The sequence below is a fragment of the Procambarus clarkii genome, chromosome 62 (genome assembly GCF_040958095.1).
Source record: "Procambarus clarkii isolate CNS0578487 chromosome 62, FALCON_Pclarkii_2.0, whole genome shotgun sequence".
Classification (NCBI taxonomy): domain Eukaryota; kingdom Metazoa; phylum Arthropoda; class Malacostraca; order Decapoda; family Cambaridae; genus Procambarus; species Procambarus clarkii.
Genome location: NC_091211.1, coordinates 23,781,600 through 23,852,327, shown reverse-complemented (window position 1 = coordinate 23,852,327; position 70,728 = coordinate 23,781,600). Strand labels below are relative to the sequence as shown.

Below are 70,728 nucleotides of genomic sequence, written 5' to 3'. Positions count from 1 at the left end.
CTCGTGCTTGACTTGAAGATGAGCACTTGCGATCAGCACCTCACATCTCCTCGATCTATACCTCCATTCCTCTCCTCCTCCTCACGACAGAGATTAACTTAATCCCAAGACGATGTTCAGGGAAGGAAAATCTATCGTGCTATATGGCTTATAATATCTAAATGGCAGCAGGCGCCCGTGCTTGTTGGTAGAAGTGATTGTATGCACAATGTAACGTCCAGACGGCCCTATATACCGTACAGATATATTTTCTTAGAAAAATGTGAACGTAAACTATTCGATTTTCATTCGATTTGCGTAAATTATATAGCCATTATTTATCGAAAGTTTATCCTATCCCTTTTACAGCTATATTATCGTGTAATAATAAAAAAGAAAAAAGACTGAAAGTAAAAGAAAAAGAAAAAAATTGAAGAATAAAATAGAGACAAAATTGATTAACTGTAATACAACATAATTCTGAGAGTGAAGATCTCAACGTATACGTTATATAAGATCAAAAATTGTCGTACTAGAAAATGGTAGCGGCCTGCAAAATTGTCATTACTATTCCGTTTTGTATCGAGTCAGGATAAGGGCACCTTAGTACGACAGTTTCTTGACGTTGGGAAACCTTGGGGTCTTACAATATGAATTACCGGGTATATTATTTCCGTATAAGACTGCCGCCGGTGGGATGATTACGTATATGTTCAGATGTTGATTGTTTCAGTTCGGTTCAGTTCTTTTATTAATATCCGTTCCTTGTCACGGGATATAGCTCCATATCCGTTCTGTGAGCGGTGGTGGGGAATATTACAGAGACAAATTTGTAATGGGTTCATGTACTGCCTACCAACAATCATTTATCTATGTTAATTACAGCACTGATGAGCTAGATAAATAGTTTGTTTATATGTAAATAAATCAAGTCTCTTCACAGGTTTGTCAAACTAATATCACAGTAAGCTCAATTTTGTAGACAAAATGGTGATGCAGTGTTAGGTGGGAAATTATTTTGTCTCCATTTTATGAGAGAGGAGAGAAGAGAGGGAGAGAGAGAGAGAGATGTTGAAGATTTTCACTGGATGATTTCCACTATCGAACAACCCGTATTCTCATATATAATACATCACATACTGATGTCAAAATCCCTACCGGACAAATATAAACGTAGTACAATACTATAAATGACAGCGGCTTAGGACAACCCGTCCTCGACTCAAGTCCATTCCATCTAGCGGTCGATCCCACAGACGCATTCATAAATTTTAACATACTGTTCATTCAAAACAGGAATTCTCTCAATTATAAATTAATATTATAATATATTAGTATATTGTGCATATATAGGCATAGATTAGATTAGGTGTTTAGGTTCTGTTGGTGATTATTTGTATTTGTAGTACAACCCGTCCTCGACTCAAGTCTATTACATCCAGCGGTCAACCCCACAGACGCATTCATAAATTTTAACATGCTGTTCATTCAAAACGGGAATTTTCTCAAGTATAAATTAATATTATAATATATTAGCATATTGTGTATATATAGGCATAGGATAGGTTAGGTGTTTAGGTTCTGTTGGCGATTATTTATATTTGTAGTACGTGGGTGAAGCATTTATAGCGTTGTGATTCGAACAAAATTCGTCAGGGAAGCACTTGTTCCGGATATGTTCGAACGTCAGCAGTTGTGAGTCGTGTGTAAACCGCTTTTCATTCATAAACAGGGGGTTTGGCGGGTGCATGGAATCACTTTTGGATCTTTGTTTGGAGGACGGGCTGCAGCCCGTCCTCCAAACAAAGATCCAAAAGTGATTCCATGCACCCGCCAAACCCCCTGTTTATGAATGAAAAGACCGACCAGGAGACCGGGTCGACCTGGCCAAAAAAGAGAGGCAACATACAGACAGAGGCAGACACAGAGAAAGATAGAGATAGGGATCTCTCTCTCTCTCTCTCTCTAGTGGCTTCGACAGGGATAGGAAGCCGACGGCTTGTCAAAGTAGGTGGATGGTTCAGGGAAACAAGATTAGACGAGTTATATTTAAATTTTCTTCGAGTAATAATAAGCGGTGTGTCCACTCACAGGATGAGTGGCTCTGCCCAGTAACCTCGCCCCTCGAGGCAAAACTTAATATATGTTTTAATTTACGTGGTTACGACGCATAAGCTTGTATACAGAGAAGGCAAGACGATAGAAGCTTGTGCTGATCTTTAATTGGTTTCTTGAGAGGACGTGGAGAAAATATTATTATATGGAAGAAAGATAATCTAGTATGTAAACTGTTTGAGCCAGTTTTAGTAACCTTTTTTTTTTAGTAACCATGGGCCTACAGTTTACAGTTACATTGTAATTGTAGATCTATCATTTGTATTTTATATAATTGAAATATATTGATATAAAGCACACAGTCGGAATGAAATAAACACGAGCAGTATTCTTAAAAAGGTGATTTATTTTTTTATTTAACGGAGGCGACTGAAAAACGCGCATAAACACGCACTGTATAACATGTTTATTCAGGCTTGACGCGATATTTCCGGTGTGTAGGAGTGGTCGTGCAGGGAAAGGAGGAGGGTGAGGGAGGGACGGTGGAGGGTGAGGGACGGAGGGGGGGTGAGGGAGGGAGGGAAGGAGGAGGAGGGTGAAAGATGGAAGGGGAAGGATATGGGAGGGGGTCGAATAATGGAGAGGAGATGGAGGGAGAGGAGAGAAAGGTGGGGGATGGAGGAACGTAAGAAGGGAGGGGAGTAGAAGGACTGGCAAGGGGACGGGAAGAGAGAAGAAAAATAATGAGAGGGGGTGGCAGTGAAGTAGACGGAAAGGGAATGGAGGTAAAGGGAGGGGGAGGGGGAAGAAACGAAGCGATGAGACGGTACCGTTAGTGAGGTGACAGCAGCGACGGAGCTGTTATGGTATGGACGGGGGGCGGAGTGATGGCGCTATCAAAATTTGTCACGCATCTTTTTTCTTTGCCGTTTTAAGAGCAGATAACTGGCACCGGCCTCCAGCGTCGTCATACATTAGTCATTAGTCACTGTAACTAAAACAATGAAGGTGTTAGGTAGTGGTAACGATGTGCTTAAACACGAAATCCGGTGAAAAATAAAAATGCTTGGAAATTCTCAGTGAAAAGAGGCCGGTTTTCAACGGCTGGTGTTCGAATGAATTCAATATGACTTCTCCATTTGACTTTTAATTTGTTTCATGTGATTTCTGTAATATTCTTATTTTACATAATTTATAAATATACTTAATGTAGTTAAAAGATTTATATTAATGGTATGAGAAACAAATTAAACGAGATGAGCGACAGTTTTTCCCTACTGGAGCAGGGGAATCGAATGAGGGTATACAATAGCCTTATGGGCTGTCGAGCCACGCACCGGGAAATTTTTGGAATGGTGAATTTTCTCTTGTGAACACTTTTGCCAGCGAGGCTTGAGAACATTTAGGCCTAGTTCACAGGCCTATAGTTGCTCAACATATGGCGGAAATTCTTTTGGATATATTTTTCAGGTATATATATGTAGTTTAATATATAGAGACATTACATTTGTAACTGATTTATAGAAATTGACGGTACACAATCCTGCAAAAGTGTAACAACATAGTTTTATAGAAAATAAATCAGGCTTAACAAACCATGCTCTATTATTTGGAAAAGTTAACTAGCTAGTTAACCCTGTAATCTTCAGGGTAGTTAACAAATGGAATGTATTAGGCAGTGAAGTAGTGGAGGCTGACTCCATACACAGTTTCAAGCGTAGATATGATAGAGCCCAGTAGGCTCAGGAATCTGAACACCAGTTGAAAGGCAGGACTAAAGAGCCGAAGCTCAACTCCTGCAAGCACAACTAGGTGAGTACAACTAGGTGAGTACGTGGGTAAACAAAAATAACTTTTTGTTTTCATTATTATACATTTTTCCCGCCAAAAACACTTTTAATTGTTGATATACAGCCTAAAGTCCTCAACCCACAGCCTTCAATCTTCAACCCTCAACCTTCAACTTTTAACCCACAACTCTCAGTGATGAACCTTCAATCCCAAATTCTTATCCCTCATCCCTCAACTCTCTGCCCTCATCTCTAACCCTTCAACCATCAGCACTCAGCCCTCAAGCCTCAACCCTCTCCAAGTGGGTCCCGAGCAGCGGCCTGACATGGGAGATGGAGATGGGTCCTTAAGAGCAGGAACTGAGTACAATGGCAGTGACAGAGGAAGAGGTAAGAGATCAGCTGGAGGTACTTGACGAGACAAAGGCTGTGGAACCTGACGGGATCTCAACAAGGATTCTTAAAGAAGTTGCTGAAATACTGTGCAAACCGGTTGCAACGATGTCCCGTGCATCACTGCAGACGTGGTGGTGGTGGTACTAAATAGCTGGTCGATATATATATATATATATATATATATATATATATATATATATATATATATATATATATATATATATATATATATATATATATATATATATATTAAAAACAATGTGTCTAGTCGTACAAGGTTGGGGTCGCATAATTGGAGACGATAGTTATTGTGATGTAGCCATAAGCCATCAGTTGCAGATTGAGAGAGAGAGAGAGAGAGAGAGAGAGAGAGAGAGAGAGAGAGAGAGAGAGAGAGAGAGAGAGAGAGAGAGAGAGAGAGAGAGAGAGAGAGTGATGTGTGATCCAGCACTGATAGAACTCTATTAAGACCTTTTATCTACTTGCCAGCGTAGCGGTGTTACAGAAGGGTAAGGGAGGGGGGAAAGAGCATATCTCTATTACCCTCACACCACACGGCACCCGCCCTGGGGACTATCAAACATACAGGACTAGGGGCTACCCGAACTCTTAAGGCTAGCAATGGCTGGCTACCCAGCAACATTAAACTAGGTGCAAGATACCCTGCCACATTATCGTAAACAAAAAAGGCTGCACTGCAACGTAAAATAAACACAGATGACCACACGCTAAACGGTGTAAACAAGAAGCTGTCCTGCCACATAAACTAACCACGCGGGATTAATTAACTACAACATAAATAACCTCACGAGGCTCACCTACCGAAAGAACTTGACAAACAAAGCGTATCACCAAACTTTGCAGGGTGACTGATGAGCGTAAACGAAGGGTCAGTGGAGGGGATCAGGGTCGGCCTCCATGCCCCCCCTTGAAGGACGGTGACACTGGATAATCATGGAGATGATGAAACTAAAGGCGTCCTTACTGAGCAAGATATTCAGACCGTCCTCTTGCGTTGCCTCAACGGAATTTAAACGGCGTATTAAAACTCGCGAATCTAACCTCCCGACCTATGCCTGGCAAAGGTGATTGTTCCTAAGCTGGCATAGTGCCACGTTATTTGTACGTTGGGGGATTACGTTAATATATCATGTATTATTTGAGTGAACGGATTGCTCAATAGCGGGAATCATTCAATTATAATCCCCACGATCGTAGGCAGTGGTAAATATTAATGTAACCCGCGCAGGTCCACACCATCATACTCTGATATAAAATCCTGGGTGTAACACACAATATATAAAGTGTATTTATTGCATATATATAATTAAGTACATATATACACATACGAAGTGCCTCCACATACGGAGTGCCTCCACATACGAAGTGCCTCCACATACGAAGTGCCTCCACATACGGAGTGCCTCCACATACAGTATGCAGCGCCCAGGAACACGTCCTCCGAGCCTCGTTTCCCACATTCCTCCTGTAATAACTTGTTTAGTACATTCCCACGAAGTCCGTGTAGCACGGGCCCCTTAGAGACACGACTCGGTATCCCTTCAGGGCTACATGACTAGCGCTTCTCAGCTCCCAGTACTCCTTCAGAGCTACTGGGTACTCCTTCAGGGCAACTGGGTACTCCTTCAGGGCTACTGGGTACTCCTTCAGGGCAACTGGGTACTCCTTCAGGGCTACTGGGTACTCCTTCAGGGCTACTGGGTACTCCTTCAGGGCTACTGGGTACTCCTTCAGGGCTACTGGGTACTCCTTCAGAGCAACTGGGTACTCCTTCAGGGCTACTGGGTACTGGGAGCTGCTATAGACCCTCGGGGTTATAAATATACCAGAGGTTGACCAAACCACACACTAGAAAGTGAAGGGACGCCGACGTTTCGGTCCGTCCTGGACCATTCTCAAGTCGATTTTTTGACTTGAGAATGGTCCAGGACGGACCGAAACGTCGTCGTCCCTTCACTTTCTAGTGTGTGGTTTGGTCAACTTTTTCAGCTACGTTATTGTGACTCCTCGTCTGCATACCAGTGGTTAATATACTCGGCATACAACCCATATGACTCTCAGGCCGAGCGAGATGTTTGGCGGTGTTTCCTACTCCTGATGCCTTTGTTCACCTAGCAGTAACAATTGATACTCGAAGTTAGGCAACTGTTGTGGGTTGCAGCCTGATGGAGGTCAGTTGTCGGAACTCTTCGATAAGCCTAATAAGCTTCCTGTCTTCCTGTCTTCCTGTCCTGTGCAGCCCGTCCTTCCTGTCTTCCTGTCCTGTGCAGCCCGTCCTCCTAAGGTTTCCCAACGTCATTAAAACGATAAAATCAAAGTATCTTTATCCTAATCTTCCAGCTGATCCAAAACAGAAAATGGGACAGTACGACACTTTCGCGAGCCGCTTCCATTTTCTAGTACGACAATTTTTGGCCTTATGTGACGCAAACGAGCGAAAAGCGACGTTGTTTGTAAGAGGACAGATTGGGATTGGGTTCTCCCGGAAGGAGGACAAAGGTGTTAGTCATGGTTGCTCCTTGCCACCCACCTCGACGCTGTTACGATAAGTGCGTCGTTTTTTTATCTGTGCGCTCCAAGCACAGCGTCAAGGTCTGCTGCCCAACGAGGTTGAAAATGACTATCTTCACCTAAGGCTTCCCGGACCTGTGGAAATTACTTTATAGTATCGGGCGTGGTACAGCCGGTAATTTTCTCGTTAAGCATGACACCCTAACACCACCCGTTCAGTAATTACGCTGATAGCCTGTATGGTGATATTTGATCAGAGTGGGGCTAGGCTGTTGACGCCCCTGTTTATCTCTACTGTTTATTTGTCTGTTTGTCTGTCTCCGGGTAGATTTATATATGATTCTGTGTACTTGAAATATTTGCCTCTCTATTTATATCTATATTTCTGTTCGTCAGGACAAGTGTGAAAAATAGCTGTGCCCACTCTAACAAAAACTGTTTTAGGAACCCCCTAATAAGAGAATAATTGAACAAGCCCTCACAAGAAACATTTCTACCACATCTCAAGACAACTGGCACACAAGTTCTTCAGTGGCTCTCGTCTAAATATGTTCCACGCCACTCATGTTCCTCAACTTGCCACGGCATCCCGGCAGGCATCGATGTGCCTGCCGTTGACCCCTGATGGAGAGGTGTTTCAACAATATGATGAGGTCTGCCCTTCAAGCCAGGGCTAGCTGATTACCTACCTTGCGATGACTTTGCGATGGTTTCAGAACTCAACGTCCCCGCGGCCCGGTCCTCGAACAGGCCTCCTAAAGAGGGACCTATGCCAATCTGACAAAATATCTTACGAGATGGGGATTTTAAGGTAGCCATATGCATACGAATGCAACCTCAGTATATTTGCTAATACAAAACTGATACAAAGGAGTTTCCCAACATGGAAATAACTTTCTTGTGGCCAGCACGACTGAGGATAAATGTGTGGAGGACGAGCTATCGTACCAGCGACCAGGGTGGAGGATCACCGTCATCCTCAAGGTCAGCTGCTGACAGTCTAGAGGACCAGCTATTGTACCAGCGACCTGGCTGTGGCCTACTGTCAGCCTCGAGTCAGCTGCTGGCCATTTTATCTCTCGAAGGAGCAAATGCACACCTGCGTCATCTTCGTGACTGATATGATTGCACTGTGCAAGATTTTGCAAGTTTTCAATAATTATTTGCTATCTCTCACTCTCTCTCTCTCTCACTCTCTCTCTCTCTCTCTCTCTCTCTCTCTCTCTCTCTCTCTCTCTCTCTCTCTCTCTCTCTCTCTCTCTCTCTCTCTCTCTCTCTCTCTCTCAAGCCTTAAGACAGCCTTAAACAAACATACTCTGGAACAATGCGACTCCCAAATCCATGAATGTTTCATGACGTGTGACTGCAGCCTCTACTGCTAACAGCCAGGGATGCCAAATAACTCAAACTTTCTGTAGGCGACAAGATGAAAAATAAGAAATTGAACCATTAGCTTACGATAGCTAATCGTGAATACACTACTCATCGACGGTAGCTGTTGTATTTCAAGCAGTTGTATACAAACGCCCTCACAAAAAATGGAATGATCCATTACCAAGTGACGGCAGAGTTATGCAGATGCAGAGCGGCAAAATCAAAGATCTTAATAGAGGGCTGGCAGGTAGGGTCGGCGGCGTAAATCAGAGGGCGAGCAGGCGGCGGCGGTGGCCCGGCAGGACCTGATGTTTGACGAGACGTAATTGAAGACCACACACGCTAGATGCACCTCTCTTCTCTCTCTCCCTCTCCTAGCTCCTAGCGCCGCCAGCCACACGTCGGTGGTGGCGCCCCAGCCACGTGATTATGTGGTGCCCCTAACAGGTATCTCTGTGATGTCACTCCCACGTATTTCTTTGACTCCAATCCCACGTATATCTGTGACATCCAACCACGTATCTCTGTTATGCTCCCCACGTATCTCTGTCTCGCCCTTCCAAGGTATCTCAGTGGCGCCCTTCTCACGTGTCTCTGTGACACCCTTCCCACATATCCCTGTAACGCCCCTTCCACGTACGTGGTATCCCAACGAACACACAACGGAATGCTAACACAATTTTCACGTTGTTCTAACAGTGGTAGCAACGCCCAGGTCCATGCGCCGATGTTCTGTCATTAACTCCGCCTAGTATCTCTCACTACCACATACAGCCCCGCTCTTGTGCCAGGTAAGTCTACTACGGGTTCACTATAGCCCGTGCTACTTGGAACTTTTTGTTCCGCGTAGCTGAATCTAAATCAACAGCATAACTTTAAAACTATCTGGCTAGTCTCACGGAACTATCGTGAGACTAGCCAGATATCGTGATGTTGATGTATTAGTTAGTCTGTGTCAATGTGCAGGCGTGCAGAGTCACGCAGGCGTGCAGTCACGAGGGCGTACAGTCACGAGGGCGTTCCCTTCTCACGCCCAGGAAAAGCCAGGTCCTCTCTCTGTGATACCGTTTCTCTCTTTCTCTGGCCTAGGAACTCTCGTAGGCGTGACGTCAACCGTTGGGGGATAGGAAACCAGGAACACAGGTGGTGGTGGTGGTTGGTTCATGTCGGAGGTGGTGATAGTGGTGATGCTGGTAGTGTCGGTGGTGGTGGTGGTAGTGTTGTTGGTGCTTACCTAACAGTGCCTATGTGGAAGTGCGATCTAGCTCTTTATGCTCCGCCTATTAGCCTTGTTATACCTGTTGAATTACAATTTAACTTTTTTGACGCTCAAATTCTTTGGCAAATCTGGCCTTACAGTTATGGACGGAGGTGGCTTCCACTTGTTGACTACTCGGACAAGTTACGAGTATTTCCTCACATTCCTTTTGCTCATTTACGTCTGCAGCTTCCACCTGTGTCCTCTTGTCCTACTTTCAATTAGAAAAGGCTATTCTTGCCTCGTTATTTTGTATGTTATGATCATATCCCCCTCTGTTCCTTCTATCCTCCAGGGTTGTGAAAAAAAGTTACAGCCCCGCTCCTGTGCCAGGTAAGTTCACAAGGGGCTCACCATAGCCCGTGCTACTTGGAACTTTTTGTTCCAAGTAGCGAATCTTAAACAACAACAACCAGGGTTGTGAGATTTAGTTCCACTAGCCTATTATTACATCTTAACCCTCTTAATTACCTCTGGTATTAATCTTGTTGCAAACTTGTCTTTAATTTAGTCTTTATGTTTCACAAACTGCGGATTCCATGCCGGTGATGAACATTCCAGTATAGGTCTCATAACTGTTTGTTATTATCAATTGTTAAATTATCAGTTGCTCTGAAGGAGTTCTAACTGAGATTTCTAAACGATGCTCTTATATTTACCAGCGTCTCATATGCTGCCGATGTTGTCCTGTTTATGTGTGCCTCTAGTGCAAGCGTCGGAATAATAGCAGACTATTTAATTCAAATATTTTTGTCACAAACATAAAATGGTAATATCTTACATTACAAGAGATTTAGGTGAAATGAAACAAATAATTTAAGAACACAAACGTTTATACATGTGTATATATTTTTAGAACGGTGACAAATACTTTGGTTATGTTCGAACAAAATGGCGCCACTTTCAATTGACCGAACGCCAAAGGTGCTCACCAGGTCCCCTTGAAGGGCTTAGCTCTAATGGACACATTTAATCACGAGCTTAACCTGTAACGAGCGCCGCTGTTGGCGCGCACCTCAGCCGTGAGGCCAGCGGGCTCATGCTGTCCATCTGTACTGGCTAACTCACTGTTAAATGGGATTGAGCAGCGCAACGCGGTGACGCAGATGCTCAGACGCAATCACAGCCTCACTCCTGTGCCACTAAGTCCTCTACGGGATCACCATAGCCCGTGCTAATTGGAACCTTTGTTCAGAGTAGCTGAATCTAAAACAACAGTTTTGCCCGAAACGCTGCGCGTGCTAGTGGCTTTACAAGACTGTAATTACCATATTTGTATCCTCACATTCCTTATGTACATTCTTGTATATGCATAAATAATAAATAAATAAATAAATAAATAAATAAAAACAGCAACGCATCGCGCGCCTCACCTGTGGACAGTGATACCAGAACAAGTTGCCGACCATCTGATTTTCCTAGTCAATATACAACTTTGCCTGTTGTATATTTCTTTAACTATGATCGTCATAAATTTATATTATAAATTATTTTACCTGATTTACCAGAGGGCCACTAACCCCTAGTGGCCTCGACGAGGACAGAAAGCCGGCAGCTTGTCGAAGGTCCCCCATTTGCCTTGATGATCTTGATGGAACATGCATATATATATATATATATATATATATATATATATATATATATATATATATATATATATATATATATATATATATATATGTATGTATGTATGTACCACCCAACACTATTATAACCTGTCTGTCTTCTGTATACAAGCGTGTTATTGTATATAATTCACTCCTGTGGTTGTATTGGCATGTATATCACTCATGAATCTACAAAAGTATCACTTTTTTGACAGTTGGGTACAGAAGTACCCACCTGACTACAGCTGTACCCAGCCTCCTGACTCCTGTAGCAGGCTGACAGCTTTAATTCCCGTCTGGTAGCTCATGGTATGCCCCCTTATCCTACTAGTTTGCCCTGGAACATGTCCCGGTACTCGGTTTTCTCCCAGGTCCCCAATTACTGCTTGGCGAACATAGACGAATATTAAATGAAATAGTTCCCACTCAATCATCCCTAGGTTTAATACGGGGCTTGTGTGTGTGTGTGTGTGTGTGTGTGTGTGTGTGTGTGTGTGTGTGTGTGTGTGTGTGTGTGTGTGTGTGTGTGTGTCTTACTGCTAGGGGCCAACTACTGACTATCCCCAGGATGCAACCCACCCAATTATTTCTAGGTGAACAGAGGCATGTGATGAAGAGAAACGCTGTTAAATTATTTCAGTCCCGGTCGGAAATCTCTCTCTCTCTCTCTCTCTCTCTCTCTCTCTCTCTCTCTCTCTCTCTCTCTCTCTCTCTCTCTCTCTCTCTCTCTCTCTCTCTCTCTCTCTCGTTAATTATCAATTAATGCATTTGCAGCATATGGACATTGATCATAATAATCTCATTATTACTAACATCTCATTATTAGTAAGAATAAAATTAAGGTCCATGTCATTGAACAGGTATGCAGCAGTGTGAATGTTTAATGGTTGTGTAATGTATCATTGCTCCTCTATGTATACATGGTTTCACTATGTATGCATGGGTGGGGTCAAGCCATGCAGAATAGGCGCTTTAGACGCGAATGTTAGCTGCCTGCTGACAGAATCAGGGCTCCTGACGCAGAAGTTAGCTGCCTGCTGACAGAATCAGGGCTCCTGACGCAGAAGTTAGCTGCCTGCTGACAGAATCAGGGCTCCTGACGCAGAAGTTAGCTGCCTGCTGACAGAATCAGGGCTCCTGACGCAGAAGTTAGCTGCCTGCTGACAGAATCAGGGCTCCTGACGCGAGTCTTAGCTGCCTGCTGACAGAATCAGAGCTCCTGACGCGAGTCTTAGCTGCCTGCTGACAGAATCAGAGCTCCTGACGCGAATGTTAGCTGCCTGCTGACAGAATCAGAGCTCCTGACGCGAATGTTAGCTGCCTGCTGACAGAATCAGAGCTCCTGACGCGAGTCTTAGCTGCCTGCTGACAGAATCAGAGCTCCTGACGCGAATGTTAGCTGCCTGCTGACAGAGTCAGAGCTCCTGACGCGAATGTTAGCTGCCTGCTGACAGAATCAGAGCTCCTGACGCGAATGTTAGCTGCCTGCTGACAGAATCAGAGCTCCTGACGCGAATGTTAGCTGCCTGCTGACAGAATCAGAGCTCCTGATGCGAATGTTAGCTGCCTGCTGACAGAATCAGAGCTCCTGACGCAGAAGTTAGCTGCCTGCTGACAGAATCAGGGCTCCTGACGCAGAAGTTAGCTGCCTGCTGACAGAATCAGGGCTCCTGACGCGGAAAGCCAGATTACTCACAGGTCAGTGCTATAATCGACTTTCCACTAAGTTAACCTCAAACCCTATTACTCCAAAAGAGATTACCAATTGGTTGTAAATGCCGATTTAATAGATACATCCTTCGTTTCTGTGTTTGAGTGTTGAAGATGGTGTGTGATATTTTGATAATGTATTCTGTTGCATCGTGTTTCGTTTTGTTGACGTGTTGAGAGTTGCAGAGCTGTGAGGATGCCGTACCCGCACACATGTCTTCGAATAGCTCAAGTGGTTTGTTTACAAGTTGCTGGACATGTAGTCTGCTGGCTGAGGGCCGTCGGGCGCCGGCCGGACTGCTGTGGTTACTCGAGATTAACTTTCATTAACCTGTCTCATCTCTCTGGTGCCGATAATGGCTACTAAAGTGACACTAATCAGAGACAGTAGCCCAGGTTGAGGGGCTACTGCAGTCAAGGGCTACTTGCAGGGTTTGAAAGATAGCCAGACGTGATGTCAATCGTATTCCAATATTTTATGCATATGACTGAGAGTCCACATTTAATGGTGGTTTGAGTACGGATATAGCTGTACTGAGTACACATGTTATAGTACTGAGACTCACGTTATAGTTTATACACAAAATATTAAATCACCGATTTAATATTTGATATGATCACCACACCATCTTGTATGTGGTGATCATGTCTCGACTAACTTCTGTCTTCCAGCGACGTGAGGTTTAGTTCCCGTAGTCTCTCCTCGTAGCTCGAGTATTAGCCTGGTGGCAAACCTCTGAACCTTCTTCAATTTAGTCTTGTGCTTGACTAGATTTGCACTAAATACCCGAGCTGCATACTCCAAGATTGGTCTGACATATGTGGTATACAAGGTTCTGAATGATTCCTTACGCAAGTTTCTAAAGGCCGTTTTTATGTTGGCCATCTTGGCATATGCCGCTGATGATTTCCTCTTGATTTCGGGGGACAGGTCTGGCGTGATATCAACCCCCAGGTCTTTCTCTCTTTGATCTTTGAAGAATTTCATCTCCCAAATGGTACCTAGTATCTGGCCTCCTGCTCCCTACACCTGTGTATCTGTGAGTGTGAGCATGTGTGTATATTCACCTAGTTGTGCTTGCGGGGGTTGAGCTCTGCTCTTTCGGCCCGCCTCTCAACTGTCAATCAACTGTTACTAACTACTAACTTATTCCCCCCCCACATATATATATATGTGTGTGTGTGTGTGTGTGTGTGTGTGTGTGTGTGTGTGTGTGTGTATGTGTGTGTGTGTGTGTGTGTGTGTGTGCTTGTATTCACTTACCTATTTGTATTTACCTAGATGTGCTTTCAGGGATGAACTTGGCTTCTGTAGCTCCGCCTTTTATACGTTTTTAGAATAAGGCAACGACTCACTTCCCATGTTTTTATCATATTTACATTTAAAATAGTGTATTGGGCTAGTTTCGACGATTTCTTTGTTTAACCTATTGCGCTTAGCAACGGTTCTAACATTGGGGGAACTTGTCAGTGAAAAGCGCCAAGCAACTAGAATATATAGCACTGGGAAGGGGTCAGGATAAGGATTTGGGATGGGACAGGGGAAGGCATGGTGCTCAACCACTTGGATGGTCGGGGATTGAACGCTGATCTGCATGAAGGGAGACCCCTCGCTCTACCGTCCAGCCCAAGTGGAAATATTCTTTCTCACAACTCCGTTACTCCAGCACCCATCCGAGCCCCCTCATTTTGCTGTTCCGAACTCTGAACAATCCTGCTTTGTCTACCTTGTTAATTTACCTTAGCATCTTATATATCACTATCATGTCTCACCTATGTCTCCTCTCTTCCAGTGAAATCAAGTTCTCTCAGTCTTGCCTCGTAGCTCAAGGCCTAATTAAGCTGAGGAACAAGCCCTATGGGACGTTTTCTATCTCTGACTTGACCTGTATGAGGTAAACTTTCCACGCCTTCGCCGCGTATTCAAGAATGGGTCTCACGTTATCGGTAAGGCACGCATATTTGTTGATGCTAATCAAAGGCCATTGTTATGTTTGCTATGTATGCTCTGTCGCAAGTACTACCTGTGCCGTGGTGACCTTGTTGCTGTTAGTCCTGCACCTGACCAGGTTCCTGATTGTTGTCAAAAAGACTTTTTTACATAATCCCCATATTGGCTTTACTGCAGGTGCCTGTGACGATCGGAATCTTTACTCTTGGTAAAAAAACAGGACTGCCATTCTGGTTCTGTTTTGATAATGTTGCTGAAGATAATATGGACAAATCTCTGGGATATGTACGGTAATTCAGTTTTGCTGAGAAATCGCTGATGTTTTGACACGTTGTTCAAGGGGAAACCGCTTGCTGTGAATTGTAAATATTCTTGGAACTCTCCTTCTTTTTGCCTCCAGTCTTGCGAAGTTGTCTTTTATTAATGTCATGTCAAGAGAAGGGTGAAGGGTCAGAGTCATTAACGTCCTCTGAGAGTCTACTACGATAACACACGATTTGTTGACACAATAGTTCATACAGTCAAGCCAATAGTAGCAATCAATACAATCATACATGTGTCAAGTACATACAATCGGTCCTCAAACCGGCGGTGCAGATGTGGCTACACTCCTGGTATAACCGGTGGTACAGGTGTGGCTACACCCCTGGTATAACCGGTGGTACAGGTGTGGCTACACCCCTGGTATAACCGGTGGTACAGGTGTGGCTACACCCCTGGTATAACCGGTGGTACAGGTGTGGCTACACCCCTGGTATAACCGGTGGTACAGGTGTGGCTACACCCCTGGTATAACCGGCGGTGCAGATGTGGCTACACTCCTGGTATAACCGGTGGTACAGGTGTGGCTACACCCCTGGTATAACCGGTGGTACAGGTGTGGCTACACTCCTGGTATAACCGGTGGTACAGGTGTGGCTACACCCCTGGTATAACCGGTGGTACAGGTGTGGCTACACCCCTGGTATAACCGGCGGTGCAGATGTGGCTACACTCCTGGTATAACCGGTGGTACAGGTGTGGCTACACCCCTGGTATAACCGGTGGTACAGGTGTGGCTACACCCCTGGTATAACCGGTGGTACAGGTGTGGCTACACCCCTGGTATAACCGGTGGTACAGGTGTTGGTGACTCTTGGTATTGATCTGAAATGTGCTGGGTTCGGCTCTCTGCCTCACTTCCATATCTACAACACTCTCCACTGACCACAACAACTTCATTGACCTCAGCCGATACTTTTGTGGGATAACAACGCGACCTCCTGCCACAGACAAATCCCCCCCCCCCATTTACACCACTGATGGAAGCCCTCCACTGGGAAGCACTGCCCACTGACCCGTCTTATAGGGCCTCCAACTGCAGCACAGACTGCGTATGTACAGCCTCCATGGCTGTATACAGGCGGGGTAAAGCATCCACTGAACCCGCTACAATGAGCACTCCGTCGGGATCCTCGGCCTCAAAACAACTACCGCATGGGGACATTACAACATGTAGGTGGGTGTTGTACCCCATAGTACCCCCAGCAGTGGTGTGGATGGGACTTGTGCTCCATGCTACCCTAAACACCCACCTAAACCCACTGTTGAGGGTAGCATGGAGCACAAGTCCCATCCACACCACTGCTAGGGGTACTATGGGGTACAACACCCACCTACATAATTGCTGAGGGTAGTATTCTTGCGTCATAACCTCTTCCCTCTCACCCTGTCCTCACCACGACCCTTCTCACCCACGAGAAATGACGATGAGAAAAGTAGTCGTTTCTCCATTTTCTGGTCTGTGGTTTGGTCACCAGCCTCTTACCCATCCACCATCACCCTCTTCCCTCACCCTGCCATCACCACGTGGCGATGATGTGGCAAAATGTGACGGTGATATGGTGTGTGTTGCAGAATATGTTGCACTGTTGACATTTTGAAATTTTGCCATCGTCGCACATTTCTGTGCCGTTACTCTTGAACCTCATTGATTGAGTGAAATAAAATTATTTTTCTTTCGGGGTCGTGTTCCTCTCAAAGCCGCAGTGAAACGTGTTGGAGGGCCGGAGGGGGAGCTCTCTCTCGCTCTCTCGCTCTCGCTCTCGCTCTCTCTCTCTCTCTCTCTCTCTCTCTCTCTCTCTCTCTCTCTCTCTCTCTCTCTCTCTCTCTCTCTCTCTCTCTCTCCCCCTCTCTCTCCCCCTCTCTCTCCCCCTCTCTCTCCCTCTCTCTCTCACTCTCTCTCCCTCTCTCTCCCCCTCTCTCTCCCCCTCTCTCTCTCCCTCTCTCTCTCCCTCTCTCTCCCTCTCTCTCTCTCTCTCTCTCTCATATGGTCATTGTTTAGGAGTTTCAGCCACCTCACAATGGCCATTATTCTCCATGCACGTCAAAGGGGATTTGCAGAAGATTATCATCTTCAAGGTGAGTCAATAGACGTTCCCATATCTTACTGAAGGAGAATGCTCCTGAGGTGGTCAACATTGACCTCTCTAAATTGTTTTATTTCATTCTCTTCATATATATACAAGAGTTCTTATATTCTTGAACAGCCACTAACACGCATAGCGTTTCGGGAAGTGCTTAATCCTAATACTCCCCGGAATACGACCCGCCAAATCGTTTAGCAGCCAGGTACCCATTTTACTGTTGGGTAAACAAAGGCAACATTTCAGGATTAGCGCCCAGTAAATCATCCTCGGCCAGGATACGAACCCAGGCCTAAGCGCTCGCGAAACGCCAGACGAGTGTCTTACCACTATGCCACGGGGACGGCCATATTATACTGACCTTACAAACCATGTGGTATGAAGTCGATAGTGTGGATCAGCATTTGAGTACAGGATAACGTGGTCTTACACCGAAACTTGCCTAAGAGGCTCGGTAACATAGTGAACTCTGACCAAATCCCCAAGGGCAGTGACGAGGATTCGAACCTACGTCCGAGAGCATCCCAGACGCTGCCTTAATCGACTGAGCTACGACCATGTCGTAGAGGCGTCGTGCACCCACCAGAGGCGTCGTGCACCCACCACAGGCGTCGAGCACCCACCAGAGGCGTCGAGCACCCACCAGAGGCGTCGAGCACCCACCAGAGGCGTCGAGCGCCCACTAGAGGCGTCGAGCACCCATCAGAGGCGTCGAGCACCTATCAGAGGCGTCGAGCACCCACCAGAGACGTCGAGCACCCACCAGAGGCGTCGTGCACCCACCAGAGGCGTCGTGCGCCCACCAGAGGCGTCGAGCACCCACCAGAGGCGTCGAGCACCCACCAGAGGCGTCGAGCACCCACCAGAGGCGTCGAACACCCACAACAGTCAACAGTGCTCTCCCAACGTGTCCCGGGAAGAAAGAGAGACACATAGAACTGTTGCTCATTACGCGCTGCCTAATTACTGGTCTGCCAGCGGGCGGTGGAGAAGGGATACATGATACTTGGGAACCCTCACAGGCAACCCTGAGGCAGGATACACCATGAGGCCTGAGGCAGGATACACCACGAGGCCTGAGGCAGCATACAACACTAAGCCTGAGGCAGCATACAACACGAGGCCTGAGGCAGCATACAACACTAAGCCTGAGGCAGGATACACCACGAGGCCTGAGGCAGCATACAACACTAAGCCTGAGGCAGCATACAACACGAGGCCTGAGGCAGCATACAACACTAAGCCTGAGGCAGGATACACCACGAGGCCTGAGGCAGGATACACCACGAGGCCTGAGGCAGGATACAACACGAGATCTGAGGCAGGACACAATACAAGGTTTGTTTATTTATTTACTAAGCTTAAGGACAGCTTGTGATACCCTTGGGTAAGTTATAATGTTTCCCTGCGTTAGCAAGCTCAGGGAGTAGGTGTTAAGCTGAGCCTCTACCTTTTCCCAGGGGACAAAGAGGGGGCAGAAGGACAGGGGACAGGTAGGGGGCTGTTCCCAGGGGACAGGTGGGGCAGCAGGTAGTCCCAGGAAACAGGTGGGGCAGAACTTAAGCTTGTAAGTTCTTCTCTATCCTTTAGACATTCATGCAAGTTATGTCTCACTTGAAGGTAATTCTGATGATGCTATAATATTGGTGGGGGTGATGACTAATCCATTATTAAATCATGGATTAGTCCAGGTGCATAAATAAAAAAAGGGGGAAGGATCTACCTCTGATGTCCCTTAGTATGCTCCCTGAGTATGACAGCATACTCAAGGGATTTCAATAAGTTACTCAAAGATTTGGTGCTTCAGTTTTATCATTGATTTAACTAACGGTTTTAAGTACATTATGCTTGAAATATTTATATCAGAGGAAAAGGAAATGACAATAATACGAAAATGGTATGTGGACAATTGGACGTTACAATTCATTAGTAAGTCCAAGGCCCGAGGCGTCCGATCCGGATTGATAAAGCACTTACGCAAGTACTTACGAACGTGTACATCTTTCCTCAATCTTTGACGGCTTTGGTTACATTTATTAAACAGTTTACAAGCATGAAAACTTCCCAATCAACTGTTATTATTGTTATAATCAGCCTCCTGGTGCTTCGGAGCTCAGTAACTGTTTAACGATTGTAAACAAAGCCGCCAAAGATTTAGAAAAGATGCACAGGTTCGTAAGTACTTGCGTAACTGCTTTGTGAATCCGGGTCAACTCCCAAGCTGGTTCCCTGTGCACTCGACCACCGCCCAGAACACACTCACTTCTGATTCCCAGATCCTCCTTTCTGACGCAACCAACCTAATTCCCACGTGGATGTCTTTATGCAGGTAATGAGTCACAATAACGTGGCTGAAGTATGTTGACCAGACCACACACTAGAAGGTGAAGGGACGACGACGTGTCGGTCCGTCCTGGACCATTCTCGAGTCGATTGTGACAAGATTCTCAAGTCTTGGAGGTCTTTGATCATGACACTTGAGGTTCCTACAGCCTATCACTTGCCTGGAGGTCGCTTGTTCTACCTGTTCAGAGCAGATATCCATTACAGATACTGACCAAATCTTCCCCGGGGGATTCCCACTGCTACAGTTGAGAGACCAGAGCCTCGCTCAATATGTTCTCTTAATTTCCCACTCCGAAAACATGCAACTGTTTAGCCTAAATAGAAATATTCGAACACAAGCACGCTAACCTAAAGAGGCCGATGCATAGAAAAAACGTTAAAATTACGGTGTTCTAACTTGTACTAGTGCGTCACATAATTGACGGATTGGTAAATTGCGTAAGAAATCTGATGCATTAGGTGAAAGTGTGGTTTGGCCAGAGAGGGGCAACAGTTCGGAGGTATGTGTCGTGATGGCTTCGTCTGTCACCTTTCTTGAGGCTTCATGAATGTTCACAAGCTGCGCATCGCAGCGGTAGGGCGCGAGGTGCACATCGCAGCGGTAGGGCGCGAGGTGCACATCGCAGCGGTAGGACGCGAGGTGCGCATCGCACCCTGGCGGTGCACAAAGTACGTACCCTGGCGGTGCAGGAGGCGCACTCTGGGGCACGCGTGTCCCCGGTGGGCCGGACATCTGGAGGTGGTGGCGGGCCACATGTGACGCACGCTGATGCTACGAGCGCTGGTGCTCTCTCCTCTTATATAATTTATATATTTAGATATGATCTGAAGGAACTCCTTTGTCGTGAAGATTTATTATGGAAAAGATGAGGATACAATGCATTAAAAAAACAAATAAAAACTGACACTTTGTATTGAGTTGATCACGAACCAGTAACACGGAAATCCTCAGTAATACCAGTAATACTAGAATATATTAGTGTTGCTAGAATATATTTATAATACTAGAATATTTACCTGAATTTACCTGAAGTTTACCATCTCCCTAGTGGTCTCGATGGGTACAGGAAGCCGGTTGGTTGTCAATGGTCCCCCTCCATTTATCCTGATTTATCTTATGCAGCCGAATCTTGGATTGCAGCAGTGTTTTAGCATATACGACTTCGGCGGGTAGGAGATTCCATGGGTTTACGGCCCATGGAACCGCCTACCCGAGCTTAGAAGCTTACCACTTACAAATTGTTTGCGTTATTCAGAGAGACAAATCGTCTATGTACAGTACACATATGTACTGATCATTAAGACAAAAGGGGGACCTTTGACAAGCCGCTAGTTTCCTGTCCTCGTCGATGATACTAGTATTAGTGGCCTCAGGTAAATTAAGGCAACATAGATCACCATCACGTCACGTCTGGTCTACCTTGAGGTTACCTTGAGGTGCTTCCGGGGCTTAGCGTCCCTGCGGCCCGGTCGTCGACCAGGCCTCCTGGTTGCTGGACTGATCAACCAGGCTGTTGGACGCGGCTGCTCGCAGCCTGACGTATGAGTCACAGCCTGGTTGATCAGGTATCCTTTGGAGGTGCTTATCCAGTTCTCTCTTGAACACTGTGAGGGGTCGGCCAGTTATGCCCCTTATATGTAGTGGAAGCGTGTTGAACAGTCTCGGGCCTCTGATGTTGATAGTTCTCTCTCAGAGTACCTGTTGCACCTCCGCTTTTCAACGGGGGTATTCTGCACATCCTGCCATGCCTCCTGGTCTCATGTGATGTTATTTCTGTCCGTCCTGGGCCATTCTCAAGTCTAAAGTATATTTGTTTTATGTGATTGAGGAACCTAGTATATCATTTTGGACATGATTATATACACCGGAAGAAAAATAGAAAGACCCCAATATGATCCACGAGACTTCTTCAGTATAGTTAAAAAGAAAATACAAGACATAATCGTTTGGGAAAGAGCCATGATTTGTATACTAACAACTTGTATACAAGTTCCTTCCTGAAAGTATATTTGCTGGACAAAAACACTTCGTCTTGAAGCACAGCGTCACTAAGGGTAAAACAAATGTAAGATTTTAGAGAAAAACAAAAGGTGGTGAATGCCAGTTGACAAAGCCTCGCGGTCTCTTGGCGCTGAATGTGTTGACAACTGTCTACACGTGAGAACATGTTTACACTCCGAGAAAACAAAACACGGAGCTCGAACTCTTTCTTTTCCAATAACGTAATTGATTATATTGACCAGACCACACACTAGAAAGTGAAGGGACGGCGACGTTTCGGTCCGTCCTGGACCATTCTCAAGTCGTAGATTTACATCATATGCATGATGTAAAATTAATATATGTGGCTACATGAGACAATTGAGTCCTAGCTGCTTCTGGGTACACGAGAGATGAACAAACCCCCCTGCATCCGGGTATAAACGACAGGATTAACAACCCAGCTGTGTGTTGGTACAGACGACGGGATTTTCTAGCGGATTTTCTTCCCATTACAGGATCCTGTCTCTGCTGCTATGTCAGGATATATTCCTTGGGTTATCTTGAGGTTATCTTGAGATGATTTCGGGGCTTTTTAGTGTCCCCGCGGCCCGGTCCTCGACCAGGCCTCCACCCCCAGGAAGCAGCCTGTGACAGCTGACTAACACCTAGGTACCTATTTTACTGCTAGGTAACAGGGGCATAGGGTGAAAGAAACTCTGCCCATTGTTTCTCGCCGGCGCCTGGGATCGAACCCAGGACCACAGGATCACAAGTCCAGCGTGCTGTCCGCTCGGCCGACCGGCTCCCTGGGTGAATGATGCTGATTCAGGAGCTGCCTCGTATGGGCCAATAGGCCTTCTGCAGTTACCTTTGTTCTTATGTTCATACAAATCCCCCCATACGAAAGTATCCTATACAAAATACCCACAATCCATACACATGCCAATACTTCTCGAGTTTTACATGGCTCTGATTTGGGCCTGATGTTGATTATATAATAGGTGTGATGGTGCATGATAGAAAAATATATTAATATATAACTTATCGAACACTACTTGGAAAGTTCCCAAACTTAATTCGAAGCTTTGTAAACCTTCCGTAACAACTAGAAGGATAGACCATAAAACTATTGCTACAAAAAAAAAAAAGGAAAATCACAGTGATTCAGTAAAATTGGCCTAAGCACACACTAGAAAGTGAAGGGACGACGACGTTTCGGTCCGTCCTGGACCATTCTGAAGTCAATTGAGAATCGTAAGTCGATTCTCACAATCAACTTGATTCTATTGTGAACACGATGGAGTGTGTGTGTGAGAGAGAGATGAATAGTGCAACAGAGTGTAGAGGAGTGAGGGCGAATGAAGGAGAATATGGAAGAGTGTGGGGGAGTTAATTTAGAGGAATGAGAAAGAGTGTGGAAAAGAGGGAAAGTGAGGCCGAGTGTTGGAGAGCGAGGCAGAATAGTGGGAGAGCCAGGCAGAGAGAGAGAGAGAGAGAGAGAGAGAGAGAGAGAGAGAGAGAGAGAGAGAGAGAGAGAGAGAGAGAGAGAGAGAGAGAGAGAGAGAGAGAGAGAGAGTGAGTGAGTGCATAAGAGGTAGAGTGCATGAGAGAGGGAGAGGGGATCGTGTGAGCACTGGAGATTTGCGTGTAGCAGTGAGCAAACCAAAGTAATCCAAGAGAACATTCTCAAGATATTCTGCTTCACACCTATTATGTCCCCTCCCCCCCCCTCTCTCTTTCTCTCTCTCTCTCTCTCTCTCTCTCTCTCTCTCTCTCTCTCTCTCTCTCTCTCTCTCTCTCTCTCTCTCTCTCTCTCTCTCTCTCTTATCAAGCTTCAGGAACCGACAATGGAAGGCCGAGAAGCTTTCACACACATATATATATTCCCCCTAAAAAAGGCAACAAAACCACACACAAGAGGCGGGTTCATCAGACCCCAAGCGACCCATTTATCTCAAGGTCGCCTTTAAAGTCCATCTGAGTAAGTCATTTATCACCAGCTCGCCTTTTAAGTCTCGTCTATATACTAGTGCCAAGAGCACAAGCAGCGGTCACCCGTGGGAGACCATTATAGACTCCCAGGTTGTGTGATGAGATTGGGGGGAACAGCCTATGAGACAAATGAGGCCCACACACACACACACACACACACACACACACACACACACACACACACACACACACACACACACACACACACACACAGGAATCTGTACACCAGTTGATTGACGGTTGAGAGGCGGGACCAAAGAGCCAGAGCTCAACCCCCGCAAGCACAATTAGGTGAGTACAATTAGGTGAGTATACACACACACACACACACACACACACACACACACACACACACACACACACAGGCTGACTCCATACACAGTTTCAAGTGTAGATATGATAGGGCCCAATAGACTCAGGAACCTGTACACCTGTTGATTGACGGTTGAGAGGCGGGACCAAAGAGCCAGAGCTCAACCCCCGTAAGCACAATTAGGTGAGGACAATTAGGTGAGTACACACACTCAGTGTGAGTGGCTCTTTGGCTCTTTGATCTCCCGGGACCAAAGAGCCAAAGCTCAACCCCCGCAAGCACAACTAGGTGAGTACTCACATACACACACACACGTCACATACACAGAAGAGTAAGGGGAGACATGATAGCTACCTACAAAATTCTCAGGGGAATTGACAAAGTGGACAAAGACAAACACTTTAGCACGGGTGGGACACGAACAAGGGAACACAGGTGGAAACTTAGTACTCAAATAAGCCACAGAGACATTATAATTTTTTTCAGTGATAGAGCAGTTAACAAATGCATTAGGCCGTGATGTGGTGGAGGCTGACTCCATACACAGTTTCAAATGTAGATTTGTTAGAGCCCAGTAGGATTCTGAATCTGTACACCAATTGATCGACGGTTGAGAGGCGGATCAAAGAGCCAAAGCTCAACTCCCCGCAAGCACAACTAGGTGAGTAGACACACGTATGGCCCAACAAATGGCTTACACAAAGAAGATAACATCAATACCATTCGCGTTATTATTAAATATATTAATAACATTTACGAACCTACGTAAGGAAGTCTTCAGAACTGAACTTCATCAAATGCGAAGAGAGAAGGAATCGAGGAGACATGATAACCACATCAAAGATTCTCGTCAGAATGATAAGTTTGATAACAAAAATTCAGCATAAGACAGCGGCACTTCGTAGAAACAAGGCGCAGATGATTCACATGGAAGGTGTAAAGAACTTTTTTTTTTAGTATAAAGTTAGTGAACACATGATTCGAACAGAAATAGGATGGCTAGATGTCACTGCATAAAATGACAACCCGACAGTTTGTAAGGAGGAGCTTAGCAGCCACCGTTCAACCATACAATAACATTTAGGTGATTGCCTTTAGACGAGTACATTTTTAACGCCACACAGCCAAGGAGTGGCCTTTTTAAGCCTGACCACATCCCTCCATCTGACCACACCGTCCCCTGGCCACATCCCCCACATCTGACCACACCGTCCCCTGGCTACATTGTGGGAGACGGTTGTCCAGAGGGTAGACAGGAACGGTAGCTGGTCTGTGGGTCGAACCCAATAAAATACGGTAAGCCCCTTAGCCTCCAATAACACGGTTGTCCAGGAGGCCCAGTTGGAGCCCTCTGACCGTATATGTATCCTAGTGGAGCTCTCTGGCCGTATATGTATCCTAGTGGAGCTCTCTGGCCGTATATGTATCCTAGTGGAGCTCTCTGGCCGTATATGTATCCTAGCGAAGCCCTCTGGTCGTATATGTATCCTAATGGAGCCCTCTGACCGTATATGTATCCTAGTGGAGCCCTCTGGTCGTATATGTATCCTAGTGGAGCCCTCTGGCCGTATATGTATCCTAGTGGAGCCCTCTGGCCGTATATGTATCCTAGTGGAGCCCTCTGGCCGTATATGTATCCTAGTGGAGCCCTCTGGCCGTATATGTATCCTAGTGGAGCCCTCTGGTCGTATATGTATCCTAGTGGAGCCCTCTGGCCGTATATGTATCCTAGTGGAGCCCTCTGGCCGAATATGTATCCTAGTGGAGCCCTCTGGCCGTATATGTATCCTAGCGAAGCCCTCTGGTCGTATATGTATCCTAATGGAGCCCTCTGGCCGTATATGTATCCTAGCGAAGCCCTCTGGTCGTATATGTATCCTAATGGAGCCCTCTGGCCGTATATGTATCCTAGCGAAGCCCTCTGGTCGTATATGTATCCTAATGGAGCCCTCTGGCCGTATATGTATCCTAGCGAAGCCCTCTGGTCGTATATGTATCCTAATGGAGCCCTCTGGCCGTATATGGATCCTAGTGGAGCCCTCTGGCCGTATATGTATCCTAGTGGAACCCTCTTCTCTACTTTAGGCTTTTAATATTTAGCTCCCTTTTATTAATCTACTTACGAAGCTTTATCCTCTTACCTCTGGTAGTAGTCTTATTGCAAACGTCTGCATTGTTTCAATGTTTTGTGCTTCACAAGATGAGGATATATGCCTGGCGCTGCATACTCCTGCACTGGTCTAATGTAGGCTATGTAATTACCCTGAAAGATTTCTTGTTTAAGTTAAAAAGTTTAAATTTCTACCAGTTTTCCACTTGCTTCTAAAGTTTCCATGTCCATGTCTGCCACATGTGTGTGTTAAGTTAGTTGAGTTTGCTTATCACAGGACAATTTGTTTCAACATAAACATTAAACAAATCCTCCCGGGCGCACACTCACCTCTCGCTCTTATTTTTGAAGCCAAATAAATTCTTGGACGACGACGTAATGGATGTAAACAAAAAGGAAAGTAATCAGAGATCAGCATTTTCCTTGCCTGGGCTGCGTCAGTGTTACCAGATCAAAGCATCGTGTGGGACACGAGGCCACTGCTAAAAATGCACCTTTTGATCAGCTCGCGCGTCTGGTAACCAAGTGGATACCTTCCCTTGCCAACCATGTTATACTCCGCCCCTGCTCCCAACGTCTGATCCCAGGCACGCCCATATCATCACCTAAAGCCGAAATCTTTATCTCATATAATAAAGGAAATAGGTTGTAGTTTTAGGAAATGAATATGGTTGAGGCAGAGGAGGGCGGGTGAAGAAGAGAAGTGGTTGAGATAGTGGAGCCATGTTAATTAAGTAGACAAGTAGACGGTGACGTGGCTAAGACTCCGGGAGCTGTGTTTGTCTTCTGGAGGGATTATAGAGGCTTGGAGGTGATGTGGTTGGTGGTGGTGATGGTGTGACGTGGTGGGGATGTGGGCGTGTAGTGGTGGTGATGTGGTACAAACACCTGCCACACCACAGAGGCGAGGAGATCTTGCACAAGCACCCGCCACATCACACACAGACAAGGAGATCCTGCACAAACACCCACCACACTACAGAGGCGAGGACACATCTTTCCTGGCTTACCCAACAGCCCACAGTTAGCTCCTCTCGAGAACATCTACCGAGAACAACTATTGACCTGTACAACTTACAGTGGCTAATACACTCAACATCCGTGAGATGATTCTTCCGCTGTTGTAGCAAAGGTTAGGGAGCTGGTCGACCAAGCGGACAGCACGCTGGATTTGTGATCCTGTGGTCCCGGGTTTGATCCCGAGCGCCGGCGAGAAACAATGGGCAGAGTTTCTTTCACCCTGATTTGATTCTTTCAAATCTTTCAAGAGAAAGTTTGTTTTATTCACCCTGTTCGCCTAACAGTAAATAGTGTAAAAACCAATTTACTGCTAGGTGAAATAAGGCATCACGTGAAAGAACATGACGGCCAAACGGTTCTGTCCTGCTGAAAGGTGTGTGTGTACGCGTGCGCGCGCGCGTTTCACAAGGGCAGAAGCACCCCGTTGCATCAGCCAGTTGGAGAAGCACTTCTCCTTTTGGCTACAGCGCTAAATTGAAAGAGTTTCTTATCGCCACACGTACTAAGGCATTTTATATCGTTTTAAATAAAGGATGGTGTCAAATGTCGCGCGATCCTGCACAGCTTAGCAAGAGCTTGGAGCTTGCACAAGGGTCGATGCGCAGTAGTGCTCCACTAGAGAGCTCCACAGCGCACACAATACGATGAGCAGCGCTCCTGATTTCAGCGCATAAACGAACCTGGAATTTATATTTTCGAAATCAAAGTTATCGGAAGAGTAGATCACTGTACAAAGTATCTTGTATAGGAAAAATATTACACCCAAAGATCAACACAAATAACTCGAGCAGAAGAATGTGTCACAAAATACAAAGAAAAACAAACGAAAAAATATAAAACACGAGTAAAAGGGACAAAGTACATATTGAACCACTTGTGTGAGATATGAATCTTGATGGGATAAAATACACTACATTCGCTAACATTTGTGGAGGTACAAGCGAACGCTGCCAGGCTGACAAGATGGTGAAATATTACACGCTTATCTTATAACACAGTTTACATTCTAACACATCTTATCTTATAGCTCAACTTATAACAAGGCTTATCTTACAACCCGGGGAATTTCATCAAACGGATTAACTCGTATCACATGTGTAGCCTGGCCTAGTTTAACATAGTCAAGCTGTAACATAGCTTAGCTGTAACATAGCCTAGCTGTAACATAGTCTAGCTGTAACATAGTCTAGCTGTAACATAGCTTAGCTGTAACATAGCCTAGCTGTAACATAGCCTAGCTGTAACATAGCTTAGCTGTAACATAGCCTAGCTGTAACATAGCCTAGCTGTAACATAGCTTAGCTGTAACATAGCCTAGCTGTAACATAGCTTAGCTGTAACATAGCTTAGCTGTAACATAACCAAGCTGTAACATAGCTTAACTGTAACATAGCTTAGCTATGTTTAAAGCTTCACAGCAAAACAAGGAGCATGAACCAGCTGAGCCAAGCCATCCATGACGATAACAGTGTAGCCGTTTCACACAGAGATTACTAAGCCTGGCTGCAGGCGAGGAAGGTGAGCACAAGTATGATATATCTACCACAGTGCACCAAACGTTCCGTCACAGCTCTGACTTACTACCAACAATACACTCAGGATGATCCCTGCATCCGCAGCACCTTATTGTCCTCGCCTGATGACCTGCCGCTGACTGCCGCTGTTTATAAACAAGGCGCGTTCGCGGACTACATTATAAACGAAGCCTCTCGTTATTGTGGTCCTTCTCTTCTGTAACTCTGAAATCTGTTCTGCATAGCATATCGTTGTGCTGCAAGTGAATTTACTTGACTTTAACTCCTGAATGAATATATATATATATATATATATATATATATATATATATATATATATATATATATATATATATATATATATATATATATATATATATATATATATATCTGACAAGGAACAGATATGTAACCCACATGGGCCTTGACTTTCCAGGATACGTTAGACAAGGTCTAACAACATCGAATTAATGTTACACACACACACACACACACACACATACAGGGTGTGTGTGTGTGTGTGTGTGTGTATATAACAATACAGGGGCCTCGTAGCCTGGTGGATAGCGCGCAGGACTCGTAATTCTGTGGCGCGGGTTCGATTCCCGCACGAGGCAGAAACAAATGGGCAAAGTTTCTTTCATCCTAAGTGCCCCTGTTACCTAGCAGTAAATAGGTACCTGGGAGTTAGTCAGCTGTCACGGGCTGCTTCCTGGTGTGTGTGTGTGTGTGTGTGTGGTGTGGAAAAAAAAAGTAGTTAGTAAACAGTTGATTGACAGTTGAGAGGCGGGCCGAAAGAGCAAAGCTCAACCCCCGTAAAAACACAACACAACTAGTAAACACATACATCGTGTCAGCAAGGCGGACAGCCGCCGGCTATCATATCCCATACTGTTTTTCTCATTTCTAAACTTTTCCCTTCCCCATACCTTTCTATCTCCTCTACAAAAAAACTTCTAGGACTATATAATATATATATATATATATTAACTATAATAGGGGTGGTAGGAGAGGAAAAGATTAAAGTATTCAGTGAGAATCCACAAGGTCTTCTCTGAACACTTTATTTTCTTCTTCGGGGATGTGGGTCCCTTTAATTAAACCAGTGGTGGTACCCCTATATATATTAACGTGTTTATAAAGTTTAGGAAGAAATAAACGAAGTTATGAATATATTTCAGAGACTGTTGTGATCCTTTTGTTGAATCACTTATGATATAAAAAGATTATTGATCTGTATATGTATGTGTGTACATGAATATTTATAAATGTACATGTATATGTATATTTATGTAACTAGCTTTACCAGATTTGCCACTTGCAAATCGAATTCTGGGGTTCAGTCGATTTACCCATTACGTGCCTCTGTAACCCTTTACACCACCGCCCACGCGATAGGTATGGGGTGCACAATAAATAAATGAGGGAAGGGAGGGAACTATCAGAGGAAAGCACCAAGCCAATACGACTATACATCACTGGGAATGGATCAGGATAAGGGTTTGAGGTAAGACGGGGGGAAGGAATGGTGGCCAACCACTTGTGGACGGTCGAAGATTGAACACCGACTTGCTTGAAGCGAGACCGTCGCTCTACCGTCCAGCCCAAGAGGTTGGGCACTAAGGTTAAGAGCAGTCGGATATACACACACCTGTGTCAAAGAGGCCAGAGTTGTTATGTACCCCTGGGCGAGGTGACGGGGTCGGGGAGTGGTCAGGTTTTATGACGCCCGTGACTCTTTTGTTCTATATACCAGCTGACGTGGTCTACCTGAGGACGTGGTCTACCAGCGGACGTGGTATACCAGCGGACGTGGTCTACCTGAGGACGTGGTCTACCAGCGGACGTGGTATACCAGCGGACGTGGTCTACCTGAGGACGTGGTCTACCAGCGGACGTGGTATACCAGCGGACGTGGTCTACCTGAGGACGTGGTCTACCAGCGGACGTGGTCTACCAGCGGACGTGGTCTACCAGCGGACGTGGTCTTCAACAGGATGTGATCTACCTCAAAAAGTAGTCTACCAGACGACGCGGTCCCATCCCAAGTCCTTATCCTGATCCCTTGCTTCCAGGTACTATACAGTCGCAATGGCTTGGCAACTTTCTCCTGACAATTCCCTTCCCCCCAAACCTCGAACGGTGGAACACGTGACTTAACTGTCACCTATCGATTGCGCTCACCAAATATCCGGACGATTAATGCCTTATTTCCTGTGAAATGTTCCAACACGCTTCAAACATCGCCTTAAACGCTATTATAACAGGTATTAACGAGCGAAGGCAATATCAATCGACCGTCGTTCACATACGCTGAAGGGAAACGACAACAAGCTGGGGAAATGAAGGGACCATTTTTGGCTTCGTACACGGGGACATGTCTTTGAGACGCCGCCGTCCCACTGGGTAGTGCTCGGCTAACGTGACCCTATGACTGGTGCGCTATTCTGATGGTCATCTAAATTCTCCCGCGTATTCCTTTCTGTTTTCTTGCGCACCCAGGTGTATGATCTGCGGTCGGTCGATCGGTCGCTTGGTCGGCAGGAGTGGTCAGTCCACAGTAGTGGTTGGTCGGCAATAGAGGTTAGTCCACAGTAGTGGTTGGTCGGCAGTAGAGGTTAGTCCACAGTAGTGGTTGGTCGGCAGTAGAGGTTAGTCCACAGTAGTGGTTGGTCGGCAGTAGAGGTTAGTCCACAGTAGTGGTTGGTCGGCAGTAGAGGTTAGTCCACAGTAGTGGTTGGTCGGCAGTAGAGGTTAGTCCACAGTAGTGGTTGGTCGGCAGTAGAGGTTAGTCCACAGTAGTGGTTGGTCGGCAGTAGAGGTTAGTCCACAGTAGTGGATTAATGCCTAATATCATGTCTAGTACAGAGACTGAACAACTGGGCAAGCACGACACAGACTGAGCTATTGGGTATTTATCTAGCCACTGAGTACCTTAAGCTCAATGGTGGTGGAGTGATATCTGTGACTCTAAAAGTGCTCTGCTGCCCTTAAATAACCCATCACAATGTATGTCTGAAGTAGCTTGTAATATTAAATAGAATGTAATTTTTGCCAATGATAATAATTATTGTATAAAATTTGTGTGGATCCCATCCCATGTTGGAGTTGGAAAACATGACTTCGTAGATCGATTGGCCAATGAGGCTTGAAGAAAAGAAAACACTGATTATGACTTCGGACTATCTAATGCAGTTATTAGAAACATACAAATTAAAGAAATTAATTCAGATTTAAAAGAACTAAGAAATGCTGAAACCTGAAAGCTGCAGGCATTAAAAGCTATGACAACTTTTGTAATAATAGGTATTTGTATTGTCAGCACAGTAACCGGACCAGCCAATGTGATATAATCATTGCGCGAATTCGCCTTGGCTACAGACACATCTGGCAGGTTAGTGAGGCTGAACCACTACCAGAATATTCAGATTGTAAACTCTGTGACAAACCTTTTATGCATTCACTAGAACACTATATTGTTGAATGTGAAACCGTAAAAGACTTTAGACCTCCTGGCCTCTTGTACCACCAACTGTGTAACTATTTCATTGACTCAGGTGTTCTGGACGACATCCTAACAATTTATCCAAAATTCGCTTGTCCATTTTAAAGAATGAAGAACAATTTTATTTATATTACTTCTAAGCTGCATCACTTATGGACCCATCCCTGCCCTTGTGTGGCAGTGCACAATAGAAAGATGTTTTTACATATTCATACATTAAAACATTGATTGTAACCATGATATATATATATATATGCTTCCGCCTACAGTAAACTGTAGGCGGAAGCCTATTGTCTATTGTCAGCCTATTGGCCTATTGTCTTGTGTATGACCGTCTGTCCTGCGTGACAGTGAATACCGGACCTAGCACTCGTGCCATCGTAGGCCTGTTATTATAAATTGTATTACTTCATTAAGTCCCTTTCACACAGATTCGTGGGTAAGTTACAGAGATTTATGCTAGTATTTTTCTGAATATAATTACCCATTTGTCTCCACCAACAAAACGTAATAGTTTTCCCTCCCACTCACTCCTTGCTTCCTAACTCTTATTTCTTGCTTCCTCACACACTCCGCGTTTTCTGTCACACACAGGTAGTTACGAGGAGAAAGCCCTATGCCAGTATGACAATATATCACAGGAAAGGGATACAAGGACAAGGAGCTGTGATGACTATAATGACGGGATGAGGGAACAGTGTTCAACCACTTGAGCCATCGGAAATCGAACGCCGAACCTGCAAGATGCGCAGTTCTAGCTGTATCGACTAGTCCGAGTATGGATGGGGGTCTTGTCACTCACACACACACACACACACACACACACACACACACACACACACACACACACACACACACACACACACACACACACACACACACACACAATGGAATGCATTAGGAAGTGATGTGGTGGAGGCTGACTCCATACACAGCTTTAAGTGTAGATATGATAGAGCCCAGTAGGCTCAGGAACCTGTACATTAGTTGATTGACCGTTGACAGGCGGGATCAAAGAGCCAGAGCTGAACCCCTGCAATCACAATTAGGTGAGTACACACACACATACTTCCCCAGGAAGTATGTGTGTGTCTAATTCTAGGAGTGCCTATTTACTGCTTGGTGAACAGACGCATCAGGAGCAAGAAACTGCTTATTTGTTTCTATCTCGGCCAAGACTCGAACACAGTCTCTAAGATACGACCCCACAAGCGCTGTCCACTCGGTCGCGAGGTTAAATAGCGGATATGATAGATGAAAAATAAGTCAGGAGTCACTGTATTAGAAAACCGACAATTAGAAATGCGGAGTCCAAGAGCTAACAGCTCGATTCTGAAGACACAAGAAGTAAATATATACACATACTCAGTTTCAAATGTAGATATGATAGAGCTCAAAAAGCTCAGGGATCTGTACACCAGTAGATTAATGGTTGAGAGGCGGGACCAATGAGCCAAAGCTCAACCCCACGCAAGCATAGCTAGGTTTGTATAACTAGGTGGTTACATACACACACACACACACACACACACAATAGGCTATTTGCCTGTCCTCTGTAAAACAATTAGTAACAACTGTATATTAACTAACTTTTTTTAAACGAGTGGCAGAGAACCCCGTACTCAAAATGTAAGTGGTACTGAACCCCAATATTTTGAAGACAATTGTCCCCGACCAGAATAATCCCTACCCTTATCATCAACAAGGTCCTGCGAGTGAATCTCTAGACACACCTGGTCTTGTTTCCAGCAGGTGGAGGCAATGCTTCGACTTCGACTGTCTTGAGTGAGGGACAGATTTTATGTCTTTGCCTTCAAGACATGCAGAAGTGAAATGCTCAAGGCATTCAATAGGACACTTATCAGGGGAGACAGAGGGGATGTCCTTAAGATGAACTGGAATATCCTCACGGACGACTTCATATTCCATCAAGGCCCACTTAAGATTCTTCTTCTTTGGGAAGAACCGAATGTACTCGAGGCTATCACGTTGGTTTGAAACAGTTTGTGCCATTTCTGAAACATTTAATTTACATTTGGCAATTGCTTTCTTGCCAACGAAGAGCTTAACACAAAGGACATCGTGTGGACAGATATCTTGAAAGCAAACACCGTGCTGATTGTGGATACCCCACTCCTGCTCCCCGTACCACTAGCCCTGGTTACCAATTTTTTGAAGTGCGAGAGGAGTCTTGCCGCGGGAAACCTTTCTCTTGGGTCCGCCCAAGAAAGGGATCAATCTACGTTTGACTGAGAACCGCATCTCGGTAGGCAGGTCCTTTTCCCCATTCACTGCAGTCTCGATATGGGTGAAGTTAACTCGAACTACCATGTTTTCCAGGTGTGTAAGCGATCCAACAGCGGGAGAGCGACTATTATTGTGCGCCAGGAACCTCGATCTTTTTCCCTCACCAGCTACTTGGCTTATCAATAAGAACTAAAGTATTATATACTAGAAAAAAAATTTTGTTAGTTAAGAATAACCTCCCCGTCTATTATAATTACTAATGTGGCGCAAGAACTTGATTTGCTAAAGTACCTCAGTTATATTTAATACAAGAGACTTTATCCAAACTTTGCATGATGTCCCCATTTGGTGGTGTTGGACCTAAGACCTATCAAACTGGAGAGAGTTATTAAGGCTATATCAGCGAAAACTGTATTTTTTATAAGAATAACAGTAGAATCCGTAGACGCAAATAATATTTATAACTTCGGGATCCCCGAAGGTTACTGGATACCTAATCTTGTCAAAAATTAATTAAAAATTAAGCTTAGCTGTTACCCGAAACTTACGCCCAAATGATAACCTGACCAAGCATATGACAGGTTCCTCTTCCATTCCCCATGTAAGTTGCCATTCTGTGTAACTGCTTATTCTGTTGACGAGGGGTCTCAATTTCGAGACAAATATTCTTGAGGGACAGCGGCTGTGTGTTGCTCTGTCCATACTCTTGATTTTATAGTATACCAGTAATTGCCTCTTCTGATATGACTGATGACTGATGAAGATTAAGCCACCTAAAAGGTGACACGGGCATGAATAGCCCGTAAGTGGTGGCCCTTTTGAGCCATTACCAGTATCGATAGATGATACTGGAGATCTGTGGAGGTGAGGCTGCACCCTGCGTGATGGGAGATGTCTCCCGTGTCTTCTGATATGGCGTGAACTCGTTTAAATAAGAGACGAAAGAGTTGGGATAACATTTCTTTCAGCTGGCATGAAAATCTCTTGAAGAACTGCTTAATAAATCAAGTAACTGGTGTGGGGAAGGACAACAAGGCTTCAAGACCAAAACTATAATCGTTATCCTGTCTTTGGATCACTTTCACGCTCGGAAAACATGGTTGTTCGACGTAACTTCACCCGAATCGAAGCAGCAGTGTGGAGGAAGAAGGATATGCCATGCGAGATGCGCTTTTCATCCACCATAGGTTGGTATCTTGCCTACCACGACCCAAGACACAGGTTTCCAGTAACAAAATTCCTCTCGCTCTTCAAGTAAATCATTATCCCCACTATTGGTACGGGGAGCAGGAGTGGGACACAACGGCAGAAGGGCTTTTACCTTAACAATGCCCGTCCAGACGACGTCCTTCTTGTCCAGCTGTTCGTCGACAAGAAATCAGTTGTAGAATATAAGTTAAATGTTAGAGAAATCCTGAAATTTGACTCGAATCAACGTGTCGTCGCCAACTTCATTAGTTTCCTCAAAGGAAAAGAAAGTTATGACGGCGGTGCTACGAAGTCGTCCGTGAGAACATTTCTATTGCACCTCCCAATGACATCCTTACAGCGCTTCCTAAGCCCTGTTCTATTGAATGCCTTTATGAATTATCTTATTACACCTCTCGGGGAAATCCGTAACTGGACGTCTTGAGCCCATACCCACTTACTGTAGTAAAGGCATAAAATCAGCTCGTTACTCAGGTTATAAAAAAGCGAACCAACGCCTTGTTTTTCGTCAGCCACCCGTTGGTTCAGCCGGGAACCAACGTCAGTTTTTCTTCGCCTACGTTTGCCGTCACCTGGAGAGGATAGATACTGGACAGAGCTCACGGTCCCCCTTATAATTTCGGGTTTAATATCACTCCCAATATGGGAATAGGGTTCAACACCGCTCCCATTATGGATATGGGGTTCTCTGCCATTCAAAAGATTTTTTCTTTATATTCCATCCTCATTAATTTGTCTTCTTTAGCCATGCAATGGACTGTGTGTGTGTGCGTGTGCGTGTGCGTGTGCGTGTGTGTGTGTGTGTGTGTGTGTGTGTGTGTGTGTGTGTGTGTTCCTTCATTGTTCCTTCATCCCTACCTTATATCTCAGCTCCTTGTCCTTGTATCCCTTTCCTGTGCTATATTGTCATACTGGTTTATCGCTTTCTTCTCGTAATTACCAGTGTGTGTTTTTGAGAAAACGAAGGGGGGGGGGGGAGGACTAGTGAGACAGAAAACGGAGAGGGGTGAAAAAGCAGAGTGAGTTAGGAAGACAGGAGTGAGTGTGTGAGAAAGCAGCCCAGGAAGCTCTGCTCATGAGATTACTGCTGATCACTTCCCTGACCTCACCCCCAACCTTCACAACCCTGACCTTACTCCCCCCCACCATCACCTCGCTGACCTAACTCCCCCACCTTCACAACCCTAACCTAACCACTCCCCCGTTTTTACCCCCAATAATATCCTTACGGACGAAATGTACCCTAAACAAAGTCTACTCTCACCTCAATATTTATCTACACTATTCCTGATAATTACCGCGTTTACACTATTATTCATCTAAAAGTAAATACAAAAATATATCCCATAAAGGGCATAATAAAATGCATTATATAAACCAGTTACAACACTGGTATATTATATATATATATAAATATATAAGTACCAGCTATATGACTATTAGCTGAAGAACTATCTATTATACGAAAGTGTTCGAGTTGTTCAACTTCGGCTTCATTCTAGTAAGTCATAATGATTCTAAAATCATGAGAGTAAGTCTTGAACACCGCAGAGGTCAGGACTCTGAAATTCATGGGAGTGAAAGGGTGGTCAGCTGGCGACAGTGACACCCATCTTTGAAGAAGAAGAAGAAGAAAAGGACGTTTTAAGGGGAAAACAGCGCCGTAGGATCTAGTTACGTGTCTACAAATTCAGTATTATAATTACGTTAGATACTTCTCACGTATCGAGCAGTGTAGTTCAAATACTTAAAAGGTCAACACCTTGTCTGGGAGAAGGGTAGTCCATCTTTAAGCAACCCATTAATTGATTTATACTACCCCAAAACTGCTACCATTAACTTCCCCTTTATACTGGTTTATTAAACTGAATTGTATCGTTTAAATTTGTATGCATTTTATAGATTTGTTTATGGTTAAAGGGCAGATTAAGTGTTTTGGTTCTGTTGGTAATTGTTTGTATGTATGTTTCGTGTGCGAGGCGTTTATAGCAACTTGTCCTCGACTCAAGTCCATTACATCCAGCGGTCGACCCCACAGACGCATTCATAAATTTTTACATGTTGTTCATTCAAAACAGGAATTTTCTCAAATAAAAATTATATAATAATATATTAGCATATTGTGCATATATAGGCATAGGCTAGGTTAGGTTAGGTTAGGTTAGGTGTTTAGGTTCTGTTGGCGATTATTTGTATTTTTAGTACGTGGGTGAAGCATTTATAGCGTTGTGGTTCGAACAAAATTCGTCAGTGAAGCACTTGTTCCAGAAGTGTTCGAACGAAATCAGCTGTGAGTCGTGTGTAAACCATTTTTCATTCATAAACAGGGGGGTTTGGCGGGTGGATGGAATCACTTTTGGGTCTTTGTTTGGAGGACAGACTGCTGGATGTACAACCCGTCCTCCAAACAAAGATCCAAAAGTGATTCCATGCACCCGCCAAACTCCCTGTTTATGAATGAAAAGCGGTTTACACACGACTCACAACTGCTGACGTTCGAACATATCCGGAACAAGTGTTTCACTGACTTATTTTGTTCGAATCACAACGCTATAAATGCTTCACCCACGTACTACAAATACAAATAATCGCCAACAGAACCTAAACACCTAACCTAACCTAACCTATGCCTATATATGCACAATATGCTAATATATTATAATATTAATTTATACTTGAGAAAATTCCCGTTTTGAATGAACAGCATATTAAAATTTATGAATGCGTCTGTGGGGTCGACCGCTGGATGTAATGGACTTGAGTCGAGGACGGGTTGGGATGTAATGGACTTGAGTCGAGGACAGGTTGAAATGCTTCACCCACGAACTACAAACACAAATAATCGCCAACAGAACCTAAACACTTAGTCTAACCAATGCATTAAATATGCACAGTATGCTACTATATGGCAATATTAACTTGTATATGAGAAAATTCCTATTTTGAATAAACATCATGTTAAAATTAATGAATGTGTCTTTTGTGGGAAATTTTTACCCACCATATCTAATAATCATCTAAGAAATGTATAATTACTATATCATTTCTATATCATATCAAAATCATATCTAAATCGTATCAAAATCATATTAGAATCATTATAGATTCATTATATAGCTTGATCCTAGATAACAATGTCACTATGATCACGTACGCTACAGAGCCCTATTGATGCCTACGTGACTTTGTGCATGATCTCTCAAGGATCCAGAAGCTTCTAGAAGGATTTGCTATTGGAACATTTATTCAATATCCAGTAGGGATAAAATCGAATCCTTAATAAGAATCAGTGGTACTATCAAGTGCTACTAATAATCTTTATATCCTATATCTAATTATATTATAATCACATCTTATCTCAATCATAAGTCTAGACTGTAAAAATAATCAATCAATATTCATAGAAGGCTACCGTGCTCAGGGAGCATGGCAGGGCGATGGAGGGAATTAAGCGCCCACCAAGACAGCCCGGGGCACTTCCTGTTTGTTTACAACTGAGTGAACAAGTGACGGATCCTTAGCGAACATTACCAGCTCAAGGACACCTTATCTAATATCTTTACCACCAGTGAACACTCTCTAGAACTGGGGGAGTACCTGGACAATATCTACAAGGAAAATCCTAGAACATTTATATAAAATAAGAGTGTATAGTGGAGATCACAGTGACACGGTTTCCACCACCTTCATTCCTAATCTTTATCAACTATCATTCTTCTGCAACTGCAGGGACAATCACGTAGCAATGCTACCAGATCATCATACAGCAACGCTGTGACAAAATATCGTGCCTAAACTCAACAAGAGAGAGTTAATCAGTCTGGCACCTTGTCAGACAGGCACCCCGACTGGCAGAGAAGTATATTAAAGGTTATTTTGGTATATGATTGGCCAATTGTATGCTTGTGTGACTTTAATATCCTATAAATCTGTCTGTTGGTTAAAGTCAAGCTGACTGTACCTAATCATAAATTGAATATAAATACATTGCATATATACTTTAATATATAAATTAAGTTATCAATTGCTTGCTTAGTTAATTTTTAAGTTATCATATAAGTTCATTTAATTGAATGATTTCTAGTACTTAGTTAACAGTACTTAGACTACAGTTAAGGTCATTTATTATACTTTTACAATTTAATTTGTTGTTTATAGTATAAGTACATATTGGCTGTTAATAGTTATGGTACTAGGTTAGACTATGTATGTTTAAATCCCTGATTTAAACAGAGCCAGTGTTCAGTCATATAACTGAATTTATTAAATCTTATCCTTGTATAAAATACAAGCTGATGTGAGATCCCTGTCTACAGGTGAACTGGAACTTCTATCAACTAATTCATTCACCCCACCTGTCCCTTACAGCCCACAATCTGTCATTAGGAAAAGAGGAGCTAGGATTTACATCCCTAGCTAGAGATTTTAGTTGAATTAATTTGCAGACAGTAAATTTTGAATTTAGTTCAGTACAAGTCCCTGGTAGTCTCCTCTTATATCAATCCCAGCAGGTTTTTCCCACATCTTTGGCGTCGACCTCTGGATGGAATGAACTTGGTCTGAGGACGGGTGTCGATGAGGAATGTCGATAGTTCTTAGGGCAGTGTCATATGACGCGACTGGCATATGACATTCCCAACATGATTCATTTTTGAAAGAAGGGTGATGCTAGCCCCTCTGGCTTCCAACTAAAGACAAACTGACACACATTCTATTGTATAGATGTACATGTATACCAGTTAAATGCTGTGATGAATTGGTTTACGCATTGATGCGTGATTGCTGCGTAGCGTCGTTTGCATTCGTGCCTGTTTTGCATATATTTGATTGTTGCAGATTATATGTAATGTTGCAACTGTCTCAATCGTCTTTGGTGGGCTAATATGTGGGTATTATTGATAATAATAAGTTTTTATCGGATTTTAGATTCTTTGTCTCCATTTATCTCCGGAAACAACTATGCCTTAGTGAGGTATCCACCCACGCAACTGATTCCCACAGACATTCAAATCAGGGTTATTGTGTAGGCCTACCCACTAGCTCTCACTATGGGTTCCCACAGGTACTTAAACCAGTGGTTCTCTCGGGTTACAGGGTAGGCCTGCCCATCCTCAATATAGGTTCCCACAGGTACTCGAACCTGGGGCCCAGAGCACCTGCCTCATCCCACCACTACAAGTTGTTTATCGTTACTACGCTCCTTCGTCCTCCACACTCACACACATACACACACATCCACACCCACTTACACACACATACACACATCCACACCCACTCATACATACTCATCCAGACACGCTCTCACACCAGCCATCTGGCTATATAAGGAAGAGCGCCTCCGTCCTGCCTCCTGCACTCCACGCAAGAATGAAGCTGTTCTATTTAACTGGTAAGTTTTCTCTTAACATTAGAATTAGAATATAGAATATATAAAATATATGGTGTGTTCCCTTAAGTTATAAATCTGTATTTCTAGGCAATATTAGAGGGTTATACATGCCCTGTTGTGAGGGTCATCTTCTGCCTCGCCATATATCAGGGGGAGTGACGCTCCGGACAGTAATATAATGGTAGTAATATTATTGTTGCACTGATGTGGTAGCTGTGGTAGTGACCTGCAGCGCCTCCTCACCCATGGACGGGCCTGCAACCTGCCCCGTCCGTCATCACACCTCCCACGTCTCGCCGATCCTTCATGACTACCACAACCCGACTACGGATGACGTGCAGTTCCGCCTCTATACTAGGTAATGGCCCCTCTGTGGAGCTCCACCCCTTCCGTGGAGTTCCACCCCTTCCGTGGAGCTCCACCCCTTCCGTGGAGCTCCACCCCTCCCGTGGAGCTCCATCCCTTCTGTGAGCTCAGGCTTCCTACCTGTGTTGCACTGATCTTGCCATTTCACATATGTTTTTCCAACGTTGTGAGTTCCTGTGACTCTCGGGCGATACCTGACTTCTCACAGAGCGACGCAGAGCGGTCCACCGGAGATACTGACGGCGGGGAACGTGAGCTCGCTCTTACACTCGCACTTCCGAGGTGACCTTCCGGTGAGCGTCCTTGTACACGGCTACCTCGAGACTGCCGACAATTCTCCCTGGATGCTGGAGACTAAAAACGCGCTCCTGACCAGGGTAAGTGATGTCCAATTACATTTTTTTCCCTCTTTAAATCTTTTTTCATGCCATTATCAGCATTATTACCTGGTTGATACCTGGTTGATGGGGTTCTGGGAGTTCTTCTACTCCCCAAACCCGGCCCAAGGCCAGGCTTGACTTGTGAGAGTTTGGTCTACTATTCATGAGCCTCAATGAATTGGTGTCTACAGGCGGAAATGAATGTGGTTGTGGTGCAGTGGGCGGTACTGGCCGACGGTCTTAACTACTTCACCGCTGCCCACAACACGTTCTTCGTGGGCGGCGTCATAGCTGACCTTCTTCGCTTTCTCCAGGTGAGTGCGACATTATGGCCAAATCCAGGCGAGTTATATTTTATATATGCGCCATATAGAAAAAAATGTTCCATTAATGTATCAAATGATTCCCGAGTCAATCATTAATCTATTTGAGAAGCCTATCAGTTTTTCTTGTATGCCTATAGACTCACTCTCTTGAGATTACCTACTTATACACACCTCTCCTATAACTTCCTGTTGTATATTCTTACTCCACAGGACCAAACGGAAGTTTCCGCCAAGCTGAAGGTTCACCTGATTGGCTTCAGCTTGGGTGCACAGGTGTGCGGGGTGGCCGGTCACCTGTTCCCTGGCGTGGCCAGGATCACAGGTCAGTCCCACCTCTGGCTGGTTCAAGTTCCCTGTTGGTTACAAGCGACATGAAATTCGAGGACCACAGGACAGCAAAAATTCCCGCTTCGCGGTAGTTTTAGATATTGGGTTATCTAAAATCATTCTTGAGGGGGATTTCGTTGGGGGGGGGGGGGGTTATGGAATGAGAAGTAGGCCTAGAAAGGGAAGTGCTCTTAAAATTGTGTTTCCAAATTCCTGGGAAGCCTCTTGTATTCTGAAGTGCTTTATTCTCTGGTCGAAGTAGGCCTTTGGGATGAGTTAAGTGGTGTTTGGAGCTCTATTATAGTTCTCGAGTGTTAAGAACAATAACGGGTTAAGCTTGAGGTAGAGGTTTGGCCAGTGTTTTTAATCTACAGTGTGTTTTTGCCTCTCCGTCAGTGTACGAACCGAGACCAGCCCCGCTCCCTAACCTTGCCCAATCTCTTTTCACACTTCTAAAGTGCAATACTTTTTCACTTTAGAAGGGAAGTGATGGTGTTCTTTAAATGAGCCAACAGAGGTGAGGTGGCAGTCGGTCGCTGGTTTCTGGGCAATCCAAAGGTTTCTTTTCCATACCCATTCACGAGTCCCAGGGTTAAATTACCATTAACGTCCACAGCAAGTTATAGCAAGCTGGTTTTCCTGCATTATAACAGAAACAAATGCTGAAAATTGTGTGATATTTTGCCTAACTAGCTCGCAGGTTTATTCTCTGTAAATGCCAAGAATGTCCTCAGAGTGGTAAATTTCACATCTAGTAAGTCTTTCCCACCGGATGTGTTGGACTACATACTCCTCAGACTTTCCTGTCCCCTTTCCTATACAATACACAGGTCTGGATCCCGCCGGCCCAGCCTTTGAGTCGGCGACCTTGGAGAAGCGGCTAGACCCCTCCGACGCCGACTTCGTCGACGTCATCCACACCAACGCCGGCAGACTGATCACAGTTCACTTCGGGTTCCTGGAGCCAGCTGGCCACGTGGACATGTACATGAACGGAGGAAGCTCTCAGTACGGCTGTCCCAGCTTCATCACGCATTGTGTTGTGGATCTTCTCAAACTCAGTGAGTCGTTTTGCCGTGGTTGCCTGTCGAAGTATTTACGTGTGTCCGCTTATCTATTTAATCAAATTTATCTTCTATCTACTGTTATTGTTTGCCTTTTTAAATTGTTATATTTATGCAGCTGGGGTGGAGGCCTGGTCGAGGACCGGGCCGCGGGGACACTAAAGACCCGAAATCATCTCAAGATAACCTAACGATAACCATTATATTTCTGCAGAACCCAAAGACATCATTGTGTGCAGCCACGACCGTTCCCACGAGTACTTCCGAGAGTCCCTGACGACCGGGGAGCCCTCCTACGGCTTCTCCTGCCTTGACTACAAAACTTTCGAGGTGATGTGTAGAATCTTGAGTCGTTCATTCATTATTGGTTAGCCCAAGACTTGGGCTGGACGGTAACGCGACGGTCTCGCTTCATGCAGGTCCCCGATCGTCCAAGTGGTTGGGAACCTTTCCTTTCCCCCGTCCCATCCCAAATCCTTATCCTGATCCCTGCCTAGTGCTATATAATAGTAATGGCTTGGCGTTTTTCTTGATAGTTCTCTTCCCTTCATTATTGGCTGTAGGTACACAACGTTGGTAATGCTGACGTACTATTTAATGCTCACAATGCCTTTACCTTTGTATTTACACATTAAATTTTTTTAACACTTATTGCAAGCATTTTTTAATAGGGTTTCACCCCATCCTCTCTTTAAATTTATATAATATTTACGCACTTTATAATAAACGGTGTATAAGAGGAAACAGTTATAGTTCAGTATACGAATATCGAGGCGGTAATCCTTGGGCCAAACATACTTCAGGACTTGTTTACTGACTATAGTCAGTAAACAAGTGTCACGAACTTAACAACCCTCCAGAGGTTGTTATCCTCTTAGATGAACACTACCATCGTCAATCTACCGTCACCTAATCCTTAGGTCACCTACCAATCACTCCCCTTGCCTAATCGTACACGAGGTCTCCTCCCCTCGAAACGAAACAAAAGTTTGGTACAAAGTGCGGTAGACCCATAGTTAGTATACCCTTACCTCGAGTGTTGTATACTCGTGCATAATATGATATGGGTTGTCGTAACAACTACGTCCTGACGCAGGCTGGGCTGTGCTTCTCCAACCCCAAGGCGGCGCTGGGCTACGACGTCGACATCAACACCACCGGAGTCTTTTATCTCGACACTCAGGTCAGCCAGTTTAAACCTTTTGACATCCTTGCATCATGAAACAGGTAATGTATTCAATACAACTTATCATAATTAGTGACAAGGTACATTTTACCAGTTTTACTCATTCTATCTCTTAAGGCTTGACTTGAGAATGGTCCAGGACGGACCGAAATGTCGTCGTCCCTTCATTTTTTAGTGTGTGGATTGGTCAACTCTATTTGTTTATCAGATGATTCTTGTCTCGTATTGCTTGGTGTGCTTACAGGGTGAGTCGAGGTTCCTCTCCCGCCACGTGAAGGTGGCGCTGGAAGTGGGCCTCGGAGAGCCGTCCTACCACGGGTCACTCTACCTGCAGACGATGCTTCCTGGCAGGGTCACAAGGAAGGTGGAGATGCTCAGGTCTGTTCCCTTTAACACCTCTACTTTCCGGGTTGAGCTGTATCCCTTGGTCTCCGTAAATAAATATTGGGTCAATTCCCGGGAAATAAGCTTCAGGGTGGTGTGTGTGTGTGTGTGTGTGTGTGTGTGTGTGTGTGTGTGTGTGTGTGTGTGTGTGTGTGTGTGTGTACTTACCTAATTGTACTTACCTAATTGTGCTTGCGGGGGTTGAGCTCTGGCTCTTTGGTCCCGCCTCTCAACCGTCAATCAACTGGTGTACAGATTCGAGCCTATTGGGCTCTATCATATCTACATTTGAAACTGTGAATGGAGTCAGCCTCCACCACATCACTTCCTAATGCATTCCATTTGCTAACTACTCTGACACTGAAAAAGTTCTTTCTAACGTCTCTGTGGCTCATTTGGGTACTCAGCTTCCACCTGTGTCCCCTTGTTCGCGTCCCACCAGTGTTGAAAAGTTCGTCCTTGTTTACCCGGTCGATACCCCTGAGGATTTTGTAGGTTGTGATCATGTCCCCCCTTACTCTTCTGTCTTCCAGTGTCGTGAGGTGCATTTCCCGCAGCCTTTCCTCATAACTCATGCCTCTTAGTTCTGGGACTAGTCTAGTAGCATACCTTTGGACTTTTTCCAGCTTCGTCTTGTGCTTGACAAGGTACGGGCTCCATGCTGGGGCCGCATACTCCAGGATTGGTCTTACATATGTGGTGTACAAGATTCTGAATGATTCCTTACACAGGTTCCTGAACGCCGTTCTGATGTTAGCCAGCCTCGCATATGCCGCAGACGTTATTCTCTTTATGTGGGCTTCAGGAGACAGGTTTGGTGTGATATCAACTCCTAGATCTTTCTCTCTGTCTGTTTCATTAAGTACTTCATCTCCTATTCTGTATCCTGTGCCTGGCCTCCTGTTTCCACTGCCTAGTTTCATTACTTTGCATTTACTCGGGTTGAACTTCAACAGCCATTTGTTGGACCATTCACTCAGTCTATCCAGGTCATCTTGTAGCCTCCTACTATCATCCTCTGTTTCAATCCTCCTCATAATTTTTGCATCGTCGGCAAACATTGAGAGGAACGAATCTATACCCTCTGGGAGATCATTTACATATACCAGAAACAGTATAGGTCCAAGGACTGACCCCTGCGGGACTCCACTTGTGACGTCTCGCCAATCTGAGACCTCACCCCTCACACAGACTCGTTGTCTCCTGTTGCTTAGGTATTCCTCTATCCACCGGAGTACCTTCCCTCTCACTCCAGCCTGCATCTCCAACTTTCGCACTAGCCTCTTGTGGGGCACTGTATCAAAGGCTTTCTGACAATCCAAAAATATGCAGTCTGCCCACCCTTCTCTTTCTTGCCTTATTTTTGTTGCCTGGTCGTAGAATTCAAGTAACCCTGTGAGGCAGGACCTGCCATCCCTGAACCCATGTTGATGCTGTGTTACAAAGTTCCTTCGCTCCAGATGCTCCACTAGTTTTTTTCGCACAATCTTCTCCATCAGCTTGCATGGTATGCAGGTTAGGGACACTGGCCTGTAGTTCAGTGCCTCCTGTCTATCCCCTTTCTTGTATATCGGGACTACGTTAGCTGCTTTCCAAGTATCTGGCAGTTCCCCTGTTGCCAGTGATTTGTTATACACTATGGAGAGTGGTAGGCTCAGTTCTCTTGCTCCTTCCTTTAGAACCCAAGGGGAGATTCCATCTGGGCCTATAGCCTTCGTCACGTCCAACTCTAGTAAACACTTCCTTACTTCCCCACTGGTAATCTCAAACTCTTCCAGTGGTTCCTGGTTAGCTATTCCCTCACTTACCTCTGGAATTTCTCCTTGTTCTAAGGTGAAGACCTCCTGGAATTTCTTATTCAATTCCTCACACACTTCCTTGTCATTTGTAGTGAATCCTTCCGCCCCTATCCTTAATCTCATAACCTGTTCCTTTACTGTTGTTTTTCTCCTAATGTGGCTATGCAACAATTTAGGCTGAGTCTTTGCCTTGCTTGCGATGTCATTTTCGTATTGTCTTTCTGCCTCTCTTCTCATCCTGACATATTCATTCCTGGCATTCTGGTATCTTTCTCTGCTCTCCAGTGTCCTGTTATTCCTATAGTTTCTCCATGCCCTTTTACTTTGCTGCTTAGCTAGCCTACATCTTTGATTAAACCATGGGTTTCTCATCTTCATTTCTCCGTTTTCCTTTTGGACTGGGACAAACTTGTTTGCTGCGTCCTTGCACTTCTGCGTGATGTAATCCATCATATCTTGGGCCGTCTTTCCCCTGAGCTCTGTTTCCCATGCTATATCTGTTAGGAATTTTCTTATCCCCTCATAGTTTCCCTTTCGGTATGCTAACCTTTTGGTTTCGGTATCCCTCCTCGAGTTCAATAACCCTTCTTCAATCAAGTACTCAAACACCAGTACACTGTGGTCGCTCATTCCTACTGGGTCCTCAAAACCGATTTCTCTTATGTCGGAGTCGTTCAGAGTGAAGACTAGGTCGAGTCTCGCTGGTTCGTCATTGCCTCTCATCCTTGTGGGTTCTCCGACATGCTGCGTTAAAAAGTTGCTTGTCACCACCTCCAATAGTTTGGCTCTCCACGTATCCTCGCCTCCATGCGGTTCCTTGTTCTCCCAGTCAATCTTTCCGTGATTGAAGTCGCCCATGATGAGCAGGTGGGATCTATTTCTACAGGCAGCAGAGGCTGCCCTCTCAATTATAGTGTTAACTGCCTTGTTGTTGTTTTCATACTCTTGACTGGGTCTCCTGTCATTTGGTGGAGGGTTGTATATTACTGCTACTACTATTCTTGGTCCTCCCATTGTTATGGTGCCTGCTATGTAGTCTCTGAACTCCTCACAGCCCGGGATGGCCATCTCCCTAAAACTCCATTCCCTTCTCATGAGTAGGGCCACTCCGCCTCCTCCTCTACCTTCCCTCTCTTTCCTTATTACTGTATACTCCTGGGGAAACACGGCATTCGTTATGATTCCAGAGAGAATGTGTGTGTGTGTGTGTGTGTGTGTGTGTGTGTGTGTGTGTGTGATCTAAACTGCGCCTTCTAGGTGAAGCAGTATTACAAGTATGTGTGATTTGTCATAAGTAATTACAACACGAGTTTATATGTTGCAAAGTGAAGCTTCATATTTCCAATGATGTGACTCGATGTGACTTAGTTTCCACCTGCGCCCCCTTGTTTATGTTCCCCTTTTTCATTGTCCAGCCCGTGGTCTTGATTTGCCACAACCTACAATATAACGGGTACTAAAACACACGAACCCAAGTCGCCCACCTAACCCAACCCACCTACTCATAGAAAACGTGGATATTTGTGAGCCACTACTTTCATAGTAGCCCTTATTCTGTACGTTCGGAACTATATCGTACACAATGCTATATATTAGTTGAGAGGACGGGTTGTCATATTCTATTGTACCTTACGATTTTCACGATTATTTTGTATGTTGTGATCATGTCTTTTTGCACCACGGGATACGGGCTCCTTGCTCTCGTTGCATATTCAAGAACGGGTAATCATGCGCTTGTGTGCTTACGGGCGTCGCATGGCAAAGAGCTCAAGCTCTTTGGAGGGATAAGGGGCTGTTTGATCTGTAACCGTTGTCTCTGTTGTGTCTTGACAATTGCTAGTTTCTGGGAGATTCCCTACATACGTAAAACTTTTCCCTTCCCTGCTTTGCAGCGGGTGGTGGCCAAGCCTGGAGCCCGGAGAGGCCCACCAGACCTCACTGGCGGCGCCTGTAGGTACAAACTTAGGAAAGCTGGACATCCAGTTTCTGTTCCACAAGAACCTTCTGTTTACCTCTCCCAAACGCATCAAGCTCCGGAGAATAGAGGCACTGGACACTTATACAGGGAAAACGTAAGTAACTTGACATGTCAAATGGTCGTCGATCCGAGGGAATTACAGTAGAGGGATTAAAATACAAAAATATTTAAAATCATTTTGTGCAATATACATGTAAATGAAACCTTTGAATTATAGTAAAATTTGTAAGTAAATGTTAAGATTTTGAACCAGATATGGTAAAAGAGAAGGGCAGTTAGTCATTTTTTCTAAATTTCTCCGTAGAATTTGTTATTCGGTAATCATTATTTTGCCAAAATGCTGCAATCAATGTAAAATTACTTTTTCCATTGGGGTTTGCGCATCGTATAACTCTCTCTCTTCCAGCTGTAACATTACAGGATCGCAAATCTGGCACCCTGAATGTGATAGGTGTGACGTCACAGTTTCCCAGACGAGGGATATTATTTTGATTAATTTTCGAACTTCAAAAGCTTAGTAATATCGGGTTACGTTATCCCGTGAGCGTTAATAGCCCAGCACACCAAGTGCCAGTATCCAAATAACGTCCTGTGTCATATGGATCGATATCGTATGCACTGATAACGTACCATCGACATACATTGTCGAAGAGGAAGCCTATCAAAACTGTTATCCTAGTCCCCCCTAAGGCTAGGCCAACTACTTGCTTTTCCCAGGATGCAACCCATTGTCTAATTACCTGGTTCCTATTTACTGCTAGGTGAACAAAAGCAACAGATAAACGAAAACTTGCGCAAACGCTATAGGTACTAAGATTTTATTGCATTTCATTTAGCTGCAATATATTGTTTGGAGTTGGCTTAAGGTCTGTCAATCTATGGAGATGTATGTCACAACAGCTGACTGACCAACCTGTAGTTAGTGTTCTGTAGCAGCGTTCGGGGCAATGGCGCCGCCTTTACGAGATGATAAAGAATACAAAGATAGTAGACCTCACCTAGAGTTCAACGTCTCGTGGTCTTGTCTGGGGCTAATGAAGAGGTCTCATGAACAGACAGGTGAGGGATGGGGAAGTGAAGTCCAATACAGCCGGTAGCGTCACAGGTCCTGAAACTGGTTGTGGTAAAGAACGGCTGCTTGGCCTGGTCGTCGACCGGGCCGCGGGGACGCTAAGCCCCGGAAACACTGCAAGGTAACTTCAAGGTTGGCAGGGATGTGGTACAATGCGCGGGTGTCTAGTGACGGAGACGTGTTGCCTGGGAGGGTGGTCTCGCATTGTGGCTCAGCCAATCACCTCCGAGATTGGAGGGCGGAAACTCCCGCCGGCGGGAAGTTGAAATGTAATTTCCTCCACTATACTTTAGTGGAGGGAATTGTTAGTACTGACAAAATTGAAAGGATAGAATTTCAAAAAGACCAAATTCCTTGAACTATGTCCTTTTTTTAGGACCGTGAACGGGAAAGTTGTTGCTTTTTTCTGGGCAGGACCGTAATAGGGACCGATAGTTCATTTTACATCAATTCCTAACCGGAGAGGATTGACTGGGCGCCAATCCTTAACTGTAGCCTCTGTTCACACAGCAGTCAATGGGTACCTGTTTTTTTAAATAATTTGGCGGGTCGTATTCCGGAGGAAATTAGAATTAAGGACTTGCCTGAAACACTATGCGTGCTAGTGGCTGTACAAGAATATAAAAACGTGTATATATAATAATATATAAGTCACCGTGTCAAGGGACAGGAAGCCAGAGTGTATTCATACACATTTGGCTTTTATTTACGTCCCCCCCCCCATAAGGCCGAATTACTAACCCCGCCCAGAATGGAACCCAATAACAAGCTGACTAATTCCCGAGTACCTACTCACTGCTAGGTGAAGAGAGGCATTAGGTGAAAGGATATGTGACCAACCATTTCTGTCCCGCCCGGGATTCGAACCCGGAATTTTCGATTGTGCATCGAGAACGAACCCGATTGAACCTTAATATAAATAAAAAAAATCGAAGTCTGGTCTTCTTTTTAAAATTGTACAACTAGGTATGTTATTTACAAAATACAAAATGTTTCAAATTTGATATGCGAAAAATAATAATAATTCATTGTGTCGACGGACAGGAAGCCTGAGTGTATTCATACACGTTAGATTTATATGGAGGTCCTCCTTCCCTCCCCCCCCCCCCGTTCAATCCCCGACCGTCTAAAGTGGTTGGGCACCATTCATTACCCTCCCGTTTCACCCCAAATCCTTTTCCTGACCCCTTCCCAGTGCTATAATGTCATAATGGCTTGGCGTTTTCCCCCCATGATAGTAGTAACCTCCCCCCCCCCTTCAGGTCGAATTACTGACCCCGTCCAGGATGCAACCTCACAACAAACTGACTAACTGCTGAGTACCTACCGAGTACCAGGTCCGCCAATTCTCTTTTGAGAAACGGTCTGGGTGCCCACCTTTGGTCCTTCACATAGCCCAAGACTAATGTAAACTCTCCGTGGATATACACAAAGAAATGGAATACACCGCTCGTTGTATACATCACTGTAGTATACTGTATTATAAGTTTGGGTCTTTGCAGATACTGCTTGGCGGACAGCTTGGTACTGGAGAGCGGGACACCTCACACCCTCCAGCCAGTTCCTGGACCATGCTCATGACCATCGTAGGCAAACGAGGATCGAGACTGGTAGAAATGCTATAAAAACAGAACAATGAGAAAAGGATTGGCTTCACCCATATTAATTACTAACATTCCTGTAATATGAATTTAAAGAATGAGCACATATACGTTCGTCGTTGAACTTCCATCTGAAAATAGTTAGCCATAAAAAATTTTCATTTTCTATCACATCAAATGCTCTTATAGAAAATGTAATCAATCGTCGAATAATGGAAGGAACTATAACTATTCTAATCAATAAGGACCTAGGTTATTGTTTAACAGGCGACTATGACAGATTCTGTTTTCGTCATGTGTTAAGTCTTTTAAAGAAGTAACTGAAGGAAGCTTTATAGTGCTTTTCATACTTCTGCAGCAGTGAAATGTGGAAGTTTTTCCCACTTCTGCAGTGGGAGTTTAATTATATTGGGCTCTCAGACCTACCGTAGTGACCGGAGGACTCCATGTGGTGGTCTCCGTACCACAGTAACTGGAGGAGGTTAAGTGAACTCTCCGGCGGCCAGATCTCATCATTTACCTCTAATGCTATAGCTAAGAATATTAATTTATGCACTGTATAAATATTTTAGCATGAGGTTATAATGTTCAAAACATTCAATGAATCCAAACTGCAATTACGTAATCGATTTTGGTGATTGTGTTTTGCTTACTTATATAAATGATACATTATATAAAGTGGGTAATATTGGTCTTTCATCAAGCATAAACCATAATGACTTACCTGAATGTTATCGGAGCTTTTTGGTAAGAAATGTCAACACGGCACTGAACTGTTCATAACCTATTTGGTCAAAGTAATCCACAATCTATCTATTATAGATTACTTTGACTGTTACAGCCCAAGTGGCTCGTAACTGTATGATTCTTGGTACAATAGACATGTAATGTTAATTTTGGTTTTACTTTTTGTATTTCTCCAAAACCCGAGATTGGCATTTGTACTATACTGAAAAACACGAACAATACATACAACACACACACACACACACACACACACACACACACACACACACACACACACACACACACACACACACACACACACACACACTGCAACCCGTTCTCGCAAATTTAATAAGTCAATATTGACTTATTAAATATGTGCATAGGTGACATACTTAACATAATAGTTTCCCTTGAACAGCTTCATAGAAAACACCGACCTTACCTAACCTACTTAATATGTTAAGATAAGCATCTTATTGCTTCGTAATTACAATTATTACCTAACCTATACCTATAATAGGTTAAGTAACAATTGTAATTACGAAGCTATAAGATGCTTATTTTAACATACTAAGTAGGTTAGGTAAGGTCGGTGTTTTCTATGAAGCTTTTCAAGGGAAACTTTTATGTTTAGTATGTCACCTATGCACGCAACTAATAAGTCAATATTGACTTATTAAATTTGCGAGAACGGGTTGCGACGTTGCAGCCGACGGCGCCAGATGATGATGTCACTCTCGACGTTGGTTCAGCCTTGGTGACCAAACGCAGGTGCAGTGGACCTAGAAGGGGGAGGTGCCCCTTAGTGTTGTTCTGGGGCACCGGGTTTCTACAGTAGGTGGCCGTTACTTGAAGCACACTCGGGAGGAGGCCTGCCCAATCCCAAACCCCCCCACCCCTCGCTGCTCAGCCCTGTATCTTAAGCTCCCTCACCCAGTCGACGAGAGGTCTGCCCCTTGGGCGATTTAATTGTAGCCGTTAATTATTATTTATTTATGTTCTTTATAAATGTGCTTCTTTACAGTCTGACTGTTAGTCATGGTGTGCTTCCTCACGCTACATTTTATTAATGTAATTTTACCTTTTTTTGAAATTTGAATTTCTGCCTCATGCCTATGTTTATATATATGGTGGTGCTGTTATTGTTGTTTCATGACATTTAATGCCCAAGTCAGCTCTGTTTTAGTGCTTTTGTTTTACTCTACTCTACACGCTGGCTATATAAAAAATTTATATTATTGGACTTTCAGTTATGTTGTGTTAATCCTTGCAATTTTTCCTACAATTTAGCATTGCTCAAGCCCCTGCCTTTAAGTTTACACCCTGGACGTGCAACACGTTTTGACTTCCCTCAGCAACTTATTCTGCAATTCATGATTTTTCCAGGCTCCCTGTTTCTTTTACTTATCCCGGGTTCACAATTAAGTATGTTTGATTTGCTTATCGCCATTGAGTTTAGGTAAAGTCAACTGGGATGTGCCAGTTGCCGAGTTGCAGGCCCCCAAGCCTCTTGCTTTTACATTATCTTGGCCTTGCAATTACGATTTGTTTCCCTTTGCAATTTATTATTACAATTTATGCATCGCCCACGTTTCATTAACTTATATAAAACCCTTGCTTACTGTATTGAGTTATTAAGTAAAGTAACCTAGGATGTGCTAGTTGCTGAGTTACAGGCCTCATGCCTCTGGATTTAAGATTATCCTGACCTTGCGTATACCATTAATTTAACTCAATTTATTACTGCAATATATGCAGGCTCAAGCTGCATGGTATTTTACTCTTACTGGTTTTTGCATTTATGATTGCTTAACTTTTGTGTCGCCATTAAGTTAAGTAACTCAGCTAAGATGTGATAGGCGCAGTGTCCCCTTTGCCTCTTGCTTTAGGATTACTGGCCCTGCATTTATGTTTAGTTACCTCAGCAAATATACTGCAATTTTGCATCGTTCTTGCTGCATGTTTGTTTTACTTATTACCGGTTTACAATTATATTTGTTTAATTTTTGCTAAGAGGAGGTAGCCGCGGGAGAGAATCAGTAATAGCGAGAATCCCTCTTGGATACAAATATCCATGGAAATTCGGAATGGAAACAACAGTTGAGCAGCGGAGTTGCAGAATCTGGGATGTGAGGGACAGACACCGCCTTGACCACTACCTGAGAGACATAAGAAATATGTGTAGAATAATAAGCCCCACATTGTTTGAGTTAGGGAAAACACTACTTGTTAAATATAGATACTGTTCTTGAAAGATTTCCCAATTTTGCACTCGCAAGATAACGTAAGATTTTAAGTGTTAATAGATGTTAATCTTATTGTTTGAAGAGCTGTTCACTTGAGACAGTTAAGCAAGTCCCAGCTGTGTCTGGGTACAAGTGACAGGATGAACAACCCAGCGGGTTTTCTTCCTATTGGGGAGTGTTGTACATGCTGCTATGGCGGTGTGTCCACTCACAGGATGAGTGACGCTGCCCAATACTGTCACTATGGTGGTTGCCCACTCAAAGGATGAGTGGCGCTGCCCAATACTGTCACCATGGCGGTGTGTCCACTCACAGGATGAGTGACTCTGCCTAATACTGTCACTATGGCGGTGTGTCCACTCACAGGATGAGTGGCGCTGCCCAATACTGTCACTATGGTGGTGTGCCCACTCACAGGATGAGTGGCGCTGCCCAATACTGTCACCATGGCGGTGTATCCACTCACAGGATGAGTGGCGCTGCTCAATACTGTCACTATGGTGGTGTGCCCACTCACAGAATGAGTGGCGCTGCCCAATAAACTTGCCCCTCGGGACAAATTTTTTTTTAATACATCCCATGGTCCCCCCCCCTCCCAAAAAAAAAAATGCAGGCAGGGGATAAAGTTCTAGACCTGCTCCTCCAGCCCAACCACTTGGGCTGGATGGTAGAGCGACGGTCTCGCGTCATGCAGGTCGGCGTTCAATCCCCGACCGTCCATCAAGTGGTTGGGCACCATTCCTTCTCCCCCCCCCCTCCCGTCCCATCCCATCCCAAATCCTTTTCCTGACCCCCTTCCAAGTGCTATCGAGTCGTAGTGGCATGGCGCTTTCTCCTGATAGTTCCGTTCCCTTCCTCCTCCCACCCACCCTCACCCCCTCGACACACACTCACACACACATGGCGGTTCACATGTTCATGCTGCCAGAGAGTGACTTACACCGTGTCCGTGCGTTGCACGCCTGCTTCAGCGCACCACCACGCGAGGTAAGTCACAAGAGTTCGTGCTCAGAATCTGAGCTACTATTTTACATAGGTTATCTTGATGTTATCTTGAGATGATTTCGGGGCTTTAGTGTCCCCGCGGCCCGGTCCTCGACCAGGCCTCCACCCCCAGGAAGCAGCCCGTGACAGCTGACTAACACCCAGGTACCTATTTTACTGCTAGGTAACAGGGGCATGGGGTGAAAGAAACTCTGCCCATTGTTTCTCGCCGGCGCCTGGGATCGAACCCAGGACCACAGGATCACAAGTCCCGCGTGCTGTCCGCTCGGCCGACCGGCTCCCTACCGGTACTCTGTCGGCTTATTTAAAACAATAATATACAAAGCTTGGGGCTTCATAGGTTCATACAAGCCAGTTTACATTGGTATGTACTCTTAATTAAGAAAGGGTTCATTTGCGTCTTTGATTTATTGACAAAAAGAGAGGAACAAAGGCAGGTCGACAAAGGGGACATAATACACCGAGAGGTATACTCAGCCCCTCTGTGTATATACACACAGTTTACTTTAGTCTGTTCGAGACTAAGGAATTCTGGCTAGTTGGTCAGCAAATTGCTGTTGTTACCTTAATTTGATAACCTTCCATTGATTGATAGGTGTTAAGCCCACCACTAAAGAGAGTGTTGTTGCCAAGGCTTTCAGTCTTACCTCAGCCTTATCTCAAGCTCCGAGAGGTGGCCAGAGGTCACACACACACACTCGTGATCACACTTCCCTCACGATTCGTGGAGACATGAAATCTACTTCTACTAGTCAAAATAAATCTGTTTAACTAACCAAATTAAATCTATCTTGAACTAGCCAAATTATAGCATATATTAACCAAATCATAGCATATAGTTACCAAATTATAGCAGCAACTAACGAAACTGAAGCTCAAACTAACAAAATTATAGCCAGATGGAGAGAGGCGACCGGAACGAGATCAAGGGGACGGGAAGCACTGGACAAGGAATGTGGTGGACACAATGTCCCAGCGTCATCCTTTGGACAAGTCATTCATCCGGGCTCGTCCACATATGACGCATAAACTTTCAGCAATGTATAACGTCCTCCATTCCTACCTGGTATACATGCCTCCCTGGTATACATGTACAGAATCTCCACGCATCCCGGGGTATACTTGTATAGCAACTTCTTCGCCTCCCTGGGGATTAACGTATAGCGACCTTCACTCCTCCTTGGGTAATGTGGTGGCTCCAACAGCTCCATATCCTCCTACAGCCCCACATACACCTCCCATAGCCCCAAACACTACTCCTACAACCCCACACACACACTCCTCCTATAGCCCCACACACACTCTCCTCCTATAGCCCCACACTCACACTCCTCCTACAGCCCCACACACACACTCCTCCTATAGCCCCACACACACACTCCTCCTATAGCCCCACACACACACACTCCTACAGTCCCACACACACACACTCCTACAGTCCCACACACACACACTCCTCCTATAGCCCCACACACACACTCCTCCTACAGCCCCACATACATCTACAGCCCCAAATACTACTCCTACAGCCCCACATACACACTCCTCCTATAGCCCCACACACACACTCCTACAGCCCCACATACACACTCCTCCTATAGCCCCAAACACACACTCCTACAGCCCCACACATACACTCCTCCTATAGCCCCACACACACACTCCTACAGCCCCACACACACACTCCTACAGCCCCACACACACACTCCTCCTATAGCCCCACACACACACTCCTCCTACAGCCCCACACACACACTCCTCCTATAGCCCCACACACACACTCCTCCTACAGCCCCACATACATCTACAGCCCCACACACACACACACACTCCTACAGCCCCACACACACACTCCTCCTACAGCCCCACACACACACTCCTCCTACAGCCCCACACACACACTCCTCCTACAGCCCCACACACACACACACTCCTACAGCCCCACACACACACACACTCCTACAGCCCCACACACACACTCCTCCTACAGCCCCACATACATCTACAGCCCCAAATACTACTCCTACAACCCCATTTGAACTTCTCAAGTGGCCAGTCTACTGGCCATTTGAGGAGTTCATGCAGATCTCTTTGTAAGGCTACAATATCATTATTATTTCCAACTTTATCAAGAATCTTCGAGTCATCTGCAAATTTGATGATGTAGTTTGTAATATTCTCATTTATGTCATTGATACATATGACAAACAGGGTTGGCCCCAAATTGAACCCCTGTGGTACACCACTTACCACATTTCTCCAGTCAGATTCATACCCATTTAATACGACTCTCTTATACATACTTGTACACAGGCTTCCTGTCCCCCACAAAAGAATTAAATATATGTATCTTAAGGGAGGTGGTAGAACAGTGATGAATCATGACTTCAAGTGCTGGACCCCAGTGGTTTTAAGGACTGTTCATTTGTGGTGAAATTATTATATGCAACTTTTTTTTCGTGTCTACCATGTATTCCCTCTCCCCATTCCCATCCGATGGTTGGTGGGTCAATGTTACCGTCACGTGCTTATCATGGGCTCCACCACACACCCATCCTGTGGGTGGTAAGGGGACGGTTAGAGTCACGTGCATACGGAAGATATACAGCGACACTTGGTTAAGGTTTTTAGTGTCAAATAATTATCAATAATGCCTTTAGACATTTCCGAAACATTTATGATAGTGTTCGCCTATCTTAAATTACTTTAATTGCTTCACAATATATCACATATTGATGCCGGGCGTGCGAGCAGTTCTCCTGACACTGAAAAATGATAATTGAAAAAAACTTATTTTGAAAAGGGTTCACAAATATCTATTTTTCTACGCATCAGACTCAATAGGTTAGGTGGGTTGCATAGGTTCGTACGTTTCTGGTTAGGTAAAGAGGTTGGATTTATTTACGGAGTGACAAATCAAGAGAACGGGCGGAATACTTGGGGCATTGGGGTAGGAGAGTGGGAGGGATGTGGTGTGCGGGTAGGAGGAAGGGAAGGGGGAGTGGACGGCATGTGATGATGGGTAAGTGGATAGTGGGGGAGAATGGGGGTAGTGGGAGGGAGCCAGGCTAGGGGGTAATGAGGTAATATATGAGGACATTGTTGTGTGAGGTCCACCAGAGGCGCCTCAGCTGTACGGGGACACACATCCGCTCATTCACACTCTGCGTCCATTGTCTCGCTCCAGGTAAGCCTTATTTCCACTCGCAATTTGATACGTTAAGTTTATTTACGGCTTGATGTGGCAAGTCTTTTTACACTACAGTTGGCTTCCTTCTCGACTTGCAGTCGAGGATCCCATATTAAATTCCCGGCCGGGACAGAGATGATTGGGCACATTTCCTTTCACCTAAAGCAGCTGTTCACCTAGTAGTAACTAGATAGCTGGGAGTGAGGCAACAGTTATGGGGTTGCATCCTGGTAAGGATCAGTAGTTCGACCTTAGGGGACCTCCAGGGATAGAAATCGTTACCATGAGCGCCGTTTCTATCACCAAATGCCACTGTTCACCTAGCAGTAAATAGGTACCCAGGAGTTAGTCAGCATGTTGTGGGGTTGCATCCTGGGCGGGGTCAGTAATTCGACCTTGGGGGACCTCCATATAAGCCTAACATGCATATATACACTGGCTGCCTGTCCTTCAACAAAATATTTCGATTTTAAAAATGAATAATTATTATATTATATTATATTATATTATATTATATTATATTATATTATATATATATACCGTTGTCGAGGATATAAAGCCTGGTCTTAGGCTTATCTAGGTCTCCCTAGACCAACTACTGACTTTCACCAGGATGCAACCTACATCAGTTGGCTAACTACACGTACCTATTTTACCGCTAGGTAAACAGGTGCATCAGATGAAAGGAAACGTGCTCAATTGTCCCGAACAACGAGAACTATAACTCACTGTAGACATTTACTACAGGATAGTGCCGATAAGTGAGCAGTACACCGGCTACCTCCTCCTCCTCCTCCATGTGGGTAGAGTCGCTCCTGCTGGTGGCGCTGGTGGCGGGGGTTCGTGGTCAGGGTGAGCAGGTCTACTGCTTCACAGATGACCCTGACCCCTACGTCGGGTTCTCCACCAAGACGGCTTACAATTTGGCCAGAGGAGAGGTCACTCCCGAGGAAATCGTTCCGGAAGGTGAGTTGCAGAGACTCGTGTGGCTGTAGCAGCGCATAGCGTAACTACATCATGTGCATGTGTTAGCTCTTGTGATAATTTACTTCAGTAGTTTCCTGGAGGCGGCGATGGAGCAGGGTAAAGAGGTCCCAGGAGATACAGATAAGTCTATCTTGCACATCCGTTATTCGGGTTTATCGCCGAAAGATAGCTCAGTCATAGCTACGCTGGAAATAATGATAGCAACACAGTTGGCTTCGTTCTCGACTAACAATCGGGGATCTCGGCTCCCATTCCCGTGGCGGGACAGAAATAATTTCACCGAATGTTCTCTGTTTACTTAGCAGTAAATTGGTGCCTTGGGAGTGAGGCACCTACTGAGGGGTTGTAGTCTGGGGAAGGTCAGCAGATCGACCTTGGTGATGACCTTGATTGAAGCCTAAAGTTATATATATATATATATATATATATATATATATATATATATATATATATATATATATATTACAATTATATACAAAAGTTTTACGTTTTCAATATAACTAATTAAATATTTGAGTTAGTGTTCAGCGAAGTTTATAAAATCAAACTGTAACAGAAGACGAACTTTTCGAGGAGTAACTTGAGAATTGCCTAAATTAGAGCCACTTTCCTAACCTTAGTAAACCTCCTGGTCAGTGCTGGGCAAACGACGTAGATTTAATAATGAATCAAAACGTTAAAAAAAAAATTACCCTACGTTGATTAAACGCTACTTAAACATGGTTTGCCCGCTAGTTGCAGATATTTCGAATATTTATTTATTTATATATATACAAGAAGGTACATTGGGATTGTGAGGATACATAATATAATAATTACAATCTTGTAAAGCCACTAGTACGCGCAGCGTTTACATGCTTTGATGGTGGACGATGCTAGTTTTGGACATATGACCTTTGGAAATTAAGTTGTGTTTGTGTGTGCTTCTGTGGGAAAGTCGATTTCTTTTTTTTTTTTTTTTTTTTGAGATATATACAAGAGTTGTTACATTCTTGTACAGCCACTAGTACGCGTAGCGTTTCGGGCAAGTCCTTAATCCTAAGGTCCCTGGAATACGATCCCCTGCCGCGAAGAATCGTTTTTTCATCCAAGTACACATTTTACTGTTGCGTTAAACAGAGGCTACAGTTAAGGAATTGCGCCCAGTAAATCCTCCCCGGCCAGGATACGAACCCATGACATAGCGCTCGCGGAACGCCAGGCGAGTGTCTTACCACTACACCACGGAGACTGTAAATTTCTCGAATATAGTATTTGACCATTCCTCAGGAAGCGACCCAAAACGGTCAGCTGACAGAAAGAACCAATTTACTGCTAGGTGGACAGAGACATCGAATGAATGAAAGGAGATTTGAAAAATAGTCTCGCCCTGCAAAGGATTCTAAGACAGGTGATTGTGAGCACGACAGGTTAATTAGGATTAAGTAACCATTGTTTACAGGTTAACCAAGGATTACGTAAGTATTGTGGGAGTATGTAAGATGGTGATGAATGTGTCTCCTGAAGTTAAGTAGATCAGCGCCCAGAACATCGTTATAGGTTACGTAAGGAGTTTATAATTCTCAAGTCATTCTTCAAAATGTATCCGTTTTCTATTACGGCCCACTTGCCTTACTAATAATGCATTAGACTAACTAAACTAATTAGTGTGTGTGGGTGAGGCAGGGTGTGAGCCACGGCAGATATGGCACCTGGTGAGGCACGGCACTCGTTACCCCTCTGACGATGACACGGCAGCCTTCCTGCTGACCCTACCTGGCCTCCAGATCGACATTCTCCTCGCTCACCAGGAAGGTCAAGGTCAGTGCCCCTGGCAACACTTATATAGTCGCGGGTAGAAAATTAATTAACCAATAATCTCACCGACTGATGAGGGAAGATGATTGTAGATTACCTTCGGAGGACAATGGGATCCTGGACTCTTTGTGGGTTGGTGGTTTTGAAGGAAACACAGCTGCTGCTGTTGTTGTTGAGACTGGTCATTGTCAACACTCATCACATACCTCAACCAGGGGGTGTTGGTTGGTTCCTCTAGAGGGGGATGGACACCTGGTTGTCAGCTCATGCCTGTGACACTACTAGATGAGTGTAGGTGGGTTGTCCGAGGTTTGAGACAGAACTGTGGGCAGGAAATCTTTTTGTTTGACTTTGTACAACTGAAAGCAAGTTGCATCAGCTAGCAAGCGAAATAAAACACTAATAGTAATAGTCCCTACCTGACCATCACCAGGAGAGTAATAGTCCCTACCTGACCATCACCAGGAGAGTAATAGTCCCTACCTGACCATCACCAGGAGAGTAATAGTCCCTACCTGACCATCACCAGGAGAGTAATAGTCCCTACCTGACCATCACCAGGAGAGTAATAGTCCCTACCTGACCATCACCAGGAGAGTAATAGTCCCTACCTGACCATCACCAGGAGAGTAATAGTCCCTACCTGACCATCACCAGGAGAGTAATAGTCCCTACCTGACCATCACCAGGAGAGTAATAGTCCCTACCTGACCATCACCAGGAGAGTAATAGTCCCTACCTGACCATCACCAGGAGAGTAATAGTCCCTACCTGACCATCACCAGGAGAGTAATAGTCCCTACCTGACCATCACCAGGAGAGTAATAGTCCCTACCTGACCATCACCAGGAGAGTAATAGTCCCTACCTGACCATCACCAGGAGAGTAATAGTCCCTACCTGACCATCACCAGGAGAGCTGTGTGACGGGGACCTGACGCTGCTGACGGGCTGGTCGATAGGAGCCCTCAATATGACCTGGTCGTCGCAGTTGGCGCCCGAGGGATACCGGGAACTGGAAGCCATAGCCACAAGGTACAAGGAATCTCTCCCTCTCCTGCTCGACCAACCCTTCACCAACAGTTCCTTCAAGGTGAGCTGTAGAGGGGACACAGTCTATACTACTAGTGTGTTTTCTTGTGACATATATATATATATATATATATATATATATATATATATATATATATATATATACACATCACCTTGCAGTAAATTCTGGTATGTTACTTTCATAAGTTTTTTCAATGACAACAATAGAAGCTTTGACACGAATGTATTCAGTCTAAATAATTAATAAAAGGTATTAATTCAAAGTGAAAATAAGTATATCTAAATTGGCGTTTAATAATATTAGTGTATAAAAAGATTGTATCGTGTCAAGAACATATTTTGGTTGCGAGTGTTCGAGTGCGCATGTTAACGACCAGTTGAGTTCGAAGAGATCATAGAACGTAGTTAACGTTTTCTTGTGCCACAGTTCCGCCACACAGCCACGCAGAGGACGGAGGCCAGCGCCCGTTCCTACGCCCTGGGGCTCTTCGGCGACGACAGTGCGTACATACCAGAGGCCCTCGACCCCGACCCTCTCCTGAGGGTACGTGGCGCCTCTCTCAACACACTCTCGATCTCGATCCCTGCTCTCCTGTTTTGGTTTGGTTTGAATGCTAAAATTTAGGTCTCGAGCCAAATATTGGAATGTTTTAAGCTATTCAGCGCCATGTTTTCCACAGAACACAATCTTCAAATCCCTTTACAACAACGTCCCCAAATGACTGCATATATATAGATGACATTTTCATGGTATTAGAAATGAGAAACATATAAAATAGAGATGTGATTATCTCGTTTTTAAATTCATGCACGAACAGGCTAGCACTGTACAACCAGGTCCTCAGTTCTTCCTCCTCCGATATTACACTTGCATTAACACTTCAAGTAGTTTCTCCCATGATTTACGTACCAGCTTCTGGTTCCGTCACTCTCAAGTCACTCCTCGGCCCACAGTTCTACGATGTATGTAGTGACTACCAGACGCAGGTGGAAGACAACCCGGACGCCACCCTGGAGACTCGTCTCTTCGAAGAAGGAGAGGAGATGACCTCAGTCGTTTTCAACGTCTCCCGCCGTCTGGGAGTCCCTCTCGTATTGGGTATGATCATGAGTATATATATATGTTGTACCTAGTAAATAACTGTAGCTAGATCTGCTGAAAATAACTTGTTGAAACGTTCTCATAAAATAGCTCATGGCAAGGACAGATTTTGTTTTATATGTACCGTGTTTGTTGCCGAGTAGACGAGGTGTTGGTGCTATACGACGCCTGCCGCTTCTACAAGGCCTGGGACCCTCCTTCTGCAGCAGCCTGGTGCGTGGTCTTCACACCCGACGACCTCAAGGTGGGTCGCTAGCTCTGTCTCTCTGTCTTTTCCTCTGTGTCTCTTTGTCTCCATAGCCTAAAATAGCCTAACATTGAGAGGTAGAGATACGAGCCTAACATTGAGAGGTAGAGATACGAGCCTAACATTGAGAGGTAGAGATACGAGCCTAACATTTGTACCTCGTCCGTGGACAGGTGCTGGAGTACTGGCAAGACCTTGATTACTACTACACCAACGGCTACGGTCACGCCATCAACTACGAGATGGCCTGTCCTCCCGTGCAGGACCTCCTTCAGCACTTCAGGTAATCCTACAAAGAACATACGATTACATGGAACCACAGAAGGCTTATTGACCCATGCGAGGGCAGGTTCTATTTATACCCAACTCAGTTCATTCATATACATGTTCAACCTTCGCTTGAAACAATCCAGCGAATTCAGGTCTATTATGTTACCCGGTAATTTGTGTCATAAATCTGCAGCATACTATTTCCAAAACCTGTATTTACCCAGGGCTTTTACATAAATCTAAATTTATCTAATTTGTCTCCATGTTTGTGGGTTCATATATTATATATATATATATATTATATATATATATATATATATATATATATATATATATATATATATATATATATATATATATATGAGCACACAAACTATGAGTGCTCATATATATATATATATATATATATATAATGTTTGATGGTTGTGCGTGTGTATTAGAGAGACTCATGCCTTCCGGCACTGTATGTATTCTAGTGAGATACGTGCTTGATTGTAGTGTATATGTATTAATCTACCAAATTCTATTGAACTGAATTTGTATTAATCTAGCAAATACTCTATGGAACTGTACGTGTAGCTGTTTGCTTAACTTAGAATCGATACTTTTCGGTCAAATAATAATATTTTTCCATTCCAAATCTTGCCCAGGTGATGATAATCTTGCCCAGGTCATGATAATCTTGCCCAGGTCATGATAATCTTGCCCCAGGTCATGATAATCTTGCCCCAGGTCATGATAATCTTGCCCCAGGTCATGATAATCTTGCCCCAGGTCATGATAATCTTGCCCCAGGTCATGATAATCTTGCCCCAGGTCATGATAATCTTGCCCAGGTCATGATAATCTTGCCCCAGGTCATGATAATCTTGCCCCAGGTCATGATAATCTTGCCCAGGTCATGATAATCTTGCCCCAGGTAATGATAATCTTGCCCCAGGTCATGATAATCTTGCCCAGGTCATGATAATCTTGCCCCAGGTCATGATAATCTTGCCCAGGTCATGATAATCTTGCCCAGGTCATGATAATCTTGCCCAGGTCATGATAATCTTGCCCAGGTCATGATAATCTTGCCCAGGTCATGATAATCTTGCCCAGGTCATGATAATCTTGCCCAGGTCATGATAATCTTGCCCCAGGTCATGATAATCTTGCCCAGGTCATGATAATCTTGCCCAGGTCATGATAATCTTGCCCAGGTCAAATAATATTTCATCGTGTTACTATGCCTTCCAGGGGGGGGGGGGTAGAAATAGCCTAAGCTACTCTATCCCTTTGAGATGTATTTATTGCTTATCTCAATAAACATACTTGAACTTGAACTTGAACTTGCCTTCCAGTGCCGTGGTGGAGGGCCAAGAGGAACCCAGCGGGGTCTTCCACTTCAGCCACAGTGAGGCTTTACAACCGGTAAGTCCCCCAAGCTCCAGCCTGGGGTAGAGGGCTCGTATCTCTACCTCTCAATGTTAGGCTCGTATCTCTACCTCTCAATGTTAGGCTCGTATCTCTACCTCTCAATGTTAGGCTCGTATCTCTACCTCTCAATGTTAGGCTCGTATCTCTACCTCTCAATGTTAGGCTCGTATCTCTACCTCTCAATGTTAGGCTCGTATCTCTACCTCTCAATGTTAGGCTCGTATCTCTACCTCTCAATGTTAGGCTCGTATCTCTACCTCTCAATGTTAGGCTTGTATCTCTACCTCTCAATGTTAGGCTCGTATCTCTACCTCTCAATGTTAGGCTCGTATCTCTACCTCTCAATGTTAGGCTCGTATCTCTACCTCTCAATGTTAGGGATCTTCCCTGTCTTAACCTTCCTCTAATATTGGCCGATCTTTATCTTTCATGTTCTTAGTCTTGCGTATTTTGTCCTAATCTTTGTTCTGCCGTGTCCTAACTTTTTAATCTTCCGTGTCCTAATCTACTTTAAGGCGTTTTTTAAAGAGCATTATGAGTAGAGGAAACTATTTTTCTATATTTCTCGAGCGTTTGTTTGTGATTTTACGCATTTCAAGACGTTTCTCTTTGATTTTACACTCTTTAGGGGGCGTTTCTTTCCGGGTTTATGTTCCTTTCCTGCCGTTTCTTGCTGAAATTTTCACCTTTTGGGGGGAGTTTCCTTTGAACTTTTGCATTGTTTTTAAGAGTAATACACTGCTTTCGGTTCATGATTGCGATATTCTGTATCCAAACAGATCCGTTGATAATAGGACGATATTGTACGCGTTCTGCTAACGTACCATCGACCTTGTGTCATTTATCGCTCGATGAAATCCTTCACTTCGAGGGCCCTGTGTGTCTTTGCTCTTATATTAACATCCTGAATTATATCTAGGAAAGTTTGTATATTTTTCGACACATACGGTTAAGTAATCTTCCAGGCTTGGCGCTTCCCCTAATTACTTATCATCGACTTATTTTCACACTACCAGCTGCTTGTAACAAGGTCGGTTTTGAGCGTTAGAGATGCATTTTTAACCCTTCAGTAAGTAATAAGGTGTAACAAAAGTAGTTAAAGAGTTTCATGATATTTGCAATCCGACAGAACCCTTTCGCATCGCTTTGCCTCCTCATAACTGTATCCCTTTTATTCTCACAGGTCATGACCCGCCTGGGACTGTTCCTGGACTCGAAGCCCCTCACTCACGATCATGAGGATCCTGACCGCCTCTGGCGCACCTCCAGACACGGCAGCTTCGCCACCAACGTGGCCTTCACCCTCTCCTCCTGCGGCGCTGACCAGTGAGTACCTCGGCCATCTACACCACACACCGCCGCCTTCCCTCGGCGCGTCATGTTTTCGGTCTTCAGGCAATCCGTTCTCGTAAGTTTAACAACGTCAAGAAAACGGTCAATTTAAAGTGTCCTCTCCTAACCTATCGCATGACCCAAAACACAAAACGGAACTGTACGTCACTTTCGCGCGTCGCTTCCATTATCTAGTACGACAATTTTTGGCCTTATGTGACGCATACGATTGAATTGCGAAGTTCTTGGAAGAGGACAGGTTGCTTTAGGATCCTCTCCCAAGTAAACACTTCGGTAAATCGCTTTCTCTTGAAGCATCATGTTCGCTGGCTCTCTCTCTCTCCCGCTGACGTCTTCCGGCTAGTGTCACTCACCTGTGTCACTCACCTGTGTCACTCACCTAGTGTCACTTACACAGCGTTCTTCGTTTGGCCTTCTCCAAGCTCTATCTATATTTATCTTACATTTTCTTCCCTGCACCTACGAGTTTATCATCCGAAAACCACCTTTCACTCTTATCACCTTAGCACAACGTCTCACATTTCCGTTAGTAATGCACCAGTTGTACATTAATTGTATTTTTAATTGACATTTATTAATACTCTCAAAGGTAAGGTAGGAGCGCTCAGCCAATATAGATATATAGAAACTGGAAGGCATATACAGTATATATATATATGACAGGATAGGAACTGGGATATGAGGACCAAGGGCAGAAATGGTTCCAAGTTCCTGGGCACATCGGGAATTGAACACCGACTTGCAAGTATAGAGACCGTCGCTGTACCTACCGATTAGTCCTGGTGGATGGGTAGCAGTCGTTAATAAACATAACATTAGGAAATTTATTATATTGTGACTAACCTGTTTGAAGTCTTGAAACTTTCAGAGAAAATGTACATTGATATACTTAAGGAAAATTTATTTGCATTAGAGTGTTGAAATTTTAATAATTTGTTGAGCAATATTGTTCAAATTTTATGTCATTATATTTTACAATGTTATTAATATATGAAACAAGGTAATATAAACAAATTATCGAGTTTAAACCCTATCAGACTACTGCTAAATAATTATAAATATCGTATAATGAATAATTTTTAGTATAAATTTTCTGCTCAAGAAAACTTTAGGAAAGCTGTTCAAGAGAACACCTTTGGTTGGTTGTTTTGGAATCCTCATAAAGTAATCTATTGTGTGCGTCTCCCTCCCTTGAGCACGTGTACTGTGACATGAGCACAACGCTCAATAGCACCTCAGCGCTCACGCCATGAACTCGAGACCTAGCATATAGATGAAGTCAATTAGGACAGATTCACTAATTAAATATCCTTTGTTATTAAATTCCATAAGCAAGAGATCCAAAATCAGGTGGCGTGTCGTTATTCACTCAGGTGGTGGGTGAGCGCGGCTGTGAGCGAGCAGGTGGTGTCTCTAGGTGGGTGTGCCAGCTCCCTTGGGTGTACGTGGGATGAGTTCATTGCCACCTACGGCCAGTTCCTGCAGTGTGACCTGGACGCCATCTGCCACAACACCCTCACGGCAGGTTAGTGTTCCCATGATTGTGCTCGAAGTTGCACCTAATCACGTCCACTCATGTATATGTCTAACCTACACTTAAAACAATCCAGCGACATGTGTAATAATTTGTCCATCAACCGGTTCCTTAATCTCCAAGCCTAGTATCAACCAGTTTCATAAACCACAAGCCTAATACTAAACCAGTATCAACCTAATTCTTTCTGAATCTAAAACTTTTCCAAGTTACATCCAGTACTTCATGTCCTAACAAGATGGATACTAATACTATGCTTATAGTTTGCTCCCCATTATTACACCGTTTCATCCATTTGAATGTTCCCATTATGTTCTTCATTTCCCTTCGCATTTTTTAAAAACTATTATTACGCTTTCTTCACCTCTCTTCATAAAGGAGGTTCGTAACGATGTGTATTCGTTACCCTGCACATTTTCAGACGAATTTAGGTCCATTTAGGTACGGTTCCCAAACTGTGTATGCTAAATAGGGCCTGACAAGAGCAAGATGAAACGTGAAAAACATTTTATATTTTATTACTAATGCTTCTATATAAATCTCAGTATCCTGTTTGAATGGCATGTATTGATTTTTTTGGCTAAATCTCCCTACTAACGATGACTGATCTTTTTCCGCTTTCAGATTTGGCTATTTCAACGTCGGTCAACTGATATCTGGTAATTCTATTATTTCCTAGGCTCAGAGAGCCTACATTTATGTTCATTAAAAATGTATTTGACAATCTTTAATCCATTTTAAAAGCTAATGTAGTCTTGTAGTGATTTTCCGTCTTCGTCTGTACTTATTTGTCACCTGATTTCTGTATTTTGGTAGATTTGCTAATGTTGCTGTTCAGTCCCGAGTGCAATTTGTTTATATACACGAGAACAAAGGTCCCAAGACAGCCCTGAGACTCGCAACTTTGCTATAGTGTCCCCTCGCAACTTTTCCTTTACTTTGAGGTTCCTATACCTTGTTCCAGTTACGGGTCTATACCTTGTTCCAGTTACGGGTCTATACCTTGTTCCAGTTACGGGTCTCCTCTCCAATATTATGTTCCTCTACATTGCTAATTAGTCTTTAATGAGAAACAGTATTAAAGGCCTTGTTAAAGTCTATATAGCCTACATAATGAGATTATTTCCACAATTGATTTCTTCACTTATCCATGAACAAAAATTAGATCCAATTTGTTAAACTTTAGTGCAATGGTTTTTAGTTCAACTAAACTAAACGGCTCTTTGCTCAACAATGCTGTGTAGCCTTTGATGATCTGTGTTTTTCTATATATCCATCAATGGCATTTACGATTATAGATTCAAAAAATTTTCACACAATAGACATCAAACTAATTGGTCGACAGCTCTATGTACATGATCTATCCCCCTTCTTAAAAATCACTGCTAAATTAGTCCTCCACGAGTCCGGAACTCTACTCCAATGTTTTAGTATACACTGGCTTATAAAGCTTATCTTTATATTCTTCTATGGCCCGGGAAAATATCTCGTCTGGTCCCAAGGACTAAATGATGGTGCTGGTTGTGGCATTTGTTTTGGTTTATATATTTCTAACGGAAGAAATACGAGTTTTGTTGCATATACGTGTGAGTGGAAAGGTCTGTGCTATGTATGTGAGCATACAAGCGTTCACTTGTGCTGAGTCAAGTGTAAATAAAGATATAGAGTATTTTGAAACTAATCAAATCCTTCCTCACCCAGCCAGTGGTCCCAAGCCGGCGTGGGCAGCAGGCGTGGTGGGATCCCTTTACTTTCTCACCACTTGGACACAAAGCACCTTTACTTAAACCACTTGAACGGACACACAAACCACCTGAGTGGCCAGGTAAAACACTTGGCGGCTACAGCAACCACCTGTAAAACCAATCAACCACTTGACCGTCCACATCAACCACCTGACCCGCCACATCAACCATTTGGCCGGCTAACCTCTCGTCACCTAGTATCACACTGGGCGCATCAATCTAATGGACTTGCGAAGAGTGAGGACTGACTAACTCCTTCCTGGAGTTCCATAGTGACGAAAGACATATTTTGCACCTTCTAACCCCGTAGATAATACACGAAAGGCCCTAGCAAAGTTCCAAATCAGGTCACCCACAGCAGTTTTGGTTGAGAATCCCTTGCTGAACTACTCCCCAAATTACCCGACGTCATCGTGGCGAGTTTGTCCTAAAACAGAGTCAATGAGGCCTCCATTGGCTCCTCCACAACATAGAATAAACAAATGAACAAATCCACAAGGGCCGTGACGAGGGTTCAAACCTATGTCCGAGAGAATCCCAGACGCTGCCTTAATCGAACTTTCGCTTCTGTTAGAATGTTGAGTAGTTATCTGGTGACCGCAAAAGATAATGTACAATTTGTTGAATAAAAAGATTAAACTATCAGAATGTTATTATTGAAGGGAATGTGGTCCCTTACGTCGATTTCTACTTCGCCCAGATTGCAACTGCATGCAGCGTCACCATTTTACAATGGCAGATGGTCAGGACAAATCATTATCCTGACTCCTCTTCCAAGTGCTATACAGTCGTAATGGCTTGGCGCTTTCCCCCGATAATTCCCTTCCTTTAACCCTTGTCAATTTCAGTTTAACAAAGATGAGAGCAATGCAGCTAGATTCAG

At 44.4% G+C, this 70,728-nt stretch overlaps 3 protein-coding genes across 7 annotated transcripts; 2 read left to right on the top strand and 1 right to left on the bottom strand.

Moving 5' to 3' along the window:
• Window positions 1-5,720: 5,720 nt before the first annotated feature.
• Window positions 5,721-13,587, bottom strand: LOC138354360 (uncharacterized). The gene is made up of 2 exons (XM_069308524.1): window positions 13,436-13,587; window positions 5,721-6,039 (listed from the first exon to the last, which is right to left on the bottom strand). Exons 1-2 carry the CDS (start codon window positions 13,585-13,587, stop codon window positions 5,721-5,723), a joined length of 471 nt encoding a protein of 156 aa, XP_069164625.1.
• A 25,204-nt stretch (window positions 13,588-38,791) lies between these two features.
• Window positions 38,792-52,063, top strand: LOC123766527 (pancreatic lipase-related protein 3). 2 transcript variants are annotated; one of them, XM_069308346.1, is made up of 12 exons: window positions 38,792-39,156; window positions 39,614-40,686; window positions 40,900-41,044; window positions 41,261-41,429; window positions 41,624-41,746; window positions 41,969-42,080; window positions 42,916-43,146; window positions 43,364-43,479; window positions 44,246-44,332; window positions 44,580-44,713; window positions 48,411-48,590; window positions 51,071-52,063. In XM_069308346.1, exons 2-12 carry the CDS (start codon window positions 40,665-40,667, stop codon window positions 51,147-51,149), a joined length of 1,398 nt encoding a protein of 465 aa, XP_069164447.1. In that variant the 5' UTR covers window positions 38,792-39,156; window positions 39,614-40,664; the 3' UTR covers window positions 51,150-52,063. The 2 variants fall into 2 exon arrangements, with proteins under 2 accessions (XP_069164447.1, XP_045611706.2); XM_045755750.2 differs by having other exon boundaries at window positions 38,792-39,167.
• Window positions 52,064-55,021: 2,958 nt separating this feature from the next.
• On the top strand, window positions 55,022-70,493 carry LOC123766526 (multiple inositol polyphosphate phosphatase 1). 4 transcript variants are annotated; one of them, XM_069308343.1, is made up of 13 exons: window positions 55,022-55,131; window positions 59,087-59,305; window positions 60,992-61,126; window positions 62,037-62,215; window positions 62,603-62,719; window positions 63,130-63,274; window positions 63,421-63,521; window positions 63,698-63,807; window positions 65,138-65,207; window positions 66,397-66,539; window positions 67,940-68,091; window positions 68,725-68,759; window positions 69,802-70,493. In XM_069308343.1, exons 2-12 carry the CDS (start codon window positions 59,137-59,139, stop codon window positions 68,751-68,753), a joined length of 1,350 nt encoding a protein of 449 aa, XP_069164444.1. In that variant the 5' UTR covers window positions 55,022-55,131; window positions 59,087-59,136; the 3' UTR covers window positions 68,754-68,759; window positions 69,802-70,493. The 4 variants fall into 4 exon arrangements, with proteins under 4 accessions (XP_069164444.1, XP_069164443.1, XP_069164446.1 ...); XM_069308342.1 differs by lacking the exon at window positions 55,022-55,131 and adding an exon at window positions 58,213-58,336; XM_069308344.1 differs by lacking the exons at window positions 55,022-55,131; window positions 59,087-59,305 and adding an exon at window positions 58,239-58,336.
• The last annotated feature ends 235 nt before the right edge of the window (window positions 70,494-70,728 follow it).

Bases quoted from the DNA above. Each gene is read 5' to 3' on its own strand.
- LOC138354360 (XM_069308524.1), bottom strand. From the start codon at position 13,587: ATGGCCAACATAAAAACGGCCTTTAGAAACTTGCGTAAGGAATCATTC. The intron at 6,040-13,435 runs GTTTGCCACCAG...GAGGGTCTATAG, and splicing joins AAATTGAAGAAGGTTCAGAG to CAGCTCCCAGTACCCAGTAG.
- LOC123766527 (XM_069308346.1), top strand. From the start codon at position 40,665: ATGAAGCTGTTCTATTTAACTG. The intron at 41,045-41,260 runs GTAATGGCCCCT...GACTTCTCACAG, and splicing joins CAGTTCCGCCTCTATACTAG to AGCGACGCAGAGCGGTCCAC. The intron at 41,747-41,968 runs GTGAGTGCGACA...CTTACTCCACAG, and splicing joins ACCTTCTTCGCTTTCTCCAG to GACCAAACGGAAGTTTCCGC.
- LOC123766526 (XM_069308343.1), top strand. From the start codon at position 59,137: ATGTGGGTAGAGTCGCTCCTGCTGGTGGCGCTGGTGGCGGGGGTTCGT. The intron at 62,216-62,602 runs GTGAGCTGTAGA...CTTGTGCCACAG, and splicing joins TCACCAACAGTTCCTTCAAG to TTCCGCCACACAGCCACGCA. The intron at 62,720-63,129 runs GTACGTGGCGCC...CTCGGCCCACAG, and splicing joins ACCCCGACCCTCTCCTGAGG to TTCTACGATGTATGTAGTGA.